The following is a 69,023-nucleotide window of genomic DNA, read 5'->3' on the forward strand; positions in this document are numbered from 1 at the left end:
GCGCGCACGTGATCGAGGGTACACGATTGGTTATTGCTGAGCAATTGATACCTTTGCCAAAGGTATCGAACCGTGAGATTGAAATACGATTGCGCATTTTTGCGGTGAAATGTCTCACGAGTAATTTTCAGCGATGAGTGCCTTTCAACAATCAACGCTGAATGACAATGCTTTCGTAGAAATTGCAGTAAAATGTCCGCAGCAGAGGGCATCGATCTGTGAAAATGGTTAGATAAAGAAACATGAAGAACGCAAATGAAAACAAGTATGACTGATCATTATATAAATTATAAAAGTAGATATAGTACGACTAAATAAATTTTATCTTTGGATTGTTTATATATATATTTGTATATATTCTTATCTTCATTTTTCGAAAATTTTTCTTCATTTTCAAAAAACAAAACTTATAGAAATAAAAAAATTATTTATGGCATTTCTTCACTTGCAAATAAGTTACGGATAATTTTATCCAGAAGATATCTCCATTGTATTCTGGGAGATATCTCCTGGATAAAGGTTATCTACAGGTGAAGAAATTTGGCATTAGAGTATAAGATATTTGAGCAACAAATTATTTACGTGTAATATTAGAAAAATTACTTATTAAACTAATATAATAAACACTGTTTGACTAAATGATTGATTTAACTTTCTTTAATAAAACTTAATATTTCCTTAACACGTTATATTAAAAATGGGGTTTTGTTTATAAAATAACTATTGGTTCTCTTTAACCGTCAAGATAATTGCTACGTTTCACTACTTTCGCTTCAAGTACTGACATTAACGATATTATTTTATGATTTTTTTTAGCCGATTTGTGGTTTTTAAAACTTTCAATATCAGAAAAGAAAATGTTGTTTACTAATAAGAACGCTATTATCACGTTTCGAAGAAACTCAATGATAAATTCAATTTAACAAATTGTATCTTTAATCATCCTGATCAGTGATGCAGAAGATAGCCTTGTTATTAATTCGACGTAGAAATCGTTTATTATATCATGTATCTTAATGCGATAAACACGTGTTCGCAGTTGTACACATTATTTTTAGTACAAGAGAGTCTGGAGGAGTTTCCACATCAACTTTTACGTGTAAAAACCGTTGTTACGGTATAAGTATTTACTAGTAATCTCATAAAGTTTCAGTGCAATCCTTATAATTATGCGCGCAGACTCTCGCGCATGCAAACAATTTAGAAATGTGCTTTTGACATGATTCCCATCATTTTACTTACATGCAGTAATTAAGCACCTACTTATTTAGCGTGTGCATAGTTTTGCATGATAAACCTTTAATAAGAAGGCCTGTAAAAATTGTATTATTATTAAACAATATTAACAACACTTAATTATTATTTAAATATACTTTAAATGGGTAATTTATATATTCCAATTTTTCATTGTGTTCAAAATAATTTTTAGTTATTTTTCAATCAGTTCAACTGATAAGCATTAATACAATATGTAATTTAGTGGCAATCAATCTATTTGACAATTGTGATTACCATTACTGATTAAAATTTCAAGATGGTTTAATATCAGATGTTTTATGTTTAATTAAGGCACATCTTGTCAGTCACGCTATGAATTCAATCTGCATGCCCAGTGAAATTAAATGCATCGAAAATTAGTAAGGTGGGCTGCGAAGCACTCCGAGAGAAATCCTTTCGCCGATATGCACGAACGAACATTGAGTAAAATCAGTTATAGTAATTGAGAGAGTACCTGAATAGTTTCAATTTATCCTATTATCCAGAAGTATCAGATTTGTAAATTATCAAACAATCTTTTTCGCTGAAGAAGATAATGAGCATTGGAAAAGAAAACAATATTTATGAAAGTTTTATTAACTGTTTATATCATATTCAATATGTTGCAACGAAACATTGCTTAAAGCTACTACTGTCAGCTTATTGATCTTTACATGGCTTCGCTCAATTGGATAGAACTTCCAATATAAAGTCAACATTGTTCCAAATCATGTCCTCGAAACATGTCCTCGTTATGAGAAAAGCAGAACTCATTGATAGCAAAGCAAATTGTTAGAATAATAAGGTATAAAAATACAATGATTAAATTTCAATTACTATTTGTTTCATGTTATCAAATAAAATCATTTCTGTCATCCAATATTTACTTTTTAATTGACAAAATATATCACGGTAAGAAATTTTAATGCACAGAGTTAAATGTACAAAGAAAACATTTGAATATTCTAATAAAATTAAATAAATTCTTCAATGTTACTTTCTCTGTGCATTTATACAAATTGATCTTCGTACTGTGCACGAATGCACTATTTAATGATTCTCACGACCAGTCTTTCGATGTACAGTCACGAAAGAAACTTGAAATTAAACGAAGCGCGTCTTTCTTAACAGACCTATATCTGAGACGAAGCAAAAGTGCGCCGGTCTAACCGATACAAGCCTAATACTCGAACTAATACTATTAAGGAGTTAATAGATATCCAATTGGAAAAAGAACGCTCCCAGTAGTGTGTCGCAGCTGGTAGAGTTAACAACGTTCCATTGATGCTTCTCCAATCTAATAAAGTATCGAGATTTTTAAGATTTCAAACTTTCGAGGAAAGCATATAAAAAAGTAATCGATCGATAATATTATACATACATTATCACGGAGAGCGATTGCTCAAAAAACTTTCTCTAATGCGCTTTAACATTTTTTGCAAAAAGTGTTCCGTGTTTAATAAAAAAAAAATAGATGAAAATGTCGCGTAAGTAACTTTTAGAAGTAACAAGATATCTCACATGTTACTACCCTATTTCAAACTAATCAACGCTTCATTGTTATCATTTTCAACATTCGAGAACAAAGAAAGTAAAAACGATTTAAATAATATCTTGCTGGACCTGTTTTTTTTTTATAAGTTTCACACTAGCATAATCACATAATCTTAATTCACAAGATTCTAACAGCGACGCGTTCATCGATTATGTGTAGAAATGACTGGAGGTGGAACTAACATGGCATATCACGGTCTCAGTCAACATGTCAATTTCGATGTGATACCGGATCCAGGCGAGCGTTTTCGATTGGAAGAATTGATTGGCGAGGGTACTTATGGTGAAGTGTACGCTGCTTACGATAAAGAAACTGGCAACAAGGTAGCTATCAAAATATTGGAGAATGTTGCTGACAACATCGAAGAGATTGAAGAAGAATATTTGGTGCTAAGAGATTTAAGTCAACACCCGAATATTCCTGTCTTTCACGGTTTATTTTTAAAGCGAGCTAAGCCTAGTCAGGAAGAAGATCAATTATGGTTTGTGATGGAGGTAAATTTCATGAAACAAATTTACAAAAAAGAAAATGAAAATGTAGAAAATTTTTCGATTAAAAAAACAAAATTAAAACACGTGAATTGATGAGATTATTTGTACAATTAATCATAAACGATGCTTCGTAAAAATTGTTATTTATTTCAGTTGAATTCTATAAATACCTTCCGTTAAAAAACAAACAAGAGTAAGGGAATCAATTAAGAAAATATATTTCTTAATAATTCGAAATTTTTATATAAATTGTAATTTTCTGCTTTCCTACACAGAAAGAACGATTTTGCTAAAAATCTAGAGATTTACTAAATACAGACCTGGAAATAATTTTGTTGGACCATTAAGGTAGTTATATAAAAAAACTCACGCATAATGAGTACTGCTGCAAAAAATTTTGACAACAAGCTTGAGCGTTCTACATAATTATTTGATACTTCAACAAAAATTATTTAGATGTGTGTATTTAATTAAATTTTTTAATATTTAAGTACAGAAAAGTCATTCTTTTTCTGTGTACGTACGAGTATCAATTTGTCGGAAGCTTTGAAGGAACAAACGGAATTGGGTTATGTAAAAAGTTAATTGCTCCGGTTCCAGTTGTGCACTGGAGGTTCCGTGACCGATCTCGTGCAGGGTCTTAAAAAACGTGTCAGTCGTCTAACGGATGACCAAATAGCTTATATCTTGAAGGAGACCGTCGAAGCTCTGATCTTTCTGCACAGTAATCACTGTATGCATCGCGACGTAAAAGGTCATAACATCCTCCTCACGGAAGAAGCGCGTGTCAAATTGGTCGATTTTGGTGTATCTTCACATCTGGCTGCGACTCTCGCCAGGAAAAACACATCTGTTGGAACGCCATATTGGATGGCACCAGAGGTGAGTTTATTTAAGCAATTTTACTGTTTTTAAAAGCAAAAATTTTATAGAATGAATAAAAGCAACGAAAGTAATATGTGGCAAATCAAACGATCTATTTAGAGTCAATTGAAAAAAGCGAATCTTGTACATGCATATAATTTCGAAATATTCGGTCATTTCATAATTTTGAAAAATTTGAAATACAACTATCCTTCGGTCATGAAACAGGTAATAGCTTGTGAGCAGCAATTGGATTCATCGTATGATTCGCGTTGCGATGTCTGGTCGATCGGCATTACCGCTATCGAGTTAACCGAGGGCGATCCTCCCTTATCGGAATTGCATCCCATGCGGGCACTTTTTCAAATTCCGAGAAATCCTCCCCCTTCCTTGAAAAATCCGGATACATATTCGTCGGAACTGACGGATTTTATAGCCGAATGCTTGGTGAAAGATTTGGAGCATCGGCCGTTTGCCGGTGAATTGAGAGAACATCCATTATTGACGAAGGTGGAACCAATCGTAGAGAAAATCAGAGAGCAATTGAGAGAAGAGATTCGTAGACAGAGAACAGAAGGTCGCGTTCATCGGCAGCCGGAAGTAACTACAAAACATGGTAAATTGAAGACGGACCGTAAAACGAGACCAGAGAAGATGTACATGGACGATTTGGCGGCTCTCGACATGTTCTCGGAAGAGGCTATTGTCGATCAATTACAGCACCGATATGAGCAAGCGCAGATATACACATATATCGGGGATATACTGGTTGCTGTTAATCCTTTCACTAATCTAGGTTTATATACCGGTATCGTAAGTATTTTATTAATTTAGATAAAACATAACATTAATAAATATAATTAATAAAGTATAAATCATTAGAGAATTATTATAATAATTCACTCTTCAGGAACAAAAACGGTACAAAGGACAAGCGAGATCAGATAATCCTCCACACATATTTGCAGTCGCCGATGCCGCGTATCAAGCTCTACTTCATCAACGTCAAAACCAAGCGATAGTTATCAGCGGTGAATCAGGTGCCGGAAAGACGGAAAGCGCAAATTTACTATTGAAACAGCTCGTCTATCTCAGCAAGGCACCGAATCGTAACCTCGAGGAGAGAATACTTCAAATAAATCCTATAATGGAAGCTTTCGGAAACGCCACGACTGGCATCAATGCGAATTCTTCCAGATTCGGAAAGTACCTGGATCTAACAATGACAAAAGGCGGAAAAGTGACTGGTGCGCGAATTTCAGTATACCTGTTGGAACAATCACGAGTGATTGCTCAAGCTGAGTGCGTTCTTAAAAATTATATATACAATACAAATTATATGTATAACATATAATTCGTATATACTATACATATATGTATATAATTTCATTAATCACAAACTAAAGACAATAAATTTTGGAACTTTCCAGGGGAGAAAGAAATTTTCATATTTTTTATTATATGTACGATGGCTTGGAAGCGGATGACCGCCTCTCGGAATATTACCTCGATCCTACGCTTCGGAGATATCATCGATATCTCACGCATTACAGTCACACATCGCAAACGCACATTGACAAGTTCCAGCAGCTCAAAATGGGTTTCAAGGTACTCGGATTTCAGGATAGCGAGGTAGACACGGTGTATCGGGTTTTAGCCGCTATTCTCCATCTAGGTGACATTGAATTTGCCGAAGTGGCGACACAAGACAACACCGATAATAAAAGTAGAGTCATCGACACTATTCCATTACATAGAGGTAAAATTTGTCTTGTCTTCTTTATATTTCTTATAGTAGTTCAATTCATTGAAAATCAAATATTATTAGAATTAATCATGATTAGAATTAATTTATCAATAAAAGTCCTACATGTTTAGTATATATATATATATATCTTAATAAACATAAAAAAAAAATTAATTACATGCCATAATTATAGAAATACTGGGTTTTCAGTATCGAAACTACTCGGCATTGAACAGAATGATCTCCTAGAAGCCTTGACATCGAACTCGGTGATGACCAGAGGCGAGACAATTACGCGGAACAATACGGTAGCCGAAGCTCGTGCAGCTCGCGATGCAATGGCCAAGGGTCTCTATGGCCGGCTCTTCGATTGGATGGTCAACCAGATCAATTGTTTACTGTGCTTCAGCCGTTCGCCGAATTACGAGCCGCTAGCAATCGGGCTACTCGATATCTTTGGCTTCGAAAACTTTCCCAGAAACTCGTTCGAACAGCTCTGCATCAATATAGCTAACGAACAGATACAGTATTACTTCAACCAACACATCTTCACTTGGGAGCAACAGGAATACATGGCCGAGGGAATACCCGTGGATCTCGTCGAGTTTTCCGACAACAGGCCGGTTCTCGATATGTTACTAAGCAAGCCCATGGGACTTCTGGCGCTTCTCGATGAGGAGAGTCGATTTCCCAGAGCGACCAATCGATCTCTGATCGGTAAGTATACATTCTAGATACATTATTATTCTATAAACGTATTTTTGTGCTGCTATGCTACTTTCATTCAATAAGGATATACGATTTTATGATGAGACATCTTACAGTTAATTTGTTTAATATTAATTTAATTTAATAAACAAAAATTTTAATATATATTTTTAAATAAAACTTTTTACTTGCTAATGCGTGATTATACTAATCGATACAACTCTTCACTTAAAGTCATAGCGATTTTAAATAGTGAATAAAACAGTCGATCTATTTATTTTTATTACTTTGCGCAATTTTTTTCCGGCAGAAAAATTTCACAACAATATTAAATCAAAATTCTACGTACGCCCCAAATCGGATGCAGTGTGTTTCGCAATATATCATTTTGCTGGTCGTGTGGTCTATCAAGCCGAAGGATTTCTCGAAAAGAACAGAAACTTTCTGCCACCCGAAGTCATTCAACTGGTACGACAATCGCAGTACGACATGGTTCGTTTCCTGTTCCAATGCCCGATTACGAAAACCGGTAATTTATACTCGGCACTGCAGGAGAATGACTCGCGAAAATCGCAATCGAATCAAAACACAAAGGTATGTGCGTGTGAGTGTGTGTGTGTATGTGCACATTAAATTATATTTTTCATTTTTGTATGGAGTATTAACGGCGTATTGATGTCTCGTAGGAACGTTATTCTAGTCGAGGTTTAGCATCACAATCGAGAGCTCAGCAGACGGTAGCGACATATTTCCGGTATTCTCTAATGGATCTATTACAAAAAATGGTGTCCGGTTCACCTCAGTTCGTTCGATGTATAAAACCAAACGATTCGAAAAGTTCACGTTTCTTCGATAAAGAGAAAGTTGTAAAACAATTGAGGTATACCGGTGTGCTCGAGACAATACGTATAAGACAAAATGGATTTTCTCATAGGATACCGTTCAACGAATTTCTTAAGAGGTATTTTCAGATTGGTTACAATTTCTATATAAACGGAGAAATGCTGAATACCTTCGTTTCAATTTTTATCAATTATACTATACAGATATTGCTTCCTTGCTTTCGGCTATGATGAACGCGTAATTGCCAATCGAGATAATTGTCGGCTTCTTTTATTACGATTAAAAATGGATGGATGGGCGTTAGGCAAGACAAAGGTTTTTTTGAAATACTATCACGTCGAATTTCTCTCAAAATTGTATGAGGAACAATTGAGAAAGATAATTATAGTTCAAGCATGTGTTCGAAGATGGCTCGCAAAATTAAGATTTAAGAAGCAAAAATGGCAATTTGCTGTGTCAGTGGTCACATTACAACGTCATATTCGAGGATGGTTATCCCGAAAACAGACAGAACAAATGTTGGCTGAAAAACGTGCGAAAGAGGAAAACGAGACGCTTGATTTTATGTTGAGTGAGTTTTATTCTCAATTTTGGCAATTTTCCTAGATGACTCCATTACGTATCAGCATTTATTTTAATATTTTTATAGATGAGGTGAAACGTAGAGAGCAAGAAAATATAGATGTAAATAATCGCGAAAAACGACAAATACGTAGAAATCTAGAAAAGAACAATGCTGCAACTGTCATACAAAGTCGTACGTATATAAAAATTGTATTTGCTACCTATATAATTGATAGCCAAGAATATGGTATACATATAATTGAATTTTTACATAGACTTCCGAGGTTACACTATTCGTAAGCGGTTTGGATACGATTTAGAGGAGCGTTTCAAGAGGATTTTGAACAATTACGACAATATATATGATGGCCACAAGGCACTGTTGCGCGAAGGATTAAAGCACGAAGACGCAGCTCTTATTGTTCAAAGATGGTATAAAAAAGAAGAAATACTAGTCAGAAAAAAACCAGCCGTGAAAGATCCTGTACATCCTAAACTACGACAAGCAGATCTAATTCAATTTTCTCAAAATGTAATTTTTTTACTCAAGTTCAACTCTTATCTTTTTACTTAGTATTAAGAAACAATACGATTGTTGACAATTGTTAATTTGATTAAGTCATTAACTGTTATATGATCTCTTTCTATTAATAGGTACATATGAAGAACCAGGAGGTACACAAAAATCTCCGTCGCAACAAACCTGGTATTAGATTGAATGATATCGAGGAACCGCCGCTCGATTACGTACGTCCGCAAGGATTTAATATGGTGCAGTCAATATTACAGTACCGCAGCGGAATGCAGCCACAAGAGGAAGACAGTGTCAAATATTATCAGGATCTGAAGGAGGAGATGAGCAGGTATATATACATATATATATATATACATTTATATATATGTACATACATATACATAAAAATCAAGGCGCGCTATGCTTTGACTTAGCATCGCGAACGAATCAGAAATTTAAATGCTCAATTTTCGAATGCTTTTGGCACTCGCATCGCAAGTGGTTCGGAATTCGAAGACGACGAAGTTGGCTGGGACTCGCCGTTGATACGGCTAGAGAATGACCTTCATTCATCGAGGTACACCGTATATAGATTTGGTCGATCGTATCTATACAAATTTATTCTGACGCTAGTATAAATATATATACACATATACTATATATATATATATGTATATGTATTTTTATCATTTACGTATTATAGAAAGCAAGAGGATCCTAAAACGCATACTTGAATCTTCAAATTATAAAAAAAGTTTATAATTAAACACTTTTTTAAAATTTTAACACAAAGATTAACTCACAGTAGAATCAATCTTTTTCAAATTAAATATAAATTTTTATTTCTAAGAGCTTTTTTTACTTCGATTATAAATATTTTTGTGCACATACTTGTGTTTGAATAATCAGATGCAATGGTTCGTTGATATGTGTCATATTAAATTTAATCTATATTGATGTAAAACGAGATTATTCTCATATAGGAGTCAGAGGAGGAGTCATATTCTGGACGTAAGTGCCGAGAGGAGAGATCGTACAGTTCAAAGCGATTTCGTAGTGGCACCAGAGCAACATCTATCAAACATTTGGCACAAAGCCCTGCGATACCCCTCCGATTTACGCAAAAACGAGAATTCCAAAAAAAATGTCAGGTAAGAATTGTAACATACACATGCGAATAATCGTACATTTTACAAGTTCTTACTTACATGATAAATGACTTACTTGAATGTGCTCAATTTGATAGTTAAAACTAAAGAAATTTAACTATGATAGATTTTTCTATGATTCAATTATTCAAAATTTATAAAAACAAGCTCTATGTACGTTTATTGTAATACATTTTTTTGGAACTATATATATCATTTATAAATTTTGTACCAATTGTAATTTTACTATTACTAATTATAAAATGAACATATATTTTAATAAATATCTAATAATATGACACGTGAATTTAAATCGATGAGAATAAATCTAAATAAATACAAGAATTCTCATAAAAAAATATCTAATAAAAATGCTAATCTCGCATTTATTTTTTTATATATGTTGCCAGAGGCATTATGGTAAATTTTCAGGTAAAAATATAAATTTATTCTACCACTACTTTAATAAGTATACATACACGTATAACTGTTACAATTAGTGATTTTATAATTCGCATTTTATAATTTAGTCTCAATTCATAAAATGAAATATATTATCTGTAGTAAAAAAAAATTAAATATGTCTCTTTTAAAGCTTTTCTTTAAAGATCAAATTCATAATAGAATCCATTTTTCCAGTACAAGGGTTAATAACCTGCGTAACGAGAACCTGCAATCACACACGAACGGACAATATGCAATCGGTTCTCCGAATATCCACGATCCACCTGGCTTACGACTCACGATCGATGGCCGATATAATGCCGTAAACGAACGTCAGAATGTCTTTAATGGACAGAATCTTGTTAACAATCACCACAATTCCGTCGATGAGTATCACACATCGATTAATGGTACATCGATCAACAATCATCAGACTCCTTGTAAAATAAGTAACGACATTGCAACGAGCCAGATAAAAATTTTAAATACTGAACAATCAGAGTTAAGTAACAAATCAGAAAAGACAGATCGATCAAATCATAAGCAAAATAGCTATCCGATAAAAAATCATCAGAATAATATAGATCATAAGAATGATCTCAATCGATTAGCGAACGGAAAAGCGACGAATCAGGAACAGTTTCAAAACGATACTTTCAATATCACAACTAATCTTAGACAACTTCTAAGGCCAACGGTGATTGAGAAGCGGCGAGAGAGTACCAAGTCTGCATATGATACGGAAGATATTAATGGACCTTACAATTTTAGGCAATTGTTAAGACCAACCGAGTATCTCCCGACCGAATCTTTAAGGAAAAGGAAAGGCGGAACTGTTTCCAATGGAGTGCCACTACCGAAGGATAAGGCTCCGGAGAAACATGTTAAGAGAAGAGCGCCATTGGCGCCGACACAAAATAAATTGGTCAACGCAAACAAGTGATGTTACTTTATATTATTCAATGGAAATATTTCAAAAGATTTGATTTTACAAAAGATGATTTAATTTTTATGAATAATATACCTGATATAAAAAAGTCGTAGTTAATTGTAAAACACTAAAAATTCGTAATTAAACGCGTATATGTATATTTTCTGATGATAAGTAGTGAAGAAAGTTAAAATTGTATTGTTATTGCCATTTATAGAAAAAATAATCTATAGAAAGGCTATTATAGGATAACTCTTATACATATATAGGAGGTCCAATAAATTCTATGTAGAATATAAGATGGATAGTTATATCATATTTTGTGAACATTAAATTAAGCAACAAAAGTAATGTATCGATACAATTTATCACAGAAATGCGCATTGAATGCAAATACTTTCCAATATATAGAAATATATATTTTTACTTTACACACGAAGATATGTGTAGTAGTCATAGTAATATTCTATCGAAATTCTATTCTTTTTTTAATAATTCTACATTTATCTTCTTTCTTTTCGCAAAATACGTTTACGAATTTGTATACGATATACGAAGCTACGTGATTTCAAAATGTAAAGAATTTTCTTTATGGTTATGCCTATGATCACGGCGAAAAGAATTTGTAACATTATATAAAAATATGAATAAAATATTTCGCGATATTCATTTTTAAAATATAACTAATAAAAATTAAACACTTATAAATGTAAAATTTTATGAAAAATTTACCTTACATATATATCTTTGTTATAAAATGTAATTATTGTACACAAGAGCAGTGTTCAACGAATCATGTTATGTCGAGTACACTTATAACTTTATAACATAAGTTATTATTCCCTCGCTGTACGAGTTCATATCTAGAACTAGTCATATCTAGCTTTATTTGCGTCATAAGTGTTCATTGTTTTTTGAAGCAAGTATTAATAAATCAAGTTCATTACAAATTTTTATATAATTAATTAATAATTTATTTTGTATATCCAAAGTAAGTATGTATAATCACAGTTGCAGGGAATGGAAAGTTACTTTTTAAAAGTTACAGTTACTCGTTATACTGATTGTGAGTAAAAAAAGTAACGAGTTATCGTTACTTTTTAAAAGTAACTCGTTACAGTTACCGTTATTCGAAAGAAAACTTTTCGTTACTTTTCCGTTACCTTTTAAAAAACACTCTGAAAATGAACTTTTGCAGTATTTTTTGTTTAAGCGTTAATAAAAGCTATATATATATAGCATGTATAACACTGACACTATGTATAGTTTTATTTTTTAGTTTTTTTTTTAACACAATTTCGTAATTCTAAAACCTGTAAAATATGTAGCAAACTGAGATATACATATGTTTGATGTATCACATAGAAGATAGAAGTGCAAAATAATTCCTGAAATAATAGTACTGTAATATATTTCTCAGCTGTCAAAGACCACTTCAGGATCGTTACAGCAGTTGACAGCTAAAATATTTCAGGAATTTTTTTATACTTTGTAGAAAACTAGAAGATTATATAGGATTGTATAGGACTATCTGAATCACAATATAAGTTAGAGATTAAAAGGAAAATTAAGAAATACATATAATCTCTCTTTATTATAATACAGCTATATTTTTATTTAATCTATACTTTTAGCTGTAAATCAAATATTTTGATAGAAAGAAAATTATAACGCTATAATTAAAATATATAACAGAAGTTTTGCGAAAAGGTGTGTTTTCCAATTGCTCAACATAAATGTACGCAAAAATGTATAGAGTAAAGCGTTTTACACAGCTTAATTAGAACAAAATGTGTACGATGTTTAAATTAAGTTAAACTAAATGTTGCTTGTACGCCTGTATCACAAATAAAAACACTCAATGTCCTACAATCATATTTATAGCTGTCGTAATTAATAACATGTAATTGTTATATAACAGAATAACGTGTCCAATTGTATGCAAGTTACGATAAAATTAACTGTAAATTCGTTACCAAAAAATGTAACTACGTTACCATTACAGTTACCAAAAAAAGAAAGTAACGCAGTTACCAGTAAAGTTACCAAAAAAGTAACTGTAACTTCGTTACAAAAGTAACGAGTTACTTCCATTCTCTGCACAGTTGTTTATTAATAAATTTCCAATTCATTTATCCTGAAAAAAAAAGAAGCTTATCCCATAAATGATTCTTGAGAGGATTAAACTTTTTATCTTCTATATATGACGTATATGTCTTGATTGAATTTTGTTCCATTCAATCCGCGGTTTTTATTTTTTTTTATTGTTATATAAATTATTTCAATAATAAGAGTGAACTGTCAAAATGTGAATGTGGCAAGTTTATTTATCACTGACATAAATAATAAATAAATATTAAAGTATGTAAATGCGACTCGCATAGACTCTTGATCGCTTAATGTATTATCGGTTAATTATGCACGTTACTCATAGGTTCTCTCCTTTCCACTTTCGGAAGCTCAGGTGTTGAAGAATATCTTATGACTTTCGTGTAAGTCCAAATTACTGGCGGCCGTTAACGACAGTATCGGCGAATCAGCGAAGAGTGTTACGCGAGAAACCAAGAGATGGCTAGGAGTGTAGCGTCGCGACGCCCAGCGCACCGGCGCGGCGTCCGGCGTCGGCGGCAGTAGTTGCGTCGGCGTCGCCGTCGTCGTCGCGCGACGTCGCCCTTGTCATTGCCGGCTCGGGCACGGGGCTCGAAGACCATTGGTTGATCCATAGGTAGAAGGGTGTCCGGTGGCTGTCAGCGACGGCAGCGGGGGCAAGGGTTGCAGTCGTGCCGGGCACGCGGGCGGGGGTAGGAGGGGTGCAACGAACCCTCTCGCCTCGGCTCGAGTCTACGGAGCACGGAGTTGTGTTCGAATCATGGCGACACCCGACCCCGTAGACCCAGCCACCCTAGAGATTAAGACCCGTAGCATAGAACAGACACTACTCCCACTAGTGAAACAGGTAAGATGTGTTTCCGCGTGAAAATGCGGCAACCAGAGTTTTCGTTCGCACCGGCGGCGCGCCGTCTCTTTCCCATCTGTCTCTTTCTGCCTGCATCCCTCTCTTTCTCTCGCTCTCTGTACTCTTTCTCTCTCTGTTTCTCTCCCTGTCCCCCCTTTCCTCGCTCTCCCATCACGCAGACCATCCTTCTCTTTCTCTCTCGTCGCGAACTCCATCTGTCTCAGTGCACTCACTCTCGATCTTTATTCCTCTCGTATGACGCTTCTTCGCATACCCGGCACCCCCGCGTCTCGTTACGCCACGGTATATTCGATCCCTAACAGATTGAGATAATTTCTCAATCCTCGGAGTCACTCCCTCGTTACTCCAATTACGCTTGCAAAATATGCGACCCGTACGCGACCTGATGACGCGTCCGTCGTAGAATCGAGTAAGCGAACACGACGAGAGTCGTGCTGCATACGGCGCGGCCGAAACGCACACAGCGCCGTATGACATCGAAAAACGCAAGACGTCGACGAAATGGGTACGCGTGATGCGAGAAAGATCGAGCAGTGAATCGAGTTGAAAAAGTGAGCTCGAGGAAACAAACTTATAAAACGGTGATATAAGATCTCTGTCTCGCGCTCCGCTGACGCCACTCCGAAACTAGAAATAGCGCGGTTCCCACGCTTTCGATCCGCGTGCTATCGTCGCTATCGACATAGTAGAATTTTTCCGAATAATTTTCATCTTCGAACAATCTTAAATCGCTATAATAGTTCTGACGAAGCTCAGACTAACATTCGGAACGTAAGAGCATTATTTCACGAAATTTGACAAGGCTAATGTCACGTACGTACAGACATGTGTCCAATACGTACAACTTGTCACAAGACGCACGCTGCGTACACGGTAACGGATATTTCGGTGGTCCACTATCTTTGTCATTTGTCTCTTCTCCTCTCTCTTTCGCTCCCTCTTCCGCTACTGTCTCGCACTTTCTGCACTTGTCTTTTTTTTCCGCGTTGCTCACTTCAGCTGTGTTGTGGCGCACGCTCACCTTACTGCTTGTCGACGCCGATACCGGCGTTTTCGTGGAATTACGTTGAATTTACCCTGCACCCTCGTTGCATAATCACCGGCACGTGCGCGATGCACGCACGCGAGCCATATACACGGATCTGCAGTTCACGGGTCAAAGGCCTTTAAATGACCGCCCGCGAGGAATAAATCGCTCTCTGCTCCGACACGATTCAGCAAATTTACGCGAAAAACGTATGTAACGTGCAAAGTTAAAAATTAGAAATATCCGCTTTGTCTTCACAAAACTTCAGGTAATTAAAAACTGAAGTAAATTTATACATATGCTTTATATGTATATGAATACTTTGTGTACCGAAATATTCACGATTACTTGTGCGCAAGATATAAATCGATACTTCTTTCGTCCTACCTTCCAGTACATGGTCAAAATTATGATTTCGTTTAAAGAGCACTCACAGATTTTCTCAATAAAACAATTATAAATGCACCGCATGCAGTAGATTGCACTTGCGTTCATAATTTATTCACATATATTTATATGTATATATACACACATGGTTCACTAACAAGTCAAATATCACGAGAACACGTTCAATTAAACAACGTGTATTTCGCTTCATGCACGCTCTAGATCGAAAACTATTTCATTATCTCATATATCCAATAAAACTTGTTACAGCAAATTATTATTAAAATGATAATATATGCGAATTATCATTAACGTAATATACATATGTCACTGGTATGTTTAACTGAAATTAACTGCATCACCGAATATCAAATGGAAATTTCACAATAATCATAATCTACAGAGAGACAAAAAGAAACTTTATCAATTAAAAAAAAAATATATGTTTTATCTCTTAAGAAGATTTACAATTGTGTGCTTAAAAAACCCACTACTCAGTCTGCGATTAATCTCGTCAAACGAAACAGAGACCAATCTAATTTACGCTTTCGTTAAAACCAGCTGTGCCTAAAAAAGAGATTACGTCGACCGATTCGTGAGCGCGAGTTTCGCATGCAATCCGATTGAGCTCGATCCATCAAAAAAGAATCGTTATTCCCATGAAATAAAATAAACAAAACGGATAGATTCGAATAAATTCTTTTCCATTTTTCGTTGTAATTAATTTAGCAATTGTCATTAAAAGTATCGCTATTAAGAAAAAAGAGAGAGAGTTAAAAAGGAACGGCGGATGATAGATGATAAAAAGTCGATAGTTTTGCAAACACTATATCGAATCGATCGAATCGGCTGACGCGGTAATTATCATCTATAAAATGAAAATGCGCGGCAGCAAGATTAGAAGAACAAAAAGAAGAACGGAAAGGAAATAGACGGAGGTTATTTCGAGAATGAAAGAGGGGTGCCGATCACCGCTCGTGGCCGACCTTCGTGTCGTGTTTATCGATATTTCTGGCGATGTAGCAGAGTATGCATACATGCACAGAGTGTGTATATGTGTTGGTTAAACTCCTCGGGTTAGAAGGGCGTGCAGTACGAGTGGATTGGCTGGTGCATGGCACAGAGGGCGATCGTTACGAGCTGCAGCCACTTGTTAGAGCTCCGTCCAGCTACCCCCGCGCATACTTATCTCCGTCGTCATTTCTTCTTCTTGCTTCTTCTTATCACCTCTCTCTTCTACTTTTTCGCCCTTCCCACTAGTTCGCTTTTAGCCTACGTAGTAGGGTTTTAAGCCGCTTTCTTGGTGATTTCCGTCACGATTTTGTCTCGCGTCGGATTTTCTGTTCACTGTCTCTATACTATCTTGAACACCTGCGCATCTCACATATTTCGATCGCGACCTCCTTCTGTATATGGAACCTTATAAATTGTTCTCGAATGGGGAGAAATAATTGTACCTTAGTGAACTATACTCTGACTCTTCTATAGAAAACGTTTGAAAATATCAAGGAAATTCAGGACTACTGTAGTAACTTTTGAATATATACGCAAATCGCCTCTTGACATTCTATCAAAATAAAATTTCTTAGAATCTGGATTCTATTCTTTAAATTTATGTAAACTAGTATATATATATATATATGTAAAAATTTTTTAAACTATTAAAAGAACTATTAAACAATTTCTTAATAATAATTAATCACTCAATTGTCTTAACTGATACATAATATTAAAAATGTGAAGTTTTTATACAGTAAAATGCTAATTAATACAAATAAAAGCAAATGTTATATCTGACTAACAAGATTTATAAATATGCATATGTATGCAACGGATACATGTATATATGCATATGACAAAATGGAATAAAGATAATTTGACCACTGTTACCGTCGTTGCAACAATAACATATGTTTCACGCCAAAAAAGAAACTTTTCATTAGCTGTTACCCAAAGACAACTAAATCATACTTCAAACATCATGTTATAATAAGAAAATGCTGAAAATATTTATCTTATATGCTAGCCAGAATTACCAATTTCTATTCGTTTTACTTAAATTCAATCACACTTGTATCACTTTTGCGAAATTGCCATCACTTACTTGCTACGAATGCTTTAGTCACGTTGGATATCAACCATTATCAATAGAAATGATAACAGTGAACGGAGGACAAACCATCGCCCACGAAGACTTCCTCGAGAACGCCATTCTTGGACATTTTAATTAACTTCTACCTCTTGATCTAATCTCAAACTGACCCTTACTAGCACGTTACTGATTGTTAGCCGCAGATGCAGAAAGGAAGTTGTGACTATTACACAAATATTATTTAACTCCTACCATTTTAGGAACTTTGTGCAAATTATTGAATTTTTCAAATTTCTTTTCTAAGTTTAATTGATTGAGAAGGCAAGAGATTCATATTTTAAGCTACTCTACGATGTTCTGAAAACATTTCTGTACCATCAATTTATATGCTGGAAAAAATCTGGACAGTTAAAGTGCATAATATCCCCCTTAATTAGAGACGAACAAAATGTATTTGTTTAACATTTTCAGCAATTGTTTAGCAATTTTGTTGAATATTTCACATTTTATTGATTGGCGAATTGTTATTTTCTGTAAAACGCGCAGTTTTCTTGTGACTCTCTCTTTCTTTCTCGTTTTCTGAAAATTATAAATTTTGGACAAAACGCATTTTGAAATTCTGTTCTTCAATTATTTGAAATACTATTTGAACAAATACATATATCGCGAAATTACGTAAGATATAAGCTGTATGTAGACATTTTAGTTAGATCATGATATCGTTAGGATGTGTGTGTTGTGTGTGTGATAAAAAGTTTTCACTCCAATTATTCTATTTCTGCTTATTGCACCCATCTCTACACTATTTAAGTACCTATAAAAGTATTATAGCAAATCATTATAAGGAACCTTATATATATATATATGTATATATATATATATATAGGTTAAGAAAATTTTATATTAAATTATATTCTAAGACGTTCCAAGAAGATTGTGCTTTATTGTTTTCAACACGTTATAAATAACCCCTTCAGTCAAAATGGCAAAGTAGACGAACACGCAATGAAAGCAGAGACAGTTGTGCTAGCAACGAATTTTTCTTCGACTCTTTTCTTGAACTCCAGTATTATAACTCTCATGCATAATATATTTTCAATTTTACTCATTTTTTTCTTTTTAATTCAATGAGTAAAAGAATTTTTGTTTGAGTTTGCGATTACTACTTACGTCCTCAAGCGATTGCGCCAGAGCGCAATAAACGCGTCATATACAACAACACCATTTGTTATTCAGAGACAGATCAAATATAGTATTACTAAGCTATTCTACTAATATTGACTGTTGACCTATTCGATCAACAGTATCTTCAAGTTGTAAAGAAGTCGCCAATTCTTACAAAATGTCATTTGATCGGTATCCCATTTAAGTCTTTCTTATTGTTAGAAAAACTTTTTGTAAGAACGACCGAGCGTAAAGGACTGACCAACCAATATTAACCACATATCAATCGCTGTCAGCCGCTGTCCAATAATCCCATTGATAATTATTCAACTCTGAAAGGCTTGAGTAAAAAATCCGATCGTCTGACTATTAGCGTTAATATCACGATATTTTGACTTTAATGATATTTTCAATGCAAGTAATATGTACATATGGATTATAAATGGGCAAAAGATTAAATCTGAATTTCCAGAATCTTCAATTATCGTTTTAAATATTAATAATTGTATATTATATTTTGTAATTCTACATAATTGTATTATACGCATTGAAAGTCTTGTTAAAAATTTCTCTTTAAAAAATTATCTTTTGTTTCATTGTAACAAAAAATAGGAAGAGTACATAGAATGTATAAAACACTTTTAAGATATATAACTAGCGAGATATCACAATAGCTAATGACAGAAAACGACGTGGAAGACAGCCATTTTGTCGGAAAATTTCAACTATGATTTTCTCTTGGTCTCCAAGCGCGAAGAGACCGCTCAATAAAGACGTCATTGCAATCTTTCTGTCTTTGCATTGTACAGAGTTCATTTTATTATAGTCGTGTGAAAGAAAGAATAAAAGCGTGGACACGAATTCATAATATGAAATCGCAAACGATTCAAAAGACAAATATGTACTTAACTAGCATTGCATAAAATAGATATCTATGATGTAAAATTCGAATATATGTTCAAGTGTCAATTACCAGATACTAATCAAATTATATGCAGTTGTACTTATGTTGCAGTAAAATATACTTTTTTTTTGTGCAACGCGGCAAAAATTAATTAATACAAACTTTACATACTCGTTTACATATTTTGGTATGCTTATTTAAAACTATAATTCAACATTCTAACATAAATACCAATTATGTTACATCGAAGTAAAGCTTTAATTGGCAAAAATAAAATATGTGCATTAATAAGTAATCAATAAAAAAAAATACCAAATTTTAAATTCACTAAAAATTAATATGTGAACTTCATAGACTTCTCCATTTTTTAACTAATTGTAATAAAAAAATTTTTTTAATCAAAAAAGTCTTGAAGTCAAAATAAATTTTTAAGATAAGTATATAAATAAAAACAATATATATTGGAACTTTTTTTAAAAAATGTCAATAAAAATAACATATAGAGTATCTCGTATCTGTATGATGCATTGATTAACAAGTGTAGTAATTCATTGTCATTGGTGCAAAGATGACAATAATACGCCAGTGTGGTGATGTCTTGCTTTGCACAATATATGGTTTTGCCCTTTGACCTTCTATTCACGTAATTAGCTTTCAAGAATATTCTCTTTCTTTCTCTATCTCTCTATTTTCTCTTTTCCTTCGCGTACATTATCTCGTTCCTCTTTATTCTTTTTTCTGGCTATTATACCGTAGATGATATAAAACTATATGATACTTTAGACTCAAAGAGTTGCACTCAAACTATTAAATTAAATTAAATTAAATATTAAATATATATTTTACTATGTACCTCCCTAAAGAGAAAACTTTATAAAGGAAAGTTAGTTTAAGCTGCGAATCGTGGAGTAAAAATTTTCATACAGAGAATATGTAAAAAATTTAACATGTATGATAAACAACGAAAAATAGATATTAATGGAATAATTATTCTTTTCTTTGTTACATTTCTACTTATTATGCAACTATACAAAGAAAGAGAGAGAGAGAGAGAGAGAGAGAAAGGGAGAAAAAAAGAAAAATTATTTAACTTATGAAAATTAATTAAAAATAATAATAATAATTAGTGAAATTATCTTATATGTAAGTTGACTTTGATATTTCTTTGGTGTCGAAGCTAACATAGGATGAATACAATATATTAGATATACATAAACAATATTTGTCGAGAAATTATGTAGTTATTTAAAGGAAAAATTGTAAAGATATTTGAGTTAAAGTCCGGATAAAAGAGCAAAATGATCAATAAGATGAAATTTCTCTAAATGATGTAAAAAATCGTAGATTCTGAATAACAATTATATAAATTATCCTAAGAGCCTTAACTTTTAATTCCTTATCAAATTGTTTTGTAGTAAATAAATAAGAGAAATTATTTAATTTTGTACATTTCTCTCATAAAAGTTTACATGCCTATATATTAAAAACTTTTAGAAAAAGTTTGTATTATTACTGTTAATTGAACTAAAAATAAGAAATAATAACTGTTATAAAAAAGCAAATAACATAGAAAATAGATGTATTCCGATATATTGCCACAATAAAAACAGTCCTTCGTTAAAATACAACATATGAGATTGTGATAATTAATTTTTAAAAAATATACGACTGCATTTCTGCCTTGAAAATATTGCATAAAAACGATTTTGCAAAACGCTATGTGGGTATTAGACATAATATTTATATTTACAGAAAGAGAATCGACTCACTTATGGCAACAAAATGAAATTGAAATTGCGAAAAGAAAAAAGTGAAGCGCTGTCGAGAAAAATGTGAGAATTTCACCAGTACCACAGTCACGTGCTATGAAAAGTGAGACGACAATAAAAAAGCAAACGATACGCTGTACATGACAAGAGAAACAATGATTAACTGTACTTCGGTGCTTCAATTTTAAGACACTTTCGCACGTTCGTGCTTATTTTGTGCACAGTACGCGGACAAATGCGTAGGCTGTACTAAGAAATTTATGTTAAAGATAGAACAACAATTATTTGATAGATTGATTATAAAGCATTGATATTACGTGTCAGCCGCAAAGTCATCAATAATAAGTATCGCTTCCGTCACTGCCGCCGTTACCACGACTTTACTCTCGAGTTGTCATCGTTTAGCCTATATCTAAAAAAGTGAGTCAATTCATCGACCTATGACTTTCAGCGCGTACCAACCACGTGCAACAAAAGCGAATCGCACTTGACGGTGAACGTGACAAAGTCTGCCCGTGGATGATGCGTCGATTGCAAATGTCAAACAAGAAAAATGCCGGACTCGGCTCAAAGTGGGTCGTGTCGACAAAGAAAGTGAGGCGAGGCAAGGCCTCTCGCACGTTTTTCCGATAGCTTTTATCCGCGCAGTTATGTTGGTTAGTTTCGTTTCTGGCGCGTTATGGAAGCATACCATTTGGTATTCAGGTCTCGACGCCCACCCGATATAATATGTCATGAGACGAAAGGCCGAATAATATCCAAGCGGTAGATCATACTCGCGAATCGATATTCGCCTACGCGAAATAGTGCGTATGATCGCTCTCGATAATCACAATAATGACAGCGAGCTTCTTCTCGGAGGAAAAAAATGTTATTCGCGTTCCCGCAAAATACAGGGGTGACTAGACGTTCTGGTTTTCGAGAACGTGTCCTCTTTTCCTTTAGGATATCCTCGAATGTCTCTAGATGTTGTCGCAAACGTTTCAACAAATTGCTCCTAAGTTTCGAACTTACAATTAGCCCGCGATTAAAGAGCATATACATATATAGTGTGCGCGCGGCCGGCCGGGCGAGATTGATGTTTCTCACTGAACGGGAATGTATGTTTTAGGCACGTCTTCGACGGAAGAAACGAAATTGAGTTTCATAAGTATAATGGGCTCATCGATGGTAAGTCTTTAATAGGCAGTGTCGAAAGTACCTGCGGCTACTTAAATGTGATGTGTTACATTTAGATTAATTATACATAGATAACTAGCGATGTGAACGACTGATTGTTCTATATGTGATGATAGAGCAGAACACTAGAGAGCAACATTATTCTTCGAGTTTGCAAGTATCTACATTGTATTGTTATCTGTTTGTTTTTCCGTAGAGGCTTTATACAATCGGCTAAGCATGATGTTTAAAAAGTTTCTTTTACACGACGATGTCCACATATATTAAAAAGAAACAATTTGTTATTTTTACAAATGGTTAAGCGTGACTATGAAATATAATTATTTACAAGTACTCAAGTCTCTGTAATAAATATATTTTTGCACACATTAAGCCGGATTCAAATCAATAGACAAGCGCAAACATGAATAAATAATTTGCTTCAATAAATGTAAATCGGTACATCTATAGCTCTGAACTCACAATACTATTTACATTCAATGAAACAAATTGTTCATTCACACTTGTTCACGCTTGTTTACTTGATCTAAATTTAGCTTTAAGTATACATTAGAGCTTCATTCCGATAATAATCGGAAATCTGTTTAGATGCTTTTTCATCGCTATAATCATTTTCATTTAAAACTTACAATAACTTCATGGACTTGTACAAACAAATACAGATGCGCAAAAAATTAAACTTCCTTAATCCTTTCACGAATTTGTGCTTTCTTAGGGAATGAAATTGCAAATTTTATTTGAATTTGTTATTGCATATTATTCGAGGAAACAGCATCTGAGGCATTCCATTAATATTCTGAATAACTATATATTCGTATGCGAAGACATAAAATGGCGCCTTCGATCGTAACTGTTGCGGGTTATGTTTCCCTTCGGCACATAAAATACATACCGCATTTGACATGCTTGTAGTGAGTAAAAGAACTCAATAAATAAAGATATATATCCTTTATACTAACTTATCAACGCGAAGCTTAGAGTAACACGAATAGATTCCAACATTTATGTGCAACTTTTTGTTTTGTCGTAAAAATTCCATAAAAATCCTAATCTAGTTAACGTTAATATGTAAAATAAAAGAATAATATTCTAGTTACAACAACGCAATGTATTTCAAATGTGCTACCCGCGCGCGCGCGCACTTCCCCCTACACACCATACACACACACAATTTTTTCGGAATTTCAAAGAAATAATTTAAATTGTTTGTTCATTATCTCTATATATATATATTGAAATCCAAGATAAATTTAGATCTATTATCTCGAATTTTTTCACAAAATTTTTCATTCGCTGACTAATCTGTTACGGTTCCAGGTTTTTTTTTTATGAATCTCTGTAAAATATCTACTGAATTTGATATGGAGATGGAAGATCCGTAAAAATGAAACCCATTCAACGAACGAAGCAAAGTCTTCCAGATCAATGCAAGATGAAAAGGACTGGCTTTATCATGGTCTTAAGATAAGTTTAGTAAATTTCAGGATTCACAGATATCAGCGCTTGAAATTGAATAAAATTTCTACATATGTATCATATCGAAAGTTTTTCTTAAAACCAACTCGTAAAACCAATTCGTAATCTGGAATCTATCCAGTTTGGAATATCGCCAAACGGCAATTTATTAAAAATCAGGAACGAAATATGTGAAGACTGCGTTGTTCTTCGATAGCATTATTTTATCATGTATTGGTTATATATCATAATGTAATGAGATATTATAAAATATAGCTATATATAGTTCTATGTCAATTAATCTAAGTAACTTATCAAGAATAAACACACTTTATATAATCAACAATAAATTAAGAATACGCAAAGAACAAATGAATTTAGCGAATTATGATTGTTAATGATTCCTATGAAATCACAATACCGATTTATATTTCAGAAATTCAATTTACTTACAATTGTTAATAATTTACAATGTCTTTCGTAATTTTATCACTTCTCTAAAGAAGAAATGCACCTTCCTTTCGCTTTTATTTGTACTATGTGTTTTTTATCGCCAACTTTGAACAACATTTGTCGTGAGAACAAAAGACTCAAAAGTGCTCGCGCGACTTTCCAAAGACTGCGAACTTCGTTCTCAAGAACCTGGCACTTTATGTCAGGACGATAGAAAACCTTTAAATGAAACTTAGAATAACTCGAGGGAGAAGCAAGTAAGCGTCTAAGAACGCTAATTTACCGAAATCTACAACGAAGGTCTACATATCACCGGAGTACTTCGAAGAGTATCGATTTCAGATATTCGAGGAAAAATCGTTCGAATACGAGCATTAAGCCTGCTATATGAAATTCTTCATTCAGTTTTCGCGGTATATGACGGTATATTACGGTATTAGATAGTTCCTAGATATCGAAAACGTGAAAAACTTTGAAAGCCATTTGCGGCGGATGGATATAAGATGTGCATTCGCTGCAACCTACCTCGCGGTACAGTATCATAAATATTACGTTAATCATCTAACCGTGCAATCTTATCTATTCCATTTCATCTCGCCGCATCTCGATAATATCGGTAAAAGGAAATTGTTTAAAATGTACATCCCGAGCATTATAATTTCAGGACGCGATCCCTACTTTCTATAGAAATTTCCACTCTCGCGTGTATCATTAAAAAAAAAAGCACCTTTCCATGGCGCGCGCGCGCTTTACCTCTACCTCTACATTGTAATTTGCTGCTTTTATCTTTACACTCAAGCATATCTCGTATTTCTTGCGTCGTCACATTGATACGTACATTTCTCTCAAAAAAAGATATTAGGCACAGCATCCATCTCACTTATATGGAGTATAGTATACATAAATAATAATACTGTGTCATTATACCTACTACAATACGTAACGACATAAAATAATTTTGTATGCGTTCCATTTTTTCATATACCTATATTTAAATGGTATTTTCAGCTACTATCTAATATGTTTAGCAATTGTTTGTAATCACTGCGAGTATTCGTTGCTCAACTGTCACGAATTCCATATTGACGACGCATCATGGCCGAACATCTCATGCGAGATAGAAATCCTTTACTACTCAGAAGGGCGAGAGAATATATATATTACTTGAGTACCTATGTACTTCTAACTGTATGTCATCGCATACATGGATACTCTATCGATGTCATGTGGAAATACATATGTATGTATCTTACTAGAACTTTGAAATTCAGAAGCAGTATCTCTCGGACAAAATTTTCTCTCTCTCTTCACTTTTCTTAGCTTAAAATAATAATCTTTATTGCGCTCCGGATTTTTTTTCAAAAATTTCTTTTTTCGCAGAACCGCTCGATAAAGATAATTTTTTGAATTGTGAGCCTTTCGCAAACATTACACACACACACACACACATATATGATGATTACGTTGTGCAATGTTCCTCCGTTCAGTCATTCCGTTACCCTAAATCTTAGTTACCTAAATCTTACCCAGTTACCCTCTCTTTTTGTCTTATACTATCCAATTCTCTTCCTCATCTCTTTTCATCTCATCCCTCCTCTCCTAGATAATACATATTTCTCATGCGTGACATTTCGTTCCTGGTGTCTTCGTATCAGGGATTATTTAAAAGAATAAATAATTTATTTTATTATTGATAATGCCAAGCGTTCTTCATAAACGACTTTCTCATTAACCACAAGTACATAAAATTATTATTATGCCTATAAACTACATTTGATGGTTATTCACATTTTCCACTCTAATAATAATTACGCCATCGAAATTCTCACCCTTCTGTGAAACACTCAATATATGTCACGTATTAATTTAAAAAATTTCATATACTCAATGATGATAGTTCTGTTATTCGTAATCATGTTACACTGTTGAATCGAGATGAGAGCCCTGGACAAGACATTAATTATAACAGGATTATCTAATTAACGAAGTAACTTGAAATCAATCTTATTATAACGCTCTAACAAACTGCTTCACGGTCGACGATAGTAGAAGAACATATGTGTTAAAACTAACGTAAAAATCGAAAAGCTACATTGAAAGGCATGCATGCAACATGAATATGCGAAGCTAGAAATTTTAATTCGCTCGGCGCGAACTTTAACGCTAAAACCACATCTCCAACATTTCGTAGTAGTGGAAATTCACTAAATACGTAATTACAATATCTCTATACGTGTTAATGGTAATCTACGGAGACCTATAAAAAGCAGCATTGATTGCTTAAAATAAAATGCTCTGTATGCATGTTATATTTATTGATATTAATAATATCAATTTTATTAAGATTATATTCAATAAATTAATAATGAATAATAATGATAACATATATATATATATATGTGGCAACAATGTGAATTTTGTATTAGACATTAAAAATTAATAAAGCCATTTTGTATAATAAACATTTAAACACATCTCATCAACAATTAGAGATATGAACAATTTATTCGCTATAAATTATACTTATTCTCTTTCTTCCTCTTTCATTATTCTCTCTGTAGGTCAAACTTTTATAATGAAAATTCATGTTGATATAAAAAATTACCATCTCGATTCCTATCGAACTCACGTTAGGAACAAGGATCTCCCGCGCTTTTTAAGTAGCTAAAGAGGAGCAAAAAGGAAGCATTCTCCTGGACGATGCATCACGGAGCATGCAAAAACAAGGTCTAACGAGCCGCAAAAAAACTATCCCTAAGTCATTCTCAGCTGCCGTTTACGCATGAGGTTAGAGGAGCGTGTCGCACTAATTCGGGGATGACTGAGGTCAAAAATAAGACGACTCGGCTGGATGTCGAGTGCAAAAATTGAGATTTCGCGGGCGAAAGTACGGGGCTGCCGACGTATTGATTCTCGGTCGGTGGAGAGAGGCAGCAGCGCGCCTGTGCCCGGCAGCCGTTCGTTCGTTCACGTAGACCAAGAGCGAGAGCGAGAGCGGGAGCGAGAGGTAACAAGCGGATTCAGGGTGGGAATACTAGTGCGAGAGTGAGACCGATTCACACAGCCGCACTCGTCGTTCCCCGTGGATCCTGCCACCGCGAGTCGCTGCTTCCGAGTCCAGTCTTCCCCTAGGCACTCGGCAGACCAGTACCTGTTTCTCGAAGCCGACACGCGCTCCGTCGTTCTCGCGCGCACACATACACACGCGTACGTACACCCCTTACGTACGTCATTCGCCCTCACGTATAAATACATATATGCTCCTCTTACGGTTCAACCACTCACCCTTGCGAAACGGCATCGCGTACTCGCGTACGGACACGTGTGCCTAAGTGTGCGCACACGTACCAGTGGATGACACACACACACATATCTATTTTTCCTAAAAAAACACATATCTTATCAACATACACATACGCAACACAACACGCACATACCCACACACCCAACACACCCACACACACACACATGTCGTATCAACAATCGCGCAATCAACGATATGCGCGCAAATACATAGATACGTGTTAAAGTGCATGCTAGAAAGCAACGTGAAAGAAAGAGCACCAAAAAGCGCGTACAGATGCATACGCACATAAGCGCGGCTCACATGTCGTCCGCCCACACTGTGTACGCGCGCACGCGAGACAGCAGCGAGTCGTGCACCCTTGACAACGAGCGGTCGTCGTCATCGTTGACCGTCAATCACGCGCACCGATTCGCGTGGGAGCAGATTCCTCGTGCAGCCTAAACGATCGCCGATCCGAAGATTCTTCACTTCTTCTCGCAGATACACCTTCGCGAGAAAGATCGATCCGGCGCGCAAATACACGAACGAGGATAACGATTATTGGAATACGCCGGCTCTCGGAGCTCTATTCCAACAAGTAAACTCTCGAGACTCCAAGCAGACGCCGAAGAAGGCGTCTTCGAGAGACGAACCCCATAGCGTCGAAACAGCGCGTCAACGATCGTTTCAACGAAAAGACGAAACCAGAGCCTAACAAAGAAAGATTACGAGAAGAGACGCGAGGATCAACAACAATCCACTTTACCGTCGCAACGGGTCATGTACCTCGTCGAGAGGGTGACGACGAACTTGCAAGCTAGCAAGCTTGGCTCGACACGACGACCTCACTTGTCTGGAGACAAGTTCTGGACCTGTAGTAGCAGCCTAAACAACCAGTGATCTTCCTACAGATATATAAATATATATATATATATATATAATAAATACGTACATATTGCACATACTTGACCGTCGCACGCGCGTCTATTTTTGTTGCCACCGTCACGCGCCGCACAAGAAAGCGATTTAAGGAACGGCGGAATTCTCGAAGAGTTCCAAAATATCACTTGTTAACGAACACGAGATCACCTGCACCAAGGCGAAAAAGAGAGAAAAATAATATTTCTATACATATAAGAGAAGAGCATACATATCTTAATGACGTTGACAATTCATAGTATATTTTGATCATACGAAAAGCCGGAACGAAAAGTTGATGGCTAAGGAGAGGAGCAAAAAGCTGACGAAGATATAACCGACAGAACAATCGTGACAAATATAATAATAAACGACCTTAAGAGTAGAAGATATATAATATAATTAAAAATAAATTAAAAATTATATTGCGACATTATAGTGCGCTAAGACTAGAGACGGGGGTTCCGGTGGTTCCGTATCGTTGAAATTTTGTATGCCGGCGGTGTATTATCGACGAGGAAGCATGTACGAGGGTGGCATGGCTGGTGAACGGCAGGTATGTTCTTGCAATATAATGACCTACTGACTTACCGAAATTATCAAAAGTTTCAACACATATCAACTCCATCAAAAAAAGAAATTTTTACTCGTCGACGTTTAATTATTATTTAAATTACTGGCATATCATATTTTATTAAATCAAGTTATACGAATGTTGCATTTAATAAATACGTATTCTTTAGTTCATGTGTGTGTATACATCAATTATTCTTATTCCACGTTTCAAACATTGTACTTGACATTTAAAGTCCACTTTATTCCCAGCTTACGTAACATATAATACAAGTGTATGAAAGCGTAAGTTTATTGTGCATAATGTATATACCGACTTCTAAAATAGACTACTATCACCTTTCCCTTAAACCTACTTAAATTATTGCCTAAAATCCATTTTAACGTATAAACCTTTTTAAAACTCTTTACATTTGCAAGAATGAAAAATATATAAGAGGCTCTTTAATATTAAAATACAATAAATTACATAATTTAATTCCAGAATAAATTTGGTTATTTAAAAAATTTAGATATCTTTTCGAAATATGTAGAGGAAACTCGGAAAAGTTTTAAAAAAATATCAAGCTTTCTTAGAATCCAAGGAAAACATTATAAAGCTTCGTCAAGAGGGTTACTTTTTAGCGTGTCGGCATATAACTTAAAGCTGATTTGGAACTCTTTGTTCCATTGTGGAAGAGATTGTGTTAGAAAAGAGCTTTGAACCAAAGAAATATAGAAGTGTAATTTACATTTGTATGCATTTCTTAATTTATTTAAAACATGAAAATTTATTATTCTTAAGATTGTAAAGTAATTATCTTTGAAAATAATTCGTAAAATATTTGATTATACAAATTTTAATTCAAAGAAATAAAATGACAAAGATTAAATATTTAGGATGTTGATAGACAAGTGTATGATTGAAATAATTAAAATATGATTATTAATAGAATGTAAGATAGATTTATTTTAATTACGTTTAATATTACGTTGAATCTTAAAAATGAACAAAAATTGTATTTAAACCATCCTGAATTAAGTTGAGAAAATTTATATGCTAATACACATTTATATTTTCATGCGCATATATGTAGATTCTTATGAGATATCACTCTGAGAAAGATAATTGCCTGCAAAGGTTGAACTTATATTTAAATATTCTTTTTGTTTTTCTATAAAAGGAAATTACACAAAAATAATGAGATAATAAAGAATTATATTTCCTTTTGTAGTGATAATGCAATGTGCAGGGAAATACAAATTTTATAAATGAATAAATTGTATTCTACGTTTTCATTTGTTCAGTGAATCCATAGATATAGCAAAGGAAATTTCTGTTATGAAATAATTCAGCAACGTTTTAGTTTGTCTTTATATCAGTTATCAGTAATAAAAATTCTAAATTAATTAAAAAATATTTTTTTAAATCTCATTTCTGAAAATGTACGTGTTCAAAACATGCGTTTTACTTTTTCATAAAAAACTTCTTGTTTAAAAAATCTTCCATTAAAAGTGTTATTTGAACATGACCTCTATTCTCTCGAAGTATGAATTATAGTAAATAATTTGATAAATATTACTTAAGGGGTAGAGGACCTTTATGAACGAGAGATAAAGGTCATTAATCAGTGTCAAATTAACCGTGATTGCTTTAAAAGTTATTCTGGGAAAATCTCACAAAAATCTAGCATAAACTAAACTTTAACACAAAATTACATATGTCTAGAAGATAAAGTCCATATGTGAAATTTCCACCATAAATCTCTTGATAGACTTCTCCATATGGAAAGAGTAAATCGTTCTATCTCAAAGTGCTTGCGATGAGATGGATATTCGCGTTGTAATCGATTTTCCTCGAGGCTACCGATATTTACAGCAAGCGCATTTTATCTCCTACATAAAATATACATAAAATATACCTTGTATGCGTTGAATCGAAGAAGAGTTCGTGCGATTAAAATTGCACCTACTTCGGTAACAAGTGTAATTGAGCTTTGCGAAATCTAAATTGAAATGGGTGGGCGGAAGTCAGACGAGCGCAAGAAACGTCGAAAGAAAATTGGATGCCAAATTGACGCGAAATAACATTCTCGTAAATTCCTAGAAACCATTCCCAATTCTCGTATCTATTTACACGTGCAACAATTTGCGATAATAACTTCGAGCTGTAGATTTTTTGCGGTTTGTATAATCTATTGCAACTATAAGTTTTCTGTAAGAAGTTACATTCTTCATTCAAAAAAAGATTTATCGGTATAATACATTTCCAAATATTTGTTTAGAAACATCTCTCGATAATCAGTTATTTCGTTTTCCAGCAGTATTATTTTAAATAAGAATTTTTTGCAACGGAAACACTTTTGCTTCCAATTTTGTTGTACATATACGTACGAAACGCTATCAAACTCTTGAACTCTTTCAGTTAGGGAGAAGTCCCGAAGGAAATTATACTCTTCCAGCATGATTCAATTATATAGTATAAACGAGAACCCCCCTCCCCATAACAAAAATTTTTAGCTGAATTTGTAGGTAAAATCGAGAAATATCCATTAAAGCTTGAAACAAAGTTTTAACAAAATCGAATGTCAGCAAAATCTTCTGACAATCAATGACTTTATAAATTATATGTACATATTCCAAGGATTACAGCAATATTATATATTAAAAGGGTTAATGTGACGGTGAAAATGTAATTAATAAAGTGATATATTATAACAAAGAACAAACGTGTATCGTCTTTTTAACAATTTAATATATTTAATACAATTGATATATATTATTAATAAAAGTTACACCGTTTTGTAATAAATCATTGTAATGAAGGTATAATAATGTATTGAAATGTATAAAATTATTTTTATATATTTTATACAAATTAATTTAAATAATCACAATTACACTTCCCGAATCGTCACATTAATTATATATGTGCTTGAAAATACGCGTTGCGTTACTGATATGAGTGTTAAGAAAGTTGTAAAGTATCGGAAATAAAACCGTGTGTGACTTATCCAGAAAGCTCATCTACGTGCTTTATAATTTAAAGTCACGCAAGTCTACCTATTAACACTTGTGTCAAGCTCACACTCTGCACGTGTCAGCCTAATCTTTTTATGATGATTACGATGTTACAAGTTCGTATTCATGAGATTTAGCGATAATATTTATTTACGAATTTAGCGTGTTTTTACTATAATGTTTAAATTGTAACATTACATGAAACTTATATGTAATATACGTAATTAACTATGCATTCTATTTTTCTCCTAATGGAAATCCGGTTTGCATTACACTTGCGTAGTCCATCGGAAACAAGTTACGAGAAGGAAGATTTATGCGCCATTCGCACGACAGTAAAACGGCGGACGAGAAGTTCGTTCTTTTATCATAACAAAGTTTGCGATCCTGAGTAATTTTCAACTATTAAAAGCATGTCATTTGCAAAACGAATTTCTGCCACTTGCCACAAATCCGTTGCACCTTGTTTAATTTGATGTGCTCATTTAAAATCAGTATCTGGAAATCGTCTGTATCAATTGATATACTGGCAAGACATCTTCAATAAACGCAAGAAATTAATTCAAATTAATTACAGAATTTTGAAAAAGATTATTTTCAAGCAAAGATATTCAATATATGTAATTACTAGGATACTCAGCAAGTAGAACTTTTTTTTCATTAGAAAATATGAACATTTTTTTACAATTAAAATTAGTGAAACCATTTTTCACTTACTATCAGAGATTCAAACCAACAAGAAATATTTAATAGTTTAAAATAGTTACAGTAAAAATGGTAATTATCCAGTTTACTAGTTTGTAAAAGACAAGATGAATTTAGAAAAACCGATACGAGTTTGCTTTTTCTGGAGCGAACATCATATAATGAATATAGCATAAAAATACTGTTTAATCGAATAGCCTTCAATAACAGTTTCAAGGGAGCAAAAGAATCTCGTGGCATATCTATGGAATCACTTGGAATCCAATCACGAATAAACGAATTACCGTAACCTAGGGCCTGTTTTATCTTTATTTATACGACAACGTCATTAATCGAGACAGTATGAAGAGGACTTTCATAAAATTAATATGTTCAGTTGTGAGAGAAAATCATACAGAAATATAACCTAGCTTTAGAGAATATATTTATACATTCTTAAACTGTAACTTTAAGATATAAAGAGTATTCTTCAATTTCGAAGATTAAAACAGATGAAAAACAGGATATCAATTTTTGCAATAATGTTTAGAAGGAACAAATTATCAAATCAATTTTCAAATAAATTAACGTATATCAATTAAACTTAATAAATCTCCCAGATCAAGACAAGTTGAGCTATACTAGTTATTAGATATATATATAAATTTATTATAATAATAACACTGGGACGAAACGCCATATTTATGTGATATTCTTCGCAATATACTAAATTAATTTTTAAAAAGTGGTGACAATTTGGTTGCGGCTGTTGAGGACTTTGTAAAGTCGAAACTTTCCGTATACCAGTGTTATTATTATAATAAATTGATTTATATAGATATATATATATCTAACAACTAGTATAGCTCAACTTGTCTTGACCTGGGAGGTTTATTAAGTTTAATTTGTATAATTTATTTGAACGGATATTAATTCGAATTTAATTAACGTATATCGTTTAAAAAACTGGTAAAAAAAAGTCATCCATATGTATAACATTTGAAAATATGTACGAAACGAAGTATGTCCGCTACAGCGCTCACTGGTCGATTTAATGCGTCACGTTATGACACACATGTAAATTTTCTATAGCAAAACTCACCGAGTTCGCTCAACGAGATAATATAAACTGCGTGTCAATGCAGCTAATGCTTTTGTCATGATTAGCTATAGATATAAGTGTTACTGCGAAAAGCGCGCGTTCCATAAGTAAATGTTCCTTCGTGAAATTACAAGAGATTGCAAATATTAAAAGAGATATTAGTGACAAATATTAATATACTTATTTAAGTAAAATTCCTAAGTTTCATATTGAAGACAAACGAAAAGATAAAACAACTGTTTAAAACGCTCTTTAAAAAATATAACAAACGCAATTAATCGAAAAATACACTGAATTAGATATATTTTAAAATTTGATTATATTAACTCTGCAACAATCTATAATATATCAAATTTTGCAGAGATATTTCGATAGCTGATTTTTAATTTCCGTGTAGTTGATACGTGTTCACAGATTGATCTTCATCTCACAGTTCGACAATCCTTGATACGTACGTTGCGGTGTTACTTTTGAAATGGAAATAGACTATAGTAGAATGGCCAACTATAGTAGAATTGGACAACTGTAACTAAATTCTCCAAATTTGCGCGGTCCTTTGTTCGTGACTTGATATTACGCGCATACTTGGTGGATCAATTAGCGGATCGTTCTAGCTCGCATCGTGAAACAAATTGGTCCGATAACTCGTTTTCATCAGTTTCCTAACTTTTGTTCGATGATACCAAAATTTCTCTGCTTCAACAGAGCTGAATCAGATGATCTCGTGTAACTTAGGATATTTATTTCTTCTTCTTCAATCTTTGCACTCTGCACGAATCAAAGCAGAGTTTTCATTTATATACTCTTCAATGCCCCGGATTTCTTCATTCTATCGATGTAATATCTCTCTTCTGTCATGATGGAAAATTGGATCGAACTTATCGTGACTGGTTGAGAAACGTCACATACCTTCCTCTATCATTCCGTTTGGTGCTTGTTCGACAGTGAATCGAGATTTTTGGAAGAAGAAAATACGTCCTACATACGTTGTCGACCATTTTAACGATATTATCACTTATATTAATGCCGCAAGGTCTGTTCGCGATGCTTGAAATTTCCAAAAATTTTTACACTTAAAGCGAGATAAATATATACATATATTAGAGCGTTAATAGGAGAGAAAATGAAGGTACTGAATGCAAAAAGTGCAAGCAACATGAACAGAACTATTGTTTCTAAAATTCCTAACAAAGTGTGCTTGTGCAGCAACTTGGAAAAGAAAAATTAACTCGTTTTCCTTTGATATATCTGTTTGTACTGCAGATAATGCGACGTCAACGCAATTATATCCCCATTTATCGTCAATTCGATAGATTGAGGCAATATCTCTTTTAAAAAAGTAAAACTTATTTAAAATCGACGTATTTGTAAATAAACGTGCACCAACTTACACAAGACTAAAAAATGTCACATAACAATGTCAGATTACACAAAAAGGAAACTAATCGAAGAAAGAGTTCAAGCTATCCTAAATAAATAAAAAACGAAGATCATGCCATACAGGACAATACGAGCCAGAAAAGAAATGGCGAAATGAAAAAATTCAAAGAAAGACGACTTGAAAGCTCATGCATCTTTTATAAAGGTGCGGAGAGACCTAGTAACTACGCCGCAACTAAGTAATCGCATAGGTATATACCGTTCTCTTTTCTAAACAGAAGAAAAAAGAAAAATAGTCAAAAGTATAAAGAAAAATGTAAAAAAATAATTGAAACGAAATAACAAAATTTCAATTCGAGCACCCAGATAACGGGAGAATTAAATCCCTTAATTAACACAGCCGCTGATCTTCTTCTTTTCAGGAGACTTCGTAAAGGAAAAGTAAAAAGAGAATTTATAAAACTATACTTAAGATCAGTCAAATCTACTCGTCGAATCTCATTCGCGATTCCCGCTCTTTGTGAGCACTTTAATTAAATTTATCCGTGAGAAGCTCTTTCTCTTTCTCTTTTATAGGTATGGCGCATTCATTTGAATCAGACATTTTTTACGGATCGTCAAATATTTTTTAAGCGAAGAAAGAAACTCGCGAATATTATTAATTGCTTCGATGCTATTGTAATTTTTTTTATTATACAGTAATGAATTAATTTCGAATTGACGAATTTTTTTAAAAAATCAAGTACTGTATTAAGTTTTAAATATAATTTAATCGCGAAAAATTTCGTTCGGCAACGTTTCCGAATTAATTATTTAAATTTTTTGATGACTTACATAGAGATGCTCATCCCTGCTAAAAGAAGTATAATGTCACCATCTGCTCAAGTCACAGCAGGTAGAGATCTATTCGTCGTTGCATTACCGTGTGTGTGTTCGTATTCGCAAAGCTTCAATATCCATTTCACAAATGAAAGATAACAAAGTGAAAAAGAATCGATCACAAACGAAAATCTATCCACTCTCTTCAACATATTCACTTCTATAATACCAAACAGACAATGCACCAAGTATGATTATAAATAAATTGAAGCTTTTTCCAAACATATAAATTATTAATAAGTATGTCTGACGCAATAACAGTACTTGAATTTATTTCGGTAAACCTAATTCAAAAAATGTATTTCAAAAAATTGATATGATTTCAGAATAGAAAATTAAAAAAAAATTAGAAGAAATCAACCTATGATTTATTAAACATATCATATCTGATAGTTCTATATATAGTATATATATTGACAAATAAAATTTATAATAAAATAGACATGTTTTTAAGTTTAGAAATATAAATTATGCAATTGACACAATTATCTATCCTCGACGTTGATATAATCTTGCATTGTTGCGTTTAACAGTCATTTGAATTAAAAATGTGCAATGCCAAGCATAATATGCCAGTCGTTTATGAATAATTATACAACTCCGGTTATACGTCATACTGCAGTGTTAATGAACACGTGGGAATTGTTTAGTGTTATTTATCGGATTATCATGCATGAATAAAATTTCTACATCGAGGCAGGATATCGATATTTAATATATATGTATACACATACTATAGAAACGTTTAAAAGAGTACAAAATACAATATAACAAGAAAAAGTAATGTAGATTATGGAATCATTTTTCATAATTTGCAATAGCAATAAAATATGTATTCGGGTTAAAATACACACAGATATCGTTATTTCTTTGTAGTGTATTATGACTAACAATGATGTTAATATTCCTAATCGAATTTTCCGTGAATAGAACGGCACGCGATTATGCGTTAATAACGTCCCGATTATGTACGAGACCACGGTTACAAGATAAGTTATTTCCACACGTCATAATGTCACGTATGGTCGTCGCGTATTAGAGCGATAAATTCATGAGCCGCTCCCGTTGCGGAACATAAGTTACAGGTCCGAGCTTTCGCTACAGTGTCATGGAGGATGATACGTCAGGAAACCGTTTCGCTACCGCGATGCGACATCGGAATTGATTGATGATATCTCACGAGCTAAATATTCACCGACGATATCGAAAATTCCGCGAATAGCCACACGTAAGCTGAGAGATGAATTTCGCACGTGAAAGCGATTAACGGTATCGTCGATAGCACTCAGATCGATATCGCCAACGATCGCGCTGCAGGGACTTCGTTCTTATTATTGTTAATACCACTGCGGCGAGCGAGAGATGAAAAAAGAGATTGTCTCAGTTGCGAAAATTTAATTTTTATGAAAAATGGAATACCCCGCGTGTCGACACACATACACAAATTCATAAACTTTCGAAAAATTTCATGCAAAATGATCGATTTTCCTATGAAAGAGAGGATAGCTATTTCAATTATTCGTCGGTTACTCATGCGTCGCTCGAGGAAACCCGTTGGAATTTCATCGTGAAAAATGGAGTTCCGGTCGACGGAAATTATGCAAAGTTATATTGAACTTTGCACGAGACACTTGCGAACGGCAGCCATCGTAACTAACGACAAAGTTCCTGCTAACGACAAACGTCATTAAAATATAATGCGGTAAAAGTAAGATATTCTGTAAGTACATATTTTCCGTCTGCAATTCCATAGTATTATATACTTATAAGAACGATACTGACTTGTTCAGAGACTTATTATATATACATATATATAATAAATTTCTAAACAAGAATCTAATTTTGTAATACAATGCGTACTTTAAAAACACGATATTTTTTTTAAATTTGATTTAATATTTATATTTTGTATGAATTATACAATGGAATCATTGAAATGTGTGTGTGTCGCTAAAGAAATTTCTATAGGTTTCGGATAAATGCTATCACAACGGTCGAATGAAACGTAATTGTGCATTTTTTTTTAAACAATATGCTCTGTTGCAATATTAGGCCCGTATTTTTAATTGAAAAAAAACATCTATTAATTTTTCATATAGATGGGTTCTTCTTTGTTAAACTATGCAATTTATGGATGCTACCAATAAAATTTGCTGTTTCATTTATATTATAATTGCTTCTTATAATTGCAAAAGAAAATTAGGCTAGCTAGCGTCAAATCGATATTATTATAGTCGATATTATAATATTACAGAATTGCGACGTCATAATATTAGGTGCGTCAGATAATAAAACGTCAAAATATATAATTTTGTCCCCCGCATAGCCATTCACATTCCCGTGCATGCATGCAATTACATGCAACGAAGAGCTGTGTCGTCACAGACATCTCTCATTTACATAAGACGATCGAATCGAGATGAATGGAGTCGTTTACGTGCGTATGACTATGTACGTATGTGTGTGTATACACGTCTGCACAGTGCACGCATTCATCTCTCAAAACAATAGTCCGCGAGTTCGTCCCTTTGCTCCACGTCATAGTGCTCCCGTATTCCTTTTCCCTCCTTCGTCCGACATCTCTGAAAGGAGCGACGTACAAATGCATCGTCTAATTGTGTGGAAAATGCTGTGTAGCCGCCGCTACGGTTCGCGAATGCTCGGAACGCGTTACGTATACATATAGTATTACAGTTTTACGAAGTCTCTCCGCGCCGTAATTCCACGCGCAACGCAAGCAGCACGTTACCGCGGTCGCTAGTCATATACGACTGAAACAAATGTGGAATATGCGTTACCGGTATGCGGACGAACGTGCTGGTTATTTTGAAATCGCTCTGGGTTAGACAAGACGACGATGTTAATTAAAACAAGGGAGCGAGATATACTAGTCTGTAGATACAACTGCCTACAAACACTTGACCGTTTTTGCATTCTATGCGGGATCTATCTCTTACAATTAGAAAGATAATATAACGAACAGGTACTCTGCAAAATAATAATATATGAATGTTGATGCATAATAATTATCCACTTTACTTTTATTTTCTTTTATATTCTTGGCCCACTTAAATATTTTAATGAATATGAACTTTATTTTCTTATAACACTTATCGTGATCATGTTAGCATAAACGATATATATACGTACGGGACGGCTCATCTGCTCGATGACGATCTTGCATAAATATTACACGCGTTGTATATCACAGTAACAAAACACATTTCATAATGATAACAGCTCAAATTATTATGTAACCTTGATATCTATTATTATATACATACGACATACAGTATTCTGTTTTTTTTACAAAAGATTGCCATGCTACCATTCGCATACCAAAACTTAATCTAACAGATAGCGATGTACGCCATTCCATGCATTTTGCATTATTATTTACAATTATTTAAAACGCGACCAAGTGCTGGAAAGTGATAATTAAATATTTCGTTAACGGTTTTTGCTTGAGCTAAATCCTGCTTGTCGAAATGCAATCGCAATAAGAGAAACCAAAATTCACATGTGTATATGTATCAAAGTATCGAAAATGTCAGAATTTAGACTATGTCTCGAAAGAAATTTTATCTGAGTTTCTTAATTAAACTCTTCGATAAATATAACACAAATATCTAACTATCTCTTAAAATCTATTTATAAAACCGGTATCATGTCTGATTTCAACTGACTGAGTTTTCCAGCAAAAATGCATCGATTACTTACGTGAAAGTTTGATTTGATATTTATTCAAATATATGTTCAACACATCTTATTTTATTTTATAAATATTTTGAAGCAATAAATTATATACATATGTATATATATATATGTATATATGTGTGTGTATAAAAAGCTTGCAAGCTTGATATTTGTTATTACACTAATAATATTTAATAAATACCTAAAACATTTTTTTGTCAATTATATCAAAATTATAAAATGAAATTTCATATACCTAAATCTTTTCGACTAAATTTTGTGCACTCATCAAAATGCAATATCTTTACAGATTTCCACGTTAATCTCACATAGAGAACGACCGCTATGCTCGGACCGGAGTTTGCGAGCGGTTGCCAGGGTCGGCCAGGCGGTAAATTTGGCAGTCGAGAGATTCGTGACCGTCGGCGAAACTATCGCGGACGACAACCCGGATATCAAACAAGACATGTACGAGGCGTGCAAGGAGGCGAGGGTTGCAGGTAAGTGTAACAACATTTGTGACAATATGCACAAAATTGATAGTAATATAAATAGATGTACAAATGAAATAAAATAACTAGAATATCTCTATAGGTACCATTTAGCTTCTGATAAAATTAAGACTCAATGGACTGTTTGTAAATCGTTAAACTTCTCTCATAATTTAAATCAGCTAGACTATCGTTTTTATATATTTAATTATTACTAAATTAATAACCAAATTTTAACACGATATAACATTCAAATTATATAAGTTGCATTAATATTTAAATTATCTATATAAATTTTGTGTGTGTGTGTGTGTGTGTGTGTCAAAAAATTTTTATTTAGAAAAAATATATTGTAATATCAATACTTTTCATATTTTATTCGAAATAAAGAAAAGTATCACTGTAAGTTCTTCAGAACGAACGAATGAATTTCATAGAACGGATAAAAATTATGTGGCATAACATAAGCGCAAATTCAATACAAATGTTCTCGCGAATATTACGATAGCACATTAATCAAAAGTTAGAACATAATATAAACATATCCATTTGCACATTACAGAGTAAATTCGCATCAAAACTATTGGCGTATTTTGCATGCAGTCTCTGTGAAGTTAGCACCTCAACTTTAAAAATCGGAAATTTTAATAACAGTACTGCTTGCACCCGCAATAGTTCTAGAGTTCCTGATAGGTTTCATCAATAGTACTATTGATTTAGACCAAAAATTTTTAAAAATAAAAATATGCGGTGCTAACTTCGCGTGGCACCGCAAGATTTGAAAAAGCCGATTTTTATGACGGAATCTCACAGTACTCGAAGAATACTACAGTTCCTGATCGATTATAACAATAGTACCGGCCATTAAATATTTTTAAATAAATTTTTTAAAAAAAAGTTCGCACCTCAACTTTCAAAAAAATTATTTTTTTGCGCCATTTTGTAGTACTCGAAGAGTACTACAGTTCCTGATCGGTTTTAGTGACACTACCCACCTTTTTAATATGTTTAAATAATTTTTTAAGTTTTCCGCTGGCACCGCACGTCAAGAGTAAAGTGCCCCTAAACGGCCAGTACTGGCCGACTTTTCGACTTTTTCCGACAGTACTACAATAGTTCCGAAGAAATATGCAGGTGTCGACCCGAGTACTCCTCGTTTAATATGTTTAAATAATTTTTTAAGTTTTCCGCTGGCACCGCACGTCAAGAGTAAAGTGCCTCCAAACAGTCAGTACTGGCCAACTTTTCGACTGTTTCTGGCAATACTACAATAGTTCTGAAGAAATATGCAGGTGTCGACCCGAGTACTCCTCGTTTAATACGTTTAAATAATTTTTTAATTTTTCCGTTGGCACCGCACGTCAAGAGTATAATGCTTCTAAACAGCCAGTACTCGCGTCGAAACCTGCATATTTCTTCGGAACTATTGTAGTACTGTCGGAAAAAGTCGAAAAGTCGGCCAGTACTGGCCGTTTAGGGGCACTTTACTCTTGACGTGCGGTGCCAACGGAAAACTTAAAAAATTATTTAAACATATTAAAAAGGTGGGTAGTGTCACTAAAACCGATCAGGAACTGTAGTACTTGAAGAGTACTACAAAATGACGCAAAAAGAATAATTTTTTTGAAAGTTGAGGTGCGAGCTCTTTTTTTAAAAATTTATTTAAAAATATTTAATGGCCGGTACTATTGTTATAATCGATCAGGAACTGTAGTACTCTTCGAGTACTGTGAGATTCCGTCATAAAAATCGGCTTTTTCAAATCTTGCGGTGCCACGCGAAGTTAGCACCGCATATTTTTATTTTTTAAAATTTTTGGCCTAAATCAACAGTACTATTGATGAAACCTATCAGGAACTCTAGAACTATTGCGGGTGCAAGCAGTACTGTTATTAAAATTTCCGATTTTTAAAGTTGAGGTGCTAACTTCACAGAGACCTCATGCATCGATTGGAGATTATATCATATGAGCAACTTTAGAACGGTGTATTATCTAGTAGAAGAACAATACAATGCAGAGATTTGCATTAATTTGTAAAATTCTTTATTGTCCAATATTATTAAGAAAGGAAGATTCATATTTTAGCGAACACACAATGTATTTTGCTACTTACAATCGTGATCGCATTTATACGAAGAAGTATGCAAAAGATAACTTACACAGCTAATCATAATTTAAATGTTAATCTTGTTTGAATCCAATATATTTTATAAATCCGAAATTTTTTGTTACTCTCTTTTAAATCTAATACATACACATACCTGATACGAATAAAAGTTATGTAAAAAAAATATTACGAAATTTTTATCTTAATTTTAAATTTTATAACATTATTTGAAGTATTTTAATACTTTATTCAGTTTATATTTTACTGAAAACTTTGTATTCCTTTGAGAATATCTTCTTCTTGAGAAGAAATTGTATTATAAGTGTATACTTATACTACTTTCTTTTTCGCAAATAACTGAACAAATAACATTATTTCAAGCAGATAGATGTTCACTATCCTAATGTTTAAAATAATTGTGTTACTTCAAATAAATTCGCAATCGGAAGCTGTTCATAAATATGAAAAGTTTGCATTGTATTTTTTATTTATAAGAACACAAAACAATAAAGTAAAATATATAACTCTCTCTCATTTTTTAATTTGATATTAGTTCAGAATCGCAAGCTTTAAGATCTTCAACTATTCGTCAAATAGATCATAAAAATTTAATTGCGTAAAGATTTAAAAGAACGCACTGTAAATTACTCCAACGCGATTTTACGAGTTACGTTTTTTTTTACACACGAAACGACCAATATTCTTTTTAGCATGTAAATTAATATCTTATAGCCTCTTTAAGAAGAGAAAAGGAACAAAGAAAGATAGAATGCATATGCACGAACGAATGTTTTATATATATATATATATATTGTATAAGGTACAATAAATATATATATATATCATATATACATATATATTGTACCATATATGGGTTAAAATATATTTCACAAAACTAGCGAATCTTTTCGTTCGTGTAAAAGCAGATTTCTCTCTGCACTGTAACGTATAAGGAAACATCCTGAGATTCGCACACCAACATCAAACATCGAAAAGATACAAATTGCACCTCTCATACGCAACCTTGCGCGGATAACCTCTAAGAGCACGCAAACCGGAAAAGGGCTCCATACACGCAAGAATAAGACTCGTAACCTTTGAACGTCACTCTCTGAAGTCTTATCGTCGGCAGATTATATCTTTTCATATCTTCACGCCAGGTTGCACATCGCAGAACGACTGCTGCTACCATGTGGAAACAGCGCGCGTGATGACCCAGTTTTACCAAACCTTGAAAGGTTTTTCGTCACCTACACACAAGAAGAGCCTCGACGTATCTTTGCCAAATAGCGGAGAAGTAATGGTCGAAGTATAAGGACCGCGGATATTTCTTTCCAGCACACCTGTTCGCTCTTCGGAGAGAATTGTGCCATAGAGAAAAGAAACGGTCTCGGTGGTCTTCAACGCGAAAAGTCTCACACCACAAAATTAGAAAGATCTTGAAGAAAGCTTTCATACCTATTCGGCATAGGTATGAATTAAACAATACTCTATAATTCAAGAGAATAAAAAAAAACAACTAATATAACATAAAAGATACAGATATACTATATAAGAAATGAAATAAACTACATAGATGCCAGATTTATGATTGTATCAATCTTTATAAGATTGTATATTTAAGAAATACTATTATTATGTCAGTTATTCTTTTCGCTGTCATCGATCTTGCACTTAAGGAAAAATGGTGATAAATAATAAACCGACGAACTTTCGTCACAACACTGAGGTCGAAACAGGATTATGTACAATCAGAAACGGCACGCTTCGTAAATTTAGAATATCGATAAACAATTCTGGGAATAATAAATAAGATAATAAAATTCCATTGCTAGACATGTAAAAATGCTTATCGGAGCACGAGACGTATCAATTTGAAGTAATGAAATAACGTCGAAAGAGCACCGATATTACAACGATCGTGCAGAGACATGCAAGCTTACTACCTGCTGGCTTGAACAAATCGTTTCGCGTGGTATCGCGTGTAAATCGGTAAGAGTAACTAACCGTGGAATTGCGAACGCTATCGTGCTTGTGGGATTCACTATGACACAACACGCGACGAATTTGTATAAACCGTCGGCATCGGTGATTTCTGAATACAGATCACTCTTCGTATCTACATATATACGTTTGAGGTTGAGCTACTATTATCACGAAAATCGTCATTTTTCAAAATAGAAAACCAAAAATCTTTCATTTTTGTCTGACGTTTTGTCTGATATTTCAAATTGGGTGATAGTTACTAAAGAATTATAAAAATCATAGTAAGTATATATTAATAATATGTAGTGCTTGAATATTAAATTCAAAGTACACAGGGTGCTTGTCATTTAGTTATTCATTAGCTCTTCTCGACACTCTATTGCAATGAAATAGTCATTGATGATCAATCGAAGAGTGTGCTTTCCAACAAGTAGTACAACACAGTGATCATCTCATCCTTGTTTAACATTGACGAACAGCAAGGATGTCATGATATACTGTGTCACACCGTGTCATCTATGTCGCTTGTTGGAAGGCACACTGTGTCAATCGACATGAGACAATAGTTGCTTTTTTATATCTTTGCACAAATATTACATATACATGTACGTACAGTATACAATCTATGCAGACTTGTAATATTAGCTTTGTAACTAAAAAATTGTAAAACATTTGCAAATTTCGATAAAACAAATGAATTTATTTAAAATATTTGCATACATGGTACAAAATTGATATAGATATTAGATAATTTATATACAGTTCTACAAATATCCGGTTAATTTGCTTGTGTAAACAGATTAGTAACCTCGACGAATCGATCAATTTAATTTTGACACTTTTGAAATGAAATACTGACGATTCTACCACGATCATTTTCTTTGCCGACAAATAAGCCGACATTTCCCCGAAGTAATGGTGATAAATCCATTTTTATGACGGAACTAACCGAATAACAAAAAGTTTTCAGCTTGCAGCAAATACGGGCATAAGAGAGCGATTTTTATCATGATGTGTCGCTTGGGAAAAACGCGATATAAATTCACTCGGCGTATTTTAGTAGCAAACAGAAAAAGGTCCGCTCAGATAGGACTATTGTAAAAATCGATAAAAGAAATAATAAATTGGATATTCTGTGCTAACTTGCACAAAAAGTTGTACAAACGAAAACCGCATTGAATAAGATCTGTACTATAAAGTGAGATAGGTACTTTTAACGAAGAAGCGTAATGTAAATAGAATAATTTAACGGCGCGGACTGATGGTGAACGCGGATAAAACGCGTTTCGCTAACGAGTAAAGTTAGTGATTCATTAGTCACATTCATCGTCATTGATCGTTCATAAGCTCACGTTATCATGCTTATCATAAAACGCCGTTCCGCGCTATTTATTTCTACAGTTTAATAGTACTCACTGATGAACGCAACACTCGTGTCGCACAATTGCAAATTCACATTATACTCGCTAATTTATTTTAATCTTAATAGGTAAATATTTTGAAAATATGCAATTTTACCAAGAAACATTCCAAATAAATAAATTATGCTTAAAATTTAGAGTAACAATAACATCAATTATAGTTAGTATATCAATATGTAACAACTTTTTTATTATTTCGTGAAAAAAAATCCATTTGTAAACGGATAAAAGTCATTTCTCGTCTTTAAATTTGTATTTTATTTGGTTAATTACTGCAAGATTGTTGAGGAGAAATACCGAAATACCAATCAATACCCATAGTTATATAGATATCCATAGTTAAATCTGAAAATAAATTATAACATTGATAACGCGTTATCATCCATGTAAATAATTATTCGCTTATGACTGGAGTTTTCTTAATCACGCGAGCTAAAGCAACGCGTATAATTGTTCTTTCAACATTATCGCGTGCTAGCAGAAAGTTACAAGGATAGCAATTAAGCGATTGATACGAATCTTAGTTTGTTTAAAATTCACAAACCGTATTTCATAACAATGACTTTATTTCAACATATCTACGTAATAAATTAAATGGATATAACACTTCAATATATAACGACAGTTCAATTAATAATAACGTGAAACAAAAATCAGTTCTTTTCACTCGTGAACAAGAAATAAATATGTAAATGTCAATCTCAAGTTTGACATGGTTATTCCAGTTCGATGTATTTTACCTCGTGAATCACGAAAAGCACACTCCTAGAACACTTGTGCGCGTCACATCCGAGCAATCTCTTCAATTGCAATCCAACCGATGCTTTCACCAATATCGAGATACGTGTGGTGTGCTGTATTTACTTCGTTGCGCTCAAAAACTCTCACTAAAGACCGAAATTAGGCAGACATTTTTATTAATAAAATTTGCTCGTATATTGCGTCCAGCGTTAATTATGTAGTAATTAAGTAAGTAAAACGCTAAATTCAAAGGGGAGAAAGAAACAATTCGTACTCATTGATATGTTTCTTTCGTGATTTATGAAATATATGTATAGACAATATACGTGAAAAAAACCGACCATCGATTATCGGAATAATAATTGAACATGTAGTTATATGTGAAATGGTATGAAATCAGTGCACTTCGATTTTTAAATTGGGTCAAGTTCTCTTACGTAACAGTTAGTCTATATAAAACGCTATAAGGATTCCATATCGAACCGACTAATCTTACAATGCTGGCATCACTATACTAATCAATTCGATAGAAGGATATAAACGATTTGCCCTTTAAAAGAATATTAGGCGCGGCACAAAACAAAAGAACATTGCCATATTTTTAATCGTAGCGTTAAGTATTCAATTATTATAGATATTCATTAGCAATGTCTCGTGATAGTTTTACAGTAAAAATATTTATAAATTATATATTTTAAATTATGTATAGTACAATAATTAATTTTAAAGTATATAACACACTGTTGAAACGAAGAAGAATGAAGCAGTGCTTTCCTCGTTAAATAATGAGAAAAGTATCCATCAAGTAAAACGATAAACAAGTTATACTGAACAAGAGTAATGCGCAGTGACCTATGAGAAAAGCTTATAAACATTGCGTTAATAAAGAAACTATTCGGAAGAGTAAATTAATGAATAAAATTCATTTACATAGATATGCAACATGAACAATAGAACATTGTTACAGGGACTTTGTAGACACACAAATCTATTCCGTTAAACGTCCAGCGTTTCCCCATAATTATTCAATATAAAGGAACAAATAGAATCGATTATAATCAATTGTTCTCTTATCGATTCTCCCTGTAGTAATTTTCCTTTAGGACATCGTGAGTTCCTAATGGCGATAAACAATTAATGATAATAGATGATAATAGCCATTGGCGATATTCTGTTTCGCGTTAATTACGGTTTTCTAATTTCGTAAATAATTATTTAATGATACAGAACAACTCTCATACTCGAAGAGTTTCCAATCGATAACGATATTATTAGAAAGTATTATGCACAAATGCAACTTAGAAAAAACTCTTTAATTTAATTCTATGACTCTTTTAATGTTGGATATTATAAACTGTTGTTTAAAAAATGTTGGATTTAAAATTACAGTTAATAAATTTCAAATAAAAAAAGAATAAGAATTATTAATATTTCCATTTTAATACGTATTTAAAAATATGTATAAATATACAATGCTGCATATTTATTATGCAATTTTTCTTGTAATTTCTTAATGATAAGCTTAATTAATTAAGTATTGACATTGTTTAGATAAGATGGAAGGCGAATGTGCGAAGTAACTAATTACGATCGTTCAAGAGCACCCAATTACTCGTATCCATCAAGTCAAGGAGCTCGGTCATAATTAAATCAGTTACTCCGATTTTACGGTGACACACGATAAAAAGACGAGATGTTTAATTCATTAGTATTCCTTGTCCGTCACACTCGCTCAAAATTCGTCCGATCGATTTGTCTTTCAAGAATTAAATCTTACAGTGGAATAAGTAGAAGGGACTATCACTTTTCAACTTCTGCTGTGTGCTGCAGATATACATATGTACATATTATACGTAAAATTAAACAATGCAATCTGACAATCGATTATGTTACATTTAGGCTCAGCAATCGAGAAATTATGCGAATGTGCCTTGGAAGACAGTTTGGCTGATCGAAGTTCCGTCGTAAGAGCTGCCAGATGTCTCCTAGGCTCAGTGACGAAAGTCCTCCTTCTGGCAGACATCGTCGTGGTCAATCAATTGCTTCATGCCAAGGATAAGGTCGCCCGCAGTCTGGGACGTCTCGAAAGTGTCTCGAATTTCACGGAATTCGTCAAGGCGTTTAGCCAATTTGGAGGAGAGATGGTCGAGTTGGCACATTTAACGGGTGATCGTCAGGTGAGAGATTTGCTTTTTGCAAATCAATATTTCATTCATGAGTTTTGTACTAATTTCCGTTAGTGTAATTGTGATTCATTAATGTTTACTTTATTTTCAGAATGATCTCAAAGACGAGAGGCGACGCGCACAGATGGCAGCGGCTCGACAAGTATTAGAGAGAAGCACCATGATGCTACTTACGTCCAGCAAGACATGTCTAAGGCATCCCGAATGTCCATCCGCTAAGGAAAACAGAGACACCGTTTTTTGTCAAATGAGAAGAGCGATGGATCTGATACATTACGTTGTCAAGGACGGAGTATTAGACTGTAGCGATTCTCAATCCTACTCGAATTCACAGGTAAGCTATTTATTTCAAAGATATTTTATAAACGATGAAAACATTTTCCACTCAATGTGTTAAAATTAATTTAATAAAAGTAATCAAATTATGAAATTATATAAAATAATAAAAGTTTTTTCGAAATTCATCTATTCACAACATTAATTTGCAGAACAAAATAGCGAACAATTTAAAAATTAATATAAAAATACCCAGACAACACGCAATGTCTACAAGATATCTTTATGATGCATTTTAGATATCTTTTAGACATACATATTCAAAAGAGGTTTTCATGACATCTTTTAAACATGTATACGTTGTTTGAGCAATGAGAAAATAATTATCGATATGAATATTCTCGCGTTAAAGCTTGCCAAGAAACACTATAATAACTGCAGTTGCCAAATAAGCATGTATTTCTCATTATTATGCTACAGCGCGAGAATACATATCCATATTGTAAAGATTTAAAAAAAAGCAATATTATGATATAAACTGTTTCTGAAAGCTTTGGAAACGTTTCAAAGAACCTTTATTCGCCAAATTGTGATTTACAAATCCTAATGTGCGATTTAAATGACCTTGAGCTGCGATTCACTGTCGTAATAGAATTTGTAAACGAAATATCGGAATGATCCTAGTACGACTCGAGAAACCATGAATAATAGCACGATGTCTGGCCTGGTGAAATCAATAAACTGTGGTCAAACGTAGTATATTGGAAAATCAATATGTTCTACAAATATCAATGGATTATAATTGCATACCATACACACTCATGACAATAATTATTTCGACTTTAATAAATTTATGATCGCTAATAATGATCTATTTTAAATATAATCTTCCGTATTAAATACACTTTAATTTATATTTATTATTTGCATTTACAATAAACAAAATTAACAGTGCAAGAATATTGAAAGAAAACCAATATAACGAGAAATTGGAAGTAAAATATGCGATAAAAAATTTCACTTATTAATTAATTAAACAGATTATTCCGATATATTAATATCGAAATTATTACACACTCGTACATATGTACATATATAGATAGAGTATAAATTATCGTATACAAATTTTATCTAATAATTAAACATCTACTAAAAATTAGATATAAAAAATTAAAGCGTTGCAATGCTAGCGAAATCATGTGATTGCATAAAAAGTCTATTCAACGGTTATCCAAAGCAACGGATGAAGAGTTTTCATCACAGAATCGTTGCACCATAAGCGACATGGTCATTATAAAGAATATATGAATACGATTATTCGTCATTATCATGCCAAATTGTGCACTAGCATTTACATATCGGTTACTTGAACGCGCGATGCTTTCATTCTGTGCCAGATTTCTTTTAGCGTGAAATAAATGAGTGGAAATATTGTATTTTACGTATTATCGACACTTCCGAAAACCTCTCGAGTCTTTGAAGAAACAACGCGGGAAACACTGTTGGGTCACGCTGAACAGCCTTTACCCGTAGAAAAATATATCCTTACATTTTACACTCAAGTACTATCCACTTTCTATGCGACGTAATCGATTTTGGAGTGATTGTAGACAACCTGGCCAAGTGGGATGCTCCCAAACGTGACATCTCTAAAAGATTTAATATTATTTGTGTCGTGTCTAATATTCGCGTCAGTATAAACGTTTTTCAACATTATAAAATATAGTTTTACAAAGGAATCTAGATTCGTTAAATATACAATTATTTTAAAATATTTAAATAATTAAGATCTTTTTTCGTCTAGAGAAAGGAATTTGCTACATTTCTCAAGAAAAATATTTCTTCTACGGGTCGTGCCATTACTTATTGCAGAGTCCGCAGCAGGAAGACTGGGATAGCAGTACCGTTTGCTCGGCTTTGAAACACTTTGAAAGGCTTGTCGAAACAACAAGGATGACTCTACTAGGACCGGGCTGTCGCGAAACACTTACATCAGCGCTCGAAACGGTGGTCGAGAGGACACAAGACTTCACCGACAGCGCTTATACGAGTCACGAGCACAGAGAAAATATCCTTCTGCTTTGTGATCGTGCGAAACTCGAGCTCAATACACTCTTACGGATCGGCAATAGTATGGTGAGTCGATAAATTTTACTCTATTTTACAAGAAAATGCGCGTGACTAAATATTTAATAATATATTTAATTATATATTGATTGTGATAGACTTGTAAAGTTAAAATAATAACATAACATTTAAAACTAACTTACACTAAAAACAAATTAGTTTGCAATGAATTCTATATCTGGTAAAAATGACCGAATATGTTTTGAAAATAACGTAATCCGAATAAAAAATATTCCCTATAATACATGAAATGTGACAAAGTATGAAATGATGAATATCGTGTGCCGTCAGAATTACGAGGGCGGCGGGGGTTCACCTAGCTCGGAAATGGAACAAGCGGTGATGGGTGTGTTACGGGCGACCAGAGACCTTCGCCAGCAACTCAATGCGACGACGATGGAACAGGCCGGCGATCTTGGCCAAGTGACAAAAGCCGGCCAGGAACTCGTGTCAACGATCAGAAATCTCGCGTTGGCCAATGACATCGACCGTCTGCAGGATAGCAGCGACAGGTTCCACGAGTATATCGAACACATTCTCGAAGTAAGCTCCCCAGACGTAGCCCACGCGTATCCACGTTCGCGTGCACGTGCAGTCTATAAGTTCAAAGTCCACGAATAATCAGAGTTCTTTTCGAAGAATACTATCGACTTACGAAATCATTTCACAAGCAAAAATGCGCATGCCTTAATTTTACATCGAGTTGATTCTAAGACATACATATTGATTCATTAAACACGGTGATTACATTCATCAATTCTAGATTGCAATCAGTTGCAGCACCTAATTGGATTTATTTTCACGTTCAACTTTAAGTGAATTAGATCATGTAGTTCATTACTCATGTCTGGCGTTAACAATAAATCTTCGTGACTTTCAAGTGATTTATCAATACGATGCGGGTAAAAATTGGAATACACGGTTATTTCTTTATCGATATACATTGCATATTATTCTTCTCCTTCTAGGTATGCAAACTTTTAAGACACGTTGCGCTTTCGGAATCGTTGCAAGTGTCGGCCAAATTTACGGAGATCAACTTAAGAATATATGGTCCTCAGGTCGTAACGGCCGCGCACACGTTAGCTAGGCATCCCACCAGTAAGATAGCCAAAGAAAATCTCGAAGGTAAGTTATATAATATAAACGCTCCAATAACCCACTAAATTTGCAACAATAATTGCTAATCATTTAACGTTTCTGTATATTTCACAGTATTTGCTGACATGTGGCAGTGGCTCATGACTGATGTGACGACAGTAGCGAAAGACGTTTTGGAACTCAGTCAAAATCGGCCAGAGAAGCAGGTTTACATGTCTTTACCGCGGCCAGGGGTACGCATAATCATCTCAACAAACGATCAATACACTCTACATTATGTATATAAATTAAAAAAAGAAAGAAAAACTCTTAAAAAGTGAGATAAACGGTACATATGCTTGATTTTATTAGAAACATGGCACGACAAGCAAACCGCTGAAACCAGTACGATTGGACAGCGAGGAGCAGGCAAAGATCGCTAAGGCAGGACTCGAAATGAAGTTGATAACCTCGGAGATGGATGCCGAGACGGAAAAGTGGCAGGAGAGCGGAAGCGCTCTAGAAGAGAACAACGATATCGTGAAACGGGCGAAAAATATGTCGTCGATGGCATTCTCGATGTACCAATTCACGCGAGGCGAAGGTGCTCTGAAGACCACCCAGGACCTATTCACCCAAGCTGAGTATTTCGCCGAAGAGGCAAACAGATTGTACAAGGTTGTGAGACAATTCAGTTACCAGGTACGTAGCGGCCGGCTAATACGCCGATGTAGATCGAAAGAGAGATGACACACGTTTTTTTAATTGGACTGGTGTTGATATATCTATATATCATCCTTACTTCTATAATCATTCTTTTACCATTGTTTATTATACGGACTCTATATTGGACTTGATTCCGCGTTTCTTGATCCTCGCTATATTGGAAATCTTTTCACTTATACATTCGCTACTGAGTTTCGTTTCTTCGTAAGTCGCAACGTCGAAGCTGCATCAAGTCTGCACATCGAAAACTCTTTACTCTTACTTATCTTAGTTTACGATATTATTTTAAATATTTAATGGTAGATGCTAACGAATAATTATTGCTTCTTTAACGTTCAAGCAGAGAAATATCATCATACGTAGAAATATAGAAATATTTGCGTATCTTTCATATCATAATATCTTCAAAGTAAACGTATGTTGACATATGTTGATATATACTATTTAATTTCAGTTGAATTTTATTATGAAGCTTAATTTCTGATTGTTTCAAGAGATGATAAAGAAATCCATAATATATTTCGTGATTTCTTCAGTAGATACCTAGATGATAAAAATTAAAAAATTAGAACAAGTATTTTAACTTTTAACAAGTTTAAAAAATAGGTAATATCAATTGTAAACGCTAGCTTAACTCATTATTATTTTATTTTACGCTACTATAAATGTAGCTTCCAGACCAGAAGTAGCTTCGACATGCGTTATTAGCATTAGTTCGAATTAACACGTTTGCTACCCTCTTTCGAACCCTTCCTAGCTAGGCCGAATATATAGTCACCTGAAATCACTTTGATCTCTCTTTATACTCTTCTTAAGAGAAACAACAAGACGCTAACCTTGTAATATATTCTGTATTATATACAATCCTTTTTATACCCTCGCTCTTGAATGCCTCCATCCAGGTAACTTTTTCTCTCTTTACTTTAGACCCTTTTGAACTAATAGATATCATTTTTTTTTGCCCTAACAAATCATTCTCGTTGCCATATAAATATATATACATTTATATGTACATATATAGCGCTCATTCTCTCTGCAGCGTTAATGTTCTACTGTTGTTGGGTGTTGTCATTTTACATTTGTACATACTATGTTTGTATTGCTATGCAACATCACGCACGTAGATTTTCCTATTGATCATTATGAATAGAATAGAAAGTTGTTTTATATAAAATGTGAGCAAGTATAAAGATGTTGGAAACAATTATAATTGACGTTTGAGAAAGAGCTATTTCAAGTTATCGTAAAAAACTGATGTGACGATTTAGTATACTCTCATTTACATTTTAAATTAATCCTAAATTTTTTATTTTTTTACTACAAATATCAGCATACGATTTAACTGTTTTGAAGATTGGAGCAATTTTTTGCGTATTATATCATTTAAATTGTCATAATGAACGTTTATGATTTCGTTAGTAAATCTATTTTATGTACATACATTTACAACTTTTTTCGTACGATTAGTAAGGTGTGTTTTAGATGCTACGGGAATGCTTCCGTCTATGGACGACGTCTATGTGCATTGTGGTCCCTCTCCTTCCACTATCTGGGGCATGAGTATTATGTCTCACAATTTTTGCTAGCTTCCTTCATCGTATGTTTCATCAAACCGAATATCAAATAATATTCGTTAATAAAAATATCTACATTATTAAATACTCGAGATATTAAAAATTAAATCTTAAAAAAAGTTAAAATCTGAGAAACTTATCTGTTTTTTTTTTTTTCATAACTAATTCATTAACATTTGGTAATTAATATTGTCTCGAAAAGACAAAATTCATGAAGTAAGTTTGCAAAAATAATAAGGTCTGTACTATTTCACTGCCACTTCACACAATTACTTTACTATATTTGTATCAAGAAATCTTCTACATTTCGTTGAAAGTTTTGCATTGTGTTTTCCTAGGACAGATAGACGATCTTTCTGTTAACTTATTAGATGTAAACTTCTAAGTATCTGCGATACGTATTATAAAGTATTTATTATTAGTCATTTAATAAACTATCACAACAATAGAATCAAGCATCTTGCTTTACAGAATCTTTAAAAAATGCTAAATATATACAGAAGTAATATCGCAAGGTAAATCGTTCAAAAATTTTCTACGATTATTAATATACATATACTATACTATATTATCTATATTTACATTATTTATTTTATAATCGCATCATGAACATTAAGAGAGAAAATATAATAGCACATGCTATAAATTAATATAATATTTGTTCAAACTTACGCGTGTATCTAAATGTCTTAATATGAAAATTATTATTAAAAAGTAAAATATATATATAATTCTGACAATTAGAGACATATAACATATTGAAAATAAATAATATAAAATTTTAATCTTAGATAATTTTAATTTGATATCAGGAGACGCGCGGTAGTGTCTCCGGCCATGTTCAAAAACTAAAAGACACTACATAGTATATATCATTTTACAAATTATTATTTTTATTAACAATTAAATGCTATACGTTAAATGCTTTCATCTACTATTAGGTCGTTGAAAATTAAATATGAACGAGTTTATTTTGTGATACGAACGAAAACGCAAGTTTGTATACGATGTTATATGGGTGCAGGTACCAGGTGGACCACACAAGAAAGACCTGTTGGAAAATTTGGATAGAGTGCCGACTTACGTTCAACAACTGCAATTCACCGTGAAGAATCCTACCGTCGGCAAGGCCGCCACTTTTACAAAAGTCGACAATGTTATACAAGAAACGAAAAATCTCATGAATGTGATCTCGAAGGTGGTCACAACGTGTTTCGTCTGCGCCACAAAGGTGAGCCATAAGAATATTTTATACGCCCGATCTGTCTGTTTTCTAAATGAACAAAGACATGTTTTTGCGCGAATTTCTTTGATGACTGAGGTTGCCTGTATTTGGATGAACTTGGAGAAAGAATGTATATATTTTATTCATAATATATACCTTACACTACCATGTTTCTTGCTGATGTTTTACGTAAAACGTCAGCAAGAATAAGAAATTTTACATTAACAGGTAACTTTAGCTTTTCGGGGCCATTTATATACAATATAAAACGATAACAGAACCGTGTAATTATGGAAAACGACATTAAAAATTATTTATGACATACAACGCGATTTAAAAGACTGTGAAATTCTCTTCAGAATGTATTAATCTGTGTGAATATTGTTGTATCGAAACATTAGTTGCTAAAAATTGTCGTTTTTTTTTTTTCTTAATCGAATTAATGTTACAAATTTGCGTTTTCATATTGTGAGACCGCGCGTTTCGAGTATTCACACAGGTATACCAAAATTGAAGCCACGAAGACACGCGTTCAGGTTAAAAAGAAATCGAGTTGTACGTCTATTTCCTTGAACGCGTAGCACAATCTCGTCATGCCGCAATACATGGAGCTCAGCCCGACGACGATGCCCGGCCAGGCCGAAGAGGATTGTTTGTATCCGATTAGTCCGCAATTGTTGCCCTCCACGAGCCCTTACGTGCAACCCCATCCACTCACGTCCGCGCAATTTCACAGCATCCTAAAACCACCCCCCAGCCTGAGCCTGTCTCTCCTTCCTTTCAATTACAGCCCGGGACATCCCAATGTCGTCGGGCTGTCCCGGAACTCTGGCTCCTTCGTACATCCGTCCATCCTACCGTATACGACGCCCGGAACGCAGCAGCCATCCTACTGTCTGCAGAACCTGCAGCTTCTCCAACTGCAGCTGCACCACGCACAACTGCAGCACTTAAGACACGCAACGTTACCGAGATAATAGCAGCCTTGTGTAATACGTCGTGCCGTAGCACGTGGCACGTGACACTGTTGTTTCACGCGCACGCACGCACGCACACGTCGAGAACACTACACGTTCTTCGTACAGGTTCGACCTTGGTTTCATTTCAGTTTCTCCGTTTTATTTCGTATCATCTCAATCGTGCTAGAATCGAATCGTCGTAATTTCAATAACAGGTCTCCAATCTCTCTTGCTTTCGATGAATTTCAAGATGCACAAAACAAGAGTCAAAAAGTCGTTTAGCTCTATAATTATTCAACTCTGAACTTATTTGAACAATGTTTACGATATTACGACGAATCAGTTTTGCCATTTAGCCCTCCTGACTTCGCGACTTATCAGTCTCTTTACGTAGACTTAATAAATTATAGCTGACATCTCAACTTTATTTACAGCTTCTTTTCTTTCTTTTTATACATGTAACTCGCGTGTTGCATCCATTTCGCTTCGATTTAACAATATACAGCGTGACCCATGACAAATCCATCCACCGATATGACCATGTAACAATAATTGATTCGAATTAATCCATTTTCAGCTATTTTTACAGGAATGGCTACACCATGTATCTCGTAATGAAAAATCTAATATTTCTTCCTTCAATAATCTCAAATACGCTGACACAAATGAACACCGTATCTTTATAGAAAAATTATTATACTTTGTTCGATGCAATAAACTCTTCAAAATAACGTTATAGTATATGTATATCATAAAATGTTACATTGGACCAAAATTAATTCGTTCTATTTTTGTCAGAGTATATGATTTCTTAAATATGTACACTAGATCACAAACTCGCCAAGTATGACGGCAAGAGCGTAACAATGTCACACAGCACACGTGACATCTTCTCTCGAGAATATACGTACTCGTATCTCTATAACAACTTTCAAATGCTAAAAGACTTTCAAGTATAATATATTATCCTTCTCGCGAAAGCTCGTTGAAAAACCGAATGCGGAACAATCGGTCTTCATCAGGACAGGCACATCAATTTTCTCATTGAGATGAGATTGATTTTCGTATAGGATTTTTCGGGATTTTTCGGGATTTTCGGCGAGCTTTCGCTTTTGATCTTCCAAATGACTTCCGCGAGAGCTTGGAGGCTCGTCATATATCTCCTCGTGTATACCTCATATAATAATCTCTTTCGTCCTCCCACGTCTTTTCAGTACAACCTGGATTTCCGAGGTCTGTCGGCGCGCGGGGCCGGCGGCTCGCCGTACAGGGGCGGAGAGGGCGGGGGAGCTGACGGCGACGGTGGCGGAGTTGGCGTCGACGGCAGCAAGACGGGCTCCGCCCCCGGCAGCGACCCGTCCGTCTGACAGTTCGGGATGGCCCGACGGGCCAAGGGGGACGCTCGCCGCACCCGGGTTTCCTTTCTGCTTTTCTAGGGAGAACCTCGCCTGCCCCACCGACCATCAAAGCGACGTACACGTCGACCGTCGAATGTCGTCGCGGAACTGCCGTCAACAACCGAACTGTCGGCAAGAACCGCGACGACCGTGCGCGGGATATAGTATTCGGAGGTGCCTCGCCTGGCCGGGATACGTTCGTCACCGAGGCGACGCGTATTACGCGTATTATATAGTAACGATATTCGGAACCCCTGTGCGTGAGAGGAAAGCGTTCCTCCTGGACGCCCTGATGATATTTGATATTTGAAAGGAGAACGGATTCAATTTAACGCGCCTTCGCGTTAATGTAAAATGAGAGAAGATCGCGAAAGTGTTGACTATGTGTAAAAGAATCCTGCGCGGTCGAAACGTTAGAATTGATCCACAGTCCGTGGTGATACTCTCACATTTCGACCAGAGAGTCGAATAAGCAGTTAGTATCTCAGTATTAATCAACGACTTATGATATGAAAAAAAAGGGGTACATCGGGTACTTGAAATGTTGCAACGGTTCGATGTGCTTGGACAATCGTTTAAAGTGTAACGAAGATACTTGGTCGACGTGTACGTTTCGCCACAGATCGTTTAGTTGTATACTTAAACTTCTAATAACGGTTCTGCTGTTAGTGAGTGTGAGCAGGTCTCAGATGTACGCGATTTTACTCCAAGCAAATGAGTTTGGGAGCACACTTATTTGCACGGTCGAGTTCCGCGCGTACGGCGATCGAGGCGTGGGAAAGCGGGAAATCGAGCCACTAGAGTTGGTAACTCACGCGGAGTTGAGTGTGAAAGTGGCGGGATAAAATGTGCGCGTCTTTGCGAAATTGCGTTCTTTGATTCGATTACGCGATCCACGCTTTGATCAATACCGGTGTAAATGTCGAATAGCAAAAGCTGCTCGCGAGTAATGAAATTTATTTTTACATCTTATATATTAGTGTAATTATAAATTATTATTTTTGCGCGTTTCAGTAATAAAATTTCGAAAAATGAGGTTACGCTAAATATTGCGGCGTCACATTCGATCAATTGTTACGTTAATCGTTCGGCATCATTTTCCTGTTGTTACATTTGCACGCTGTTGTAAGCTAGCATTCCGTAACATATCGGTTTAACGAATTACAAAATTAAGCTTCCAACGATTAGGATTCGTAAGTCAATTTATTTAACACACGCAGTACGTTTTGTTACGACGCTAAGCTAAAGTCGCTCGATACTTCCGGTGTACAAGGAAGGGGACATATCTTGCAAATACTTGGATCTCATTTCATTATCCTCGTGGCGAAACTTTTCCGTCAACATATACGGTTGCGCACAAACAAATCATTCTTCCATATCGAGAAGTTGGTGCAACGACAATAATTAACAAATGTCGATCGCAGTGCCTTTTAGGTGTGAAAACTTTGTCGAAACTTTGCCGAGGTTCAACCTCAGCTCCCGAAGTGTTACGCCAACTTCGGTAAACAGATTATGCAGAGAGAGAAGTCTCGTATTATACTTGCAAGAAAATAGCTCGCGTATATACCTACATACATCTGCATGACTTTAGCGCGTGATCGTCAAGGCGTACTGTATATCCGCGAGAAGCTTAAAAGCTCTCTCTCTCTCTCTCTCTCCCCCCTCCCCCCCGTCTCTCTCTCCACTCAAAAGCAAATCGACGAAAATTAAGCAGCATATGAAAAACAATCTGAAAAACTACGAACGGCTTTCCCTTCTCTTGCGTTGCACTCAATTGCACAAAAAACTGGCTAATTAGAGAAATTTGAACAGTGGCGATCTCTAAAGTCTTTATACGAGTCTACTCATATGAGAAATCACTCTCGCGTTTCTCACGTGAGTACATTCGTTAACAACTTTATCTGCCATTCTTCAGATTCCTCATAGCATATCCGCGTATCTGAAGATACGACAGTTTTTGAGAATTGACCTTGCTATCAAAAATCATTTTAGAAAATTGGATCATTTTCACGCAACTGCGGTATCTACGAAAATTAATGCAATTAATCGAGTCTCCGTAGAAAAAAAAGACACTCGTGGGGCAGGAGGTCTATCGAGGGTGACCTGGGGGCGGCAGCAGGGCGGTCAGGGACGTACTTTGTGGCAAAGATGTACATTCTGTTACCACTCGAGATCGCAGGCTGCATGTCAGCCAAATTTTCATCACTTGTATAAAACGAATTGTCCGATTTGACGATATATATTTGTAACTGCGTTAAAGTTCTCGCGAGAAAAAGACCGATGCGCTGTGAGCTGAGTTTTACGATTGTTCTCAAATCGGATATTTCTGCTGGGAGATTCGTCGAAAAAGAAAAAAAGAAACGTCTCTCCGAAAGTTCCTTCTCGATGCCACAAAGGAAAACGAAAAAGAGCGATAATTATGCAGAATCGCTTTTGAGACCGTTGCGAACCCTCCAAAGAGACGACTCGAACTATATGTTTTATCAATATGTATATCGAATGCGATCTATCGAATCGATTGAATTGTAAATACAAGCGTGAGTTAAAGAAGTGAAAATAGATTCGCATAGAAGCGCACTACGATGGTAGCACGCGTTCACGAAGAGCTCGAAATTGTTCTATATTTACGGGATACCGTAAAAAAATTCCAGCATGTTCGAAAGAAATTTCTATAGCAATACGTAATAGAAAATTCGCTCGAGTAGAATTCGCGTTAGTGAACTGCAATCCGGCGATTGCAGTCGTCGAGTTCCCTTCGTATGCGCGAATGCTCCTAGATAAATGGCGGAAGCGGATCTCCTGCAGAGAGACGCCGGAGGTTTGCTGTAATAGCATACGAAATCGCCGCGATTGAACACGCGGTTTTGCGACAAATATAGATGCTATATTGTAGAAGTTTCACGATTTCTCGTCGATGTGCGACAAGATTCACGAGAGGCACACAGGGAATTTATCGATCGATTCTTATAGTCTGATCTTCTAACGTATAGGTATAGGTCGTGACGACCTATAACAATGATAACATCGAAATATGTTATTGTTGTTACCTTTTCCTTTGAGAGAGTAAAAAAGGAGAAGGTTCTTCGACGAATCCGGTCGTACATCGAAATCGCGAGAGAACTGATCATTGTAGTAAGATAAAAATGGATAAGCGATAATAATTTAATGATAATCTAGTATTATTAATGTTACAGTCGCTGGTTAATCGGTGGCAATCGCGACGTCTGTATATACAACATAATGCGTACGTAAACAAGATGCGTTGACCATTCGTGCATTTCACGTATGTACCTACGAATAAATGCACGAAAGAACACACTGTTCTGTGCGTGTATGTATTATACAGAGTTTGCACGATCTTTTCACAACGCGAGAGTGTATATGCATGACGATTACTCGAGATCTGATTTAACGCAACGCTGAAACACCCATTTGAAATCGTTGACAAACCGACTGTCTATCTTCGGGCATTTTAGTGTTAAGCGATGTTCGTTTACTGGAGTGATCTTGAAAAAATAGATAGGTTGATATTTCATGTATGGATTGATCGAGATTAATTCTCACGAGTTTCTAGAGTAGAAATATTAGCTATTGTCTCGCTATATCGCAATTATCGAGGGACACGAGTTTGTAAATCGAAATCACATCCGTAACAGACTGTAATTTGGCGTGAAAATTTTCACATATGCATTGCAATTGCGAACGCATACATACACACATATAAACACACATACAGATATATTCATGCTGCACTTTTGTACAGACTCTGTATCATACGTTATCGCTCTATTTAGACTATTTAAATAAGGGTACGTTCGTTAAAATGGTAAGTTCAAATTTCTTTTGTATAAAAAAAACGGCACAAATATTTTCTATGGGGAAATGGGGGCGAGTTCGATCGTAAATGTTGAGTTTCTATTACTTTTATTGCCCAGTTTACACATCAGCGGAATAGATGGTCGTCGCGTTAGTTGATTGCGTTTATGTATCTATAAACGGAAGAAAGAGAAGCTCGCGGAATATATTGTTAAATATATGTACTTGTGAACAATTCCTATGCAATAATATACGACGAGATGATACTTCCTTATGAGTATAAGCACGAGAGAGAGAAAAAAGGAAGAAAAGAGAGGACGAGTGAAAGATGAAACTAGCTATAGAACATTCGTATCATACAGATACATTCACGAACGATAATTACACTACTTATTATATTTCTTCATTTTTGGTTATCTTCTGCTGTTTCTTCCGTCGCGTACAACATAATTCGATCGACGATTTTACAGACAGATTACTAATCTTACTTTGCTTAAAAAGTTAGTAACGTTCATCCGCGTAGTATCGTTATTAATTATACCAATAGTAACTTAAACGCAAAAAGAAACGCTTAAAGTTACGATCAAGATCAATCAAGATCTCACATAAGAGGTGCTGAACTCCCCACAGTGTCAAGTCAAGTCCGATTACTTTTGCGTGAGCGTGTTGAAAATCGCGTTGTTAAAAAGAGTTCTTAATAGTCTATGTGTGTATGTTGTCCCTAATCCAATATAGCGGAGAGTGGGCCTGATTGGTTGTGTAGATAATTCGGCATATTGCTAATAATTCTTACCGACAAGATTGATCCTTGTAAAATTTATCGTTATCAATATCTCAGATTGCCTACATAGCCCACCAAATCCCTTTTCCTCTATGATTCTACCTCAATTTTCGAAATTAGGTGCTTTAGATTTTTTCACGATAAAAGATTGTTCATAGCATACGTACGCGCATACTCGTCTCACATGCGCCCGTAGATATATAACATAAGGATATCCCAAAACTATCGCCTTTTATTTTAGCTGTGATCAATTTCGAGTCAATTTTTTCTTAATACAATTTTTCTGAGACTTAAGACGAGTTGCGAAAAAAGTAACTTTGTAAAATCTTCGAAAAAAAGAATAACTTTAAATTGTCAAAGTTTGCGTCATTTAAGAAAACAATGCTATAATTCTGGAATAGCCTCTATTCTAACGAACACTTACTTAGTTGTGATGAATGAAAAAAATTTAGCAGCAGGGAAGATATCTTTTTTTCAACATAATTTATGTTTCGATAAAAAGCATTTATTTAAAGATGTAATGAAGATACGTGGTATCGTATTGGTTGTTCGAAATGATTGATATCTTTTCAAAAAAAAAATTTAGTCTATCTGTTGCTGTCGGTTGTGCTTATCGTATCTCTGAAGGAAAGATAATTTAATTTTTTCACACAACTACACACAGAAAATATCCATGTGACGTTCAGCTTGTGGTTCTTTGTGTAAATGATAAGACATTCATGACACCAGAAATAATATAATAATATACTAATAATTACAAAATAATAATAAGAGTAATAATTGATAAAAATTATAATGATAATAAGTTATAGTGCAAATCGTAATGATATACATACATATACATATTAACAGTAACGACTGTTATTAGTTGGACTATTTCGTGCCTGTGTGTGATCGAATATTACCATGTTACGGAAGAAAATTTGTAATCCGTTCGTCAGCAAAATTTTAGTTTACACGCGGATATAAACATATATTACGTTATATAAATATAAAAAATAAAGCTCGTAATAATATATATATGCAATCTTGCAAAACGTATTTCAATAGCGTAAGTGCAGAGTGGTCGTTTAAAAACAATTTACAACGGTGATTTTTCCATTTTATACAATCTAGTGGATTAAAGTACTTACGAACTTCGTACTTGTGCTTCGTACTTAAACGTAATTTCAAAATTTCACCCCTGGCATTATTAATCATTAATAATAAGTTAAACAACATCAATGACAATAATTTCAACTAATTACTTGCACGTCGGTCCTTTTATTGCAATCGCATCGCTTGTATTGATTATCGTTATCATCGATCATGATAACAATCATTTCAATCAAACATTCAAATTATGTTTTCACAATCCATTCTAATGCTAAGAATATCAAAGTACGAATACCAATTAGAAGTAAATGGCACAGGTTCTACATAAATCAATGTAATTCTTTTTTTATACTGGATATCTAAGTGTCACTTTTTGTGCGATTGCTTTCTTTCTCTTTTATTTTTCATACCGGCGTGCTGCATCTCAATAGTAAATCGATGACCTCATTAAATGAAAAATATATATGAACATGAGCTTATAGTAATTTAATATTTTCCTAAGGACGCCAGACACATCATATCTGCAATTATTTACCATAAAAAAATTAAGTATACTATAAAAAGTGTGAAATAAAATTTTATGAACATTTAACGTCTATCCTTGACAGAGAAATATAACATAAGGTGCAAGGCCAGTGCAAATTATTGTCAAAGAATGAGGGAGATTCAAAGTTTCTATTTTACTATCGTGGCTATACATACACGATTAATTGATCGCGAATCTATGCGTCGCGATTAAATTTATGTATCCAAATATAATTGAAATATTTCATAGAAAAACCCATCGCACTCTCGATATTCGTGATAATGTTATTATCCACTAGATGGTCAATTTAACGCGATCTAAACGTGAAGTCGATATCGATCTTTCCTTATAGAGTACAGTTAATACAAAACTGTAATCTCTTCGACTTTATCAAACATTTCGCCAAATGTTCTTTCCTATTCAATGTCTATTTCGTAATTTAAACATATGGAAACAACACACGTATCGTACAATATATAGTAGTGCAATTGCGACGGTTAGTGACGATAACGATATGATAAATCGTTTATTTGATAAATATCTTAATTCCTTGATAAAAAAAGAAATAACTTGATTATTTAACTTAAAATTGTAAATTATGTATGCAACATTTATTGAATAACATAAATAAAACATTAATTATTTACGTACATATATAAATCTAAATAAATCTATAACACAGATCAATCTTTCAATGTTTTTTAAAACTGCTGTATTATGTACTGGTATAAAATTAATACTAAAACACATGTGGAACACTATATAGAAATTATTTAAATATAACAAACGTAATCTGTTACGTAACATTAAATTAAATATAAACAAATAATTTAACAAAACAGTACTAAACCCGAAGATATCTACTCGACAAAGTTAGCAAGTATGAACAACAGAAAATGAATTTTTTGTCTCATAGTGCCCACTGCAAGCTTTCTGCGTATTTAGATAAACAGTTTTAATAGAATCTTTAGTCGGATATAGTCAAGTAATAATAATTGTCACAAAATTGTTTTCGAAATAAAGCGTCTCGTTGTCGTTCCTACCGTCGTTCGCGAGAATGAATCTTCCATTTCGAGAAACTTACGTCTAGATGATTTTTCGGTGAACAACAAAAAAGATCTCTCTCTCTCTCTCTCTCTCTTGATATAAACTTATACATATTTAACAAAGTGTCCTAGTCTATGTCACACGAGTTGAGTCTCGCGAGACAAAAGGAGCTAATCAAGACGATTAAGGGGTGGATAGATGAACGCCTAGATCACCTCGACTGATACTATTGAAGTGAATTCGTAATTTCAATCGACGACTAATAAAATATACGTACCATCAATATACTTACTAAAATTTATCGAGTTTTATTAGACGTTTACAGGATGGTGCCCGCATGCGTAATAACGTGTCGTATATTTTGTGTGAGAGTATATAGAGTATCTATGCTAGAGCTGGGAGGATTATTTCAACAATTGGAACGAATTATATCGGGAGATTTATAGCAGAAATAAAGAGAAGAATTATCGTAACATGGTAGAAGATTATGCTAAATTTGCAATAAAAAAACGTTTACGACCGTTTAACATTCAGAAATGTAATCCATTAATTTCAAACTCTACTAATCACACGTTAATTATAATCTTATATAGATGCTAGATGATTTTACACAAAACTTGTTTTCATTCAGATATCAAATTAATCTGATCTTTTATTAGTTAAATATTATCTATTTTAGCTTCTCTCACGTCATTAAAACTATCAACATATATTATATTCTATCGCTAAATCAACCAAGAGATATTTTATTTTATTGGAAAAATGAGAAAAAATGTCTTGCAAATTTGCGATCTATTATCCACTATTATCATTACTAAATTACAGCTACGATATATTTTGTTTTAACGTATAAATTTTTCTTACGCATTTATTAAAAAATGTATCGCGCGCGTGATTGTGGAGAATTATTACCTACCCATCGCCTATTCCTAAAACAAATTACTCGAGATACTGTTGATACAATACATATTTATATATCTTATATCATGACATCTGATATCTATTGAGTATCGAATACCATTCAAATCCAAATCGCGTCCCAGCTCTAATTCATCTGTATACCTTGCCCCTTCAATCTTGTTGCGTCTGAATATTATTTCAAAACTACAATCTCAACTTCTAATTCTTATACATACATGTATACACGTACGAGCACATACTTAACATACATAAACGAACGTTATCGGCATCAAACGTAAATGCGAAGGAAAACATGTTTGCAATTGACTCGTCTTAGATTTCTTTATCATCGTACAATCGTCGTGCCAAATGGCCATGTCGCACAATGTTCGTTATATCACATAGAGGCAGCTTTATTAATAAAATATAATATTATTTTGCACAGTCGTTGCTAGTTAATACATTCGTGGACAAAACGACGTCGATCGCTAAAAAATCAGAATCCTATTTTATTATTAAAAATTATAAAATGGAGAACAATTTTGTTTAGACTATCAACAAATTGACAGTAACATATTAACAAATTATTAATTTATTCAAACATTTATTTATTTATAGATTTTAATTATTGATCAACAAAATTTTTTATTTTGTTGAACTATTTTTGATATAAAATTGTTTCTTTTAGATTAATTTAAAGAATCGACGATTCTAATTCGGTATATAGAGCAAAATAATCGTATTGTCCGTGAACGTATCGAATGTGTTAAGCTTTCGTAAGAAACATGGTCTTCCCATCGATGCTTGATGTTTTTACGAACTTTCATAAAAACGACTTTAGCCGAAATACATACGTACGCACGTAAGCGGATGCGTAGCAAGGATAAAATTTTTATGAAAATATGTATATTGATACCTAATTTATCTCGCAAGGGTATAGGTTCCGACTCTTTACAGTTATGATAAATTGAAAGACAAGACGCTTACCTACCTATATATTAATAATTGTCAATAATTATTTATCGAGCGTTTTTCTTTTTAATTTGTATAAAAGAGACGAGACAAAATACCGATCTAGAGAAATTAGCGTTTAGATAGATTTCGTACTTCGTATTTAATGACATTATTGAATCATTATATATCGAGTATTGTATGTACTGAAGCTGAAGATGACAATGAAAATAAACTATTGTATCCAAAAAATTAAATATACTATTGAATGTTATGGACTCACCGAGATGCCGGTCCCACGTATTTCTCCGTTGCACATTCCACCGAAGTTAAAAATCCCATCCTTCGATCCATTTTGATTCAATCCAACTTTTTACACTTATAAAGATGGAAAGCATGCGTCTAGTATCTTCTTTTCAACATCACAAATTAATAACGAAGAATTACTTTTTAATAAATATTTCCTCCGATATTCGCCCCATATAAATTCAGCACTTCCGATATTCGTTTACTCATGTTTATTTTTCTGAAACAAAACAAATTTTTGTATTGTTAAAAATGAATTCATAAAAAATTTAATTGATTACAAGCAGTAAATCATAGCTAATAAAAAAAACATCAGAATTACTGTTAATTGCTACATATTTACTCTATTCTTAATTACCATAAATGTATACAAATTGCTATACTGAAAAAAATAATAAAATTTTAAAGAAATATATATATTTATTTGATACAAAAACAATTAATTTGACTTAACTATCATTCTTTTATTAAGTAAATATTTATTTACTGTAAGTAATATAAATGTTTACCTAGTACTATTCAAAGAAAGATTTATCAAGACATAGTAATTTTTTTTTGTATATATTTATTTCATTTAAATCACATAATTTCGTAAATATTACGATTGCAATATTAAATATAGCAATTTAACAATTTTCTAATCGCGAGAATGTAAGTAATGCTTGTGATTACAATAAAAAATGATTATAATCTAGTGAGAGCTAGTTAATAATTATCGCTATTTTAAATAAATCCCGATATTTAAAAGATAAATAAAATCGATACTTTTTTACTGTTGTAACTTGGAATTTTTATTTATGGACATGTTACTTCTTTTTCTTTTATTATTGACAAGGATTAATTATGCTTACGACATCAACATTGACTGAATATTGCGTTGAATTGAGAATATTTTGACTTAATGAAGAATGTATAAAATATATTTTAATTTATAATACTTCATACTTTATGTAACATTGAAAATAACCCGATCGAAGTCGAAACGTTTGTTTTTGATATGTTTATATGATTGTTTAAATTAAATTATTCGTTAATTTATTTGGCTCGTTGCCCTCTTTATATTTATTATACTATTTTATAAATTTTACTATAACAATTCGACAAATTAACATAACATGTTTCAGCTGTATGATACAGCCCTCTTCGGATATAAAAAAAAATTATAAAATTATGCAAATATTAAAAATAAATATTCGCTGATTTATATGTAATGCCGATGAATATTCAAACAGAGACACGGAAATTGCTCGTCATGTGATTGGTTGACCGAAAATTTCTCGTTATTCTCCAAGTCCAAAAATTGAAAAAATCAA

At 33.9% G+C, this 69,023-nt stretch overlaps 2 protein-coding genes across 2 annotated transcripts; both read left to right on the forward strand.

The window, feature by feature from the left end:
* The first annotated feature begins 2,973 nt into the window (after positions 1-2,973).
* Positions 2,974-11,078, forward strand: LOC108780951 (myosin-IIIb). The gene is made up of 15 exons (XM_018548800.1): positions 2,974-3,306; positions 3,904-4,185; positions 4,396-4,783; positions 4,964-4,980; positions 5,078-5,469; positions 5,598-5,926; positions 6,125-6,631; positions 6,933-7,114; positions 7,309-7,583; positions 7,669-8,036; positions 8,115-8,222; positions 8,305-8,561; positions 8,684-8,892; positions 9,527-9,694; positions 10,331-11,078. The coding sequence occupies exons 1-15, from the start codon at positions 2,974-2,976 to the stop codon at positions 11,076-11,078; spliced, it is 4,563 nt and encodes a 1,520-aa protein (XP_018404302.1).
* A 2,857-nt stretch (positions 11,079-13,935) lies between these two features.
* alpha-Catr (alpha-catenin related) lies at positions 13,936-56,909 on the forward strand. The gene is made up of 11 exons (XM_018548794.1): positions 13,936-14,022; positions 40,302-40,491; positions 48,638-48,915; positions 49,016-49,258; positions 51,073-51,336; positions 51,619-51,870; positions 52,296-52,455; positions 52,543-52,661; positions 52,780-53,109; positions 55,732-55,938; positions 56,514-56,909. The coding sequence occupies exons 1-11, from the start codon at positions 13,936-13,938 to the stop codon at positions 56,907-56,909; spliced, it is 2,526 nt and encodes an 841-aa protein (XP_018404296.1).
* The last annotated feature ends 12,114 nt before the right edge of the window (positions 56,910-69,023 follow it).

The sequence above is a fragment of the Cyphomyrmex costatus genome, unplaced genomic scaffold (assembly GCF_001594065.2).
Source record: "Cyphomyrmex costatus isolate MS0001 unplaced genomic scaffold, Ccosl1.0 scaffold75, whole genome shotgun sequence".
NCBI classification, from domain to species: Eukaryota; Metazoa; Arthropoda; class Insecta; order Hymenoptera; family Formicidae; genus Cyphomyrmex; species Cyphomyrmex costatus.

Coding starts and splice junctions, on each gene's coding strand:
- LOC108780951 (XM_018548800.1), top strand. CDS start 2,974: ATGACTGGAGGTGGAACTAACATGGCATATCACGGTCTCAGTCAACAT. Junction 7,584..7,668: donor TTCAACGAATTTCTTAAGAG/GTATTTTCAGAT, acceptor TATACTATACAG/ATATTGCTTCCTTGCTTTCG. Junction 8,562..8,683: donor TAATTCAATTTTCTCAAAAT/GTAATTTTTTTA, acceptor TTCTATTAATAG/GTACATATGAAGAACCAGGA.
- alpha-Catr (XM_018548794.1), top strand. CDS start 13,936: ATGGCGACACCCGACCCCGTAGACCCAGCCACCCTAGAGATTAAGACC. Junction 14,023..40,301: donor TACTCCCACTAGTGAAACAG/GTAAGATGTGTT, acceptor ATATCTTTACAG/ATTTCCACGTTAATCTCACA. Junction 51,871..52,295: donor ATATCGAACACATTCTCGAA/GTAAGCTCCCCA, acceptor TTCTCCTTCTAG/GTATGCAAACTTTTAAGACA.